General features: G+C 40.4%; 3 protein-coding genes across 8 annotated transcripts in view; all 3 read left to right on the top strand.

Annotated features, from left to right (window-relative positions):
- Window positions 1-17,445: 17,445 nt before the first annotated feature.
- SERPINB2 (serpin family B member 2) lies at window positions 17,446-31,623 on the top strand. The gene is made up of 8 exons (XM_057700475.1): window positions 17,446-17,570; window positions 21,312-21,491; window positions 24,798-24,917; window positions 26,254-26,382; window positions 26,905-27,022; window positions 29,581-29,723; window positions 30,188-30,352; window positions 30,668-31,623. Exons 2-8 carry the CDS (start codon window positions 21,321-21,323, stop codon window positions 31,070-31,072), a joined length of 1,251 nt encoding a protein of 416 aa, XP_057556458.1. The 5' UTR covers window positions 17,446-17,570; window positions 21,312-21,320; the 3' UTR covers window positions 31,073-31,623.
- A 3,578-nt stretch (window positions 31,624-35,201) lies between these two features.
- SERPINB10 (serpin family B member 10) lies at window positions 35,202-56,590 on the top strand. The gene is made up of 8 exons (XM_057699129.1): window positions 35,202-35,359; window positions 40,638-40,814; window positions 43,352-43,420; window positions 43,887-44,024; window positions 45,892-46,009; window positions 50,080-50,222; window positions 53,326-53,481; window positions 55,510-56,590. Exons 2-8 carry the CDS (start codon window positions 40,647-40,649, stop codon window positions 55,912-55,914), a joined length of 1,197 nt encoding a protein of 398 aa, XP_057555112.1. The 5' UTR covers window positions 35,202-35,359; window positions 40,638-40,646; the 3' UTR covers window positions 55,915-56,590.
- A 4,030-nt stretch (window positions 56,591-60,620) lies between these two features.
- LOC130831592 (serpin B8) overlaps window positions 60,621-71,659 on the top strand; it is a 15,154-nt gene continuing 4,115 nt past the window's right edge. For 2 of the 6 annotated variants that reach the window (XM_057699852.1, XM_057699856.1), the window contains exons 1-4: window positions 60,621-60,771; window positions 66,623-66,800; window positions 68,063-68,200; window positions 70,168-70,285. In XM_057699852.1, coding sequence (XP_057555835.1) covers window positions 66,633-66,800; window positions 68,063-68,200; window positions 70,168-70,285 — 424 coding nt within the window. In that variant the 5' untranslated portion in view covers window positions 60,621-60,771; window positions 66,623-66,632. Of the gene's footprint in view, window positions 60,772-65,414; window positions 65,730-66,622; window positions 66,801-68,062; window positions 68,201-70,167; window positions 70,286-71,659 lie in introns of those variants that run through there. The other 4 variants (XM_057699853.1, XM_057699854.1, XM_057699855.1 and 1 more) reach the window with 4 other exon arrangements.

Raw genomic sequence — 71,659 nt, forward strand, 5'->3', positions numbered from 1 at the left:
TGGTGTTGATCCTTCTGTTCCCCTCAGAGATTCCCAAACAGCATGTGGGTGGTTTAGAGGGAAGGAGCTAGTGGGCTGGCCCTGCCTGGGCAGGTGTTCAGGTATGATGAGGGCTCAGGTTCTGCCCTGACCATGGGATCAAAAAATCAGATAAGGTTTTTCCATCAATTCTATCAAGAACTTTGATTTAATCACCCAGTAAATTGAAGAGGCAATGTCAAAACCGGGCATTATTGGTGAGGAGGTCAGGGCTTTCCTTACAAGATAGCAGGTCTTATTTTCTAGGATAAGGTGAGCCAGAGATGGCTGAGCTGGAGGATGCTGACTGGTGTATGGTAGCTTCCCCTGACAGCTTTGACACTAAGTGTGGGCTGCCTTAGGTTTAGGTTTGTGACGTGGGCTGGGCACTGGGTCAGCCCTCATTTTGTGGGTCTTGATATAGGAATGAAATTTATCAAGCTCAAATGGATGAAGCACTTACTTATGTGCCAGGCTCTGTGCTGGGAAACAGCAGCGCACTGTCTCTTAAATGAGAGATTTTCTGCTGTAATCCCTCTCTTCTTAGATTCCTGCTTTGGAGAAGGCCACCTGTCTTAGGCTGCGTTCTCTCAAGAGCAGATCTTAAGCCTAGGATTTTTGTAGAAGTGAATTATTTAAGGAAGGGCCTCCAGGGGAAACCAGAAAGTGTACAGGAGAGGAAGCAAAGGAAGTCAAATAAGGGTGGGATTTCTGGTGAAGTCCCAAACTCAGCCTGATCGCCTGGGGATCTTTGGGAGGTAAACCTTCAGAGTTTGTACCACATGAAAACAAAGGAAAAGAGCTGGGCTTTTGTATACTCACGGCAGGCAGCTATTGGCTATGGGCCTCCCTTGGGAGGTGTAAAACTCTCAGCTACTGCCAGCTCTCAATACTGGAGACATGGCTTAAGAACCCAGTGGAAATTCTCTGAATGTTGCAGACATAAGCTATCAGCAGCAGAGCAGACAGAGGTGGGGGATGAGCAGGTAGGCAAGGCACCAAAGGTGTGTGCTACACCCCACCAGGGTGGGAGGTTGTAGACAGGATGTAAAGAAGGAAAGAGCACCCTGAGTCTTGTTACTCACAGTGTGGTCCTCAGAACAGCAGCATCTGGTCTAACAGGGATCCGTCACCAAGGAGCTGGTTGGAAATGTGGAATCTCAAATCTCATGTAAGACCTAGTTAAACAGAATCTGAATATTAAGAAGAGCTCCAGGAAATGTATATTCATATTAATTTCTGACTCGGACCCAGAGTGTTCAAAAAAAATGATTTATTGATCTCCTAAACTAGCTGACCAGAGCTACAACATGGTGGACTTGGAAAGTTCTCAGTCTGAAGATTTCCTGGCCTGGCAGCTGAAATCATGGGAAAGAGAACACAGTCCTAGTTGAAAGTACGGCAGTACCCACTTTCCTACTCAGTGATCAATCAGGCCAGGCTTTCAGGTCCCAAATTCCCAGACTCTGCAATCTCCATTACTTTACCTGGAACCCATATCTTCTTGGACATCAAGGGATGGAGGGGTAGGGAGAGAGGCCGAGGAGGAAGAGTTTGGGTGTGGACATAGGAAAGAGCAAAATATAAAATAAGGCAAGATTTAGAACTGACCCCACCATTTAAGCTTGAAAGTCATTTAAAATTTTTTCAGGTAAATCACTTGATTCAGATTTGTATCATTAAGGAGTCACAGCAAAACTCATGCATGAGGAGAAATCTCTGGGGTAAAATACGTTGATCACCAAAATGCCCCCAACAGTACAAAAAGGTCTCTTCCGCGGCATTGAAAATCTCTGCCATCGGAGTCATGATGGAGACAGTCAATTAACACAGATACGCCATCTCTGAGGGCTACAGGAGGAAATTTTTGGAAAGATTTGGTTAAAGATAGTAGAGATTACACATCCTCATTTAACCTCAGGTCTTTCCTAAAATCACACAAGAAAATCATAAAGTTTTCTTATTGTTGCTTTTGTTGTTTTAAAGCATTAACCCAGGGAGATAAAGCGAATTAAAAAGAATGTAGCAGTAATAACTTTTTTGAGGTTCAGAAGTAGCTGGTTATTGTGAGTGTTAATTGACTTATCAGAACCCCAAACCTTGAATCCTAGAACATGAACGGTGGGAAGGCTGGTTATCAATGTCCCGAGAGAAGGTCTCTAAATAATTAGCAGCACCAGGTACCAAGTTGAGCAAAAAAACCAGACAAAGAGAAAGATTAGTAGTCTGTTGAAGAAGCAGTTTGATATTCAAATCCTCGCCCACATTCCACACAGCCAGCACACTGCCCCTTCCCAACTGGGTAGGAAGGTCGGCGACCTGAAGTAGATTCTGTCTCGAGAGTAAAACAGGGGGTGACCTCCAAATTGCAGTGCGGCAGACATAGATAAGATCAGGGTTCCCGTAATGAAAAAGAACAAGCAAGTGAAAGTTTAAATTCTGAATTATTCAGACTCCCCTTGGGCCCCAGAAATCTGGTAGTTATTATCCTGCAGGCATCTGAAGATAGTAATATTGGGAATACTCCAAAAAAACAGCCTAGCTTGATGATCCTATTTTCTACACATTTCTCTCCTCTTCCTAGGTTCCCTAACCAGAGCTTGTAGTTAGCTTTTTGATGCCCCATTCTAAAATAGGAGTAGACTGGCAAGGACCCACAAAGATTTAAGGAAAGCATTTAAAATAAGAGAAAAATGCCAAAGTGTTTTCCATATTAGGGAAACACCACCTAGAAGCTGAAAGAGTTGATGTTCCCTGGAACCAAGCTGGATCAGACAGAGACAGGAGAGCAGAAGAAGCCTGTTGATAAATCCCTCTCTCTTTCATTTTGAAGGACTGATCCAAGGTGTGCTACTTCCATATGGCTTCTCTGAGATGTCCTGTGTAATGAGCATCTGGCTGGGTTTTCAAGTTGTGGCCAACCATGTAATGAACCATTTGGTAACAGACTTCTTTCTTTCTATGTCTCTCTGTCCTTCTTCCTTCCCTCTTGATGCCTGGAATTGCACCTTATAATAACCATTATTGTGTAAGCTTTGCCTTAGGCTCTTTTCTAGGTAACACAAGAGGTTACACCTGGGTCTGGAAATGACTGCAAAGAGTAGACCATTCACCCTCTACCCATCGAGTCACATGAGACAATGATGTAGTTGAAAAAAATTATTATACTGTATTAGAGTATTGAATTTCTATTATGAACAAATTCAAATATATACAAAAGTAGAGATAACAGTTTAATGAACCTCAATATACTCATCAACTAGCTTCAGTTATCACCCTAGGGCCTCTGTTATTTCCCCCTCAACTCTGATTACTTTGAAGCAAATTCTAGGCATCATGTCATTTTATCCACAAATATTTCAGTACCTCTCATTAAAGGTAAGGACTCTTTAAATTCATAACACAGATCCTTTATCATAATGAAAAATAATCATTTCTTCATATTATCCAAAAAGTCAGTCTTTGCTTAAATTTCTTCCCTTGACTCCTACTTTTCTCCTTTTGTAGTTGGTTAATCTAAATTGGAATTCAACTAACACCCCACAATTACATTCAAACATATCTCTTCTCCCTTTCAATCTAGAGTTCTCCTCTTTCGTCCTTGAAATACAAAATTTTTGAAGGAAATTAGTGATTTGTAAACATATTCTCCCATGAAATTCAATAGTTTTGCTGATTGTATTCTTTGGTGCTATTTCCTTGAAGTATCATTTTAACTCATGGATTTTAAGATATTTGAAATGCCATTATTGTTTTTTTTTTTTCATACTCAAGTTGCCTTATTTTTGGCCAGTGGGAGCTTTTTCAAGTTGGCTTCTGGGTCCTTTTGACATGACCCTAGCAGTCTTTGATGGTCTCTTTTCTTTCTGGTGTAATGGGTATATTCCAGATTCATCTTGTATATTTCCTGCCCCAGCTATGGAATCAATTATTTTTTTTAAGTAGCCCTAGTCCTCTTTAGAGGCAAAATTTTTAGAAGTTACTATAGGAGAATATCTTTCTGACTTTGAGATAGAAAAGTTTTCCTTAAAAAAACACTAAGTATGTAAGAAAATAGAGATAGATTTAACAGTGCTGAGACATCCTAAATAAAATTTTTTAAAAAGGCAAATTAGAATACGTTTGCAACATATATGACTGAAACTATGTGTAATTAACTCCAATAAGTCAATAAAAGAAAGACAAAGAAAAAAAAGAAAAAATGCCTCCCTAAATTCTGCCTCACAAAAAATTTTCATGTAAGCATTTTACTGAACAGGAAATATACATCATCATAATATTATGAAAGAATGTTCAACCTCTTTGGTCATCAGGGAAATGCAAATTATGACATACCATGTTTTATAAGCTAGATAGTCAAAAATGAAGAAATATGACAACATCAAGTGCTAGAGGGGTATGTATTAGAGATGTCTTTGTATAGTGTTGGTGAGAACATAGCATAGACAATCACACCAAAAGACAAATACTGGAAACAAATTAAATATGTATTGACAGGAAAATGGATAATTTGTGATACCTTAAATCACTCAGTGGAGTAGCAGTGAAAAAGTGGACCATCCCAATGAGAAACAACCTGGCTGAATAGCGTAAAATGGAGCAACCAAGATCCAGGAGACTTGATAGAATATGTAAAATGTTTGTAACCTATTTGGCGTGGTTTTGGACACACCATAGAGAAACTCTTGCATCTTGTGTGTACATGTGCAGAGTTTCTGTAGAGCAGGAGTCAGCAAACTACAGTACATGGCCCCTCACCTGTTTCTTAAGGTAGGCTGTATTTGAACACAGGCGAGCCCACGCATTTATCTCTGCTTTCCCACTGCAACAGCAGAGTAGTGGTGACAGAGACCATAGGCTCACAAAGACTAAAATATTTAGAGACTCTCTGGCTCTTTAATGACTTTGCTGACCCCTGCTCTAGAGTATGTATAAGATAATGCCAAATTTCTATAAAGCTCACACACAAGCTAAAACTCCACAACCTATTATTTGATTGGACTTTTATGTGATAAAGGCACAAAAATAAAACAAGGGAATGATAAGTATAAATTCAGGATAGTGTTGTCTTCAAGTAGGGATGGAAAGACAAGGAATGGGATGGGAAGGAAGATACAGTGAATGAAAGCTAATGACAATATTCCCATCTATGAGTTAATAATTATATTAGAAATATAGCAAAATAAATGAAAAAGACAAAAAGAAGTAATCTAAGAGAATCTCTCAGGATTGAATGATATAACTTCCAGGTTACCAGGGCCTACTGAGTACAAGGAAAGTGGATAAAAGTAAGCCCACCCCCAGGCTCATCATTGTGGAATCTCAGGACATTGGAGACAGAGAATATCTATAAGCTTCCATCTATACAAATGATCAGAAATGAGAACGACATTGGACTTTTTAATAGAAAGGCTAAAGACAGGAATATAATGGAAAATGTTTTGAGTTTTGGAGGGAAGGTATTTTTTTACCCTAGAATTCTATATATCACCAAACTAGCAATTTAGAAAAGGGGAGAGAAAAGACATTTGCAGATGTTCAGAAAATCTCATCAACCTTACCCCCCATGTCTCTTTTCTCAAGTGGCTAATGGAGCAGGTGCTCTGCAAAACTGAGGCCGTGAACCAAGAAGAGACTGATAAAGGGTATAGAAAAGAAAGGAACTAATCTAAGAGAGACAGAATCTTGATCTAATCAGGATTCCAGACCATATAAGAGGACAGGCTTTCAGGGACCTCGAGAGCAACCCACTGGTTGCTCTGAGTGTCATTATTTTAAGAGAATAAAATTGACTAGGTACCTCAATGTTTGAATAAGATTTGTCCAGTCAGAAGAAGCTTTGTGTTTGCGTTAGAGCTAAGTATATATAAAACAAAACAAATTTTAAAAATAAGATAATTAATAATGCTAGGGCAACAAAATGTGCAGAAAGTATATTTATAAACTATGGCTCTGCTGTGAGCTCCATACATACGTTCATTATAATGTAAACAAAAAATATTGATCTAACTCAAATTTTATTACTATATTAGAAATATGGCAAGATGGGAAATGTACATGTTTGTATCTCTGAAAACCATGGTTATAATTGAGAACTGGAGGTAAATACCAAAATAATCAGCTAAAGGAGTTAAAAGTAATTGCCTATAAGGAATGGGAAATCTGAGAAGAAAAGTTATGTGCATATAAGGTTTTAATGAAAATTTTTAAAAAGTAAATTACAAAAGTGCTACCAAAGGCCAAAACCTGATGTATTAAATATGATCATCCTCTCCCAATTCAACCAACCAACAATGAAAATATATCAATATCCAGAATTGGCCTTTCCCCTAAAAGAAATGTTTTAAACAAGTCAGATTGAAGCCACAAGGATGAGATGCTATTTTTTGTAATCTCTTTAGCACGCTACACAGTCTTCCAATTCATGTAAAGTTGTTCCTCCAGAAATGAGTGCTGTTTGGCAGTCAGAAAGAAAAAATAAAAATGAAAAGAACAGGAGGCCCTGACATTCAGAAGCTGGTCTGCCACACACAGGTCATGTTATTGTCCTATTAGACATAAACAACGTTGTCATGGAATACCAACCTCCAACAGGTTACTCTGAGACCATGAAAAAAATGGGACAAAATAAGGTCATTTCATAATTTTGTCCAAGCTTAGACAAAAGTGAGGTTGCTGTGCCACTTATAAAATATCAAATACCCTTAACCCTCACCCTCAAATGATTGCTACTTCTTGATCTTTAGTTTTATCCCATTCTAGTCTCACCTCCTTGTAGACAAGAGTTATTGAGATACCAGAGAATTATCCACCTATCTTTCTGATCGCATCCAATGTAGAGCAAACCCCAGCCATAAGCAGGCTGGAATGTTACCTTGCCAGAGGCCACATGGCCAGGGAGGCTCCGATTTAGTACATTGATTGAGGACTTAGCATTTTCTAATGACTTTGCTAGGTGCAGGGGAGGTCGGGAGTGAATACCACATTATCTGGTCCTAGAGGTCCTGATAGCTCCTTAAGCAGTCACAGAGATATAGACTCACACATTTCAAAAATGGAAAGAGTGTGAAAGATCATCAGTGAAAAGAGCATTGACCTAAAACACTTGGGTGTAATTTAATTTTGACCATTTATTAACTACGAGGCAAATCCTTTGACTGCTCTGCTATTCTGTTTCCTCAACTGTAAAGCAATGATTTGTCCTACTTAAACAGTCACTGAAAATATTAAATAAGATAATGTACATTGAAATATTTTATAATTCATATGGGACCACTGTTGTGGTCCAAACTCGGGTTGGAAAAGAATTTCCAGACACAAGGCAGGACGTAAAGAAGAAAGAAGGGTCACTGCCAGACCAGCGGGCAGACTTCCTAGTAATCTACGAGATTCGAGCCCAAACATGTGCTATTGATTAGTTTTTATAGCCAGAAAACAAAGGAATGGTCCAAGGTGAAAATTTCATTTACTGATTGGTCGAGGGACACATATCTTCCTTCTACAGGGTGGTTGTGGGACAGGGCAGGTGCCTTTCCTTATTTGGGAAGAGAGAGGAACAGGTGCCGTTGCCTAGGTGGGCTCAGGATTTTCGTAACCATCACAACGTGGTGGAGAAGGCGATTAGGAGTCCAGTAGGTTGTTTAAAGCTGAAACCTTTTTCAGGCAGGGTTGTCCTTTGTTCTTGAAGCACCATTGTCCTTGGAGCACCACAACCACTACAATGTGGAAGAAAAAGTGAAATGGTAAGTGACCTACCAAGATCACACAGCTATTATCAGATGTCAGTATAACACTCAAGCAGAGATCATTACCAACCATACTCCAATAATAATAATAATGTTGAGTGTTTATTGTGGTTAGACATTCTGCTCATGCTTCACCTGCATGATTTCATTTATAACAACAGTAGATTTGAATATAGAATGTGTAACTCTTTTCAAGTTTCTCATCCTTTATAATTTTATCCAGAGCTGTTGGAACTCATGAGCATAATGATTGAATATATTTTAAATGACTATATGAGACATTGGAAATGCAAGATATGTGTGCAACTTTCCACATTGATATGATAAGAAGGAAGAGGATCTTACTTCAAGAATATGATGCCATATTAGAAAGTCATGCAACGTAATTTTAATATGAGTCACAGCTACAGGCTAAGAAGTCATGACTCTTTACTAGGAAAGTGTGATGACCAAAGCTTCTTCCTTTGTTGAATTCTCCAAAATATTTTTGTAACGGGCTTTATGTGCTTGCGTCCAGGCAAAAGCAGGCATTGCTTGTGGAATAAGAGTTTATAACTACTATAGAAATGTTAAATTATTATATACTCAATCACATGTCCTGCTAACGTGTGAAAAGATAAGGCAACAACTTTCATACTAAGGCAACAAGCATGTGGGTGCAAGTATTGAAATTACCAAGAAATACAATTAAAATAGTGTTGTAAGGGTGATAAGAACAAAAATCACGGGGACATGATATACTTTGGGAGATATTTATTCCTTTGACTCAGACTTAAGATAAGCAAGCACTCCAAAGGGCTAGATTACGTAACTAGGACCAAATGTCAGGAAAAAAAATAAGTCATCACAAGCCCAGACCTGATAGAAATCTGAGATGTTCTGTTCTTTGTATGATCTCACTAGCTTATTCACTTAAGTGTCTAATACATAAATCATGTATTTCTTTTCATGAAGCCAATAATAGTCTTGCCAATCCCGTGTGATCTATAACCTGAATCGTGGTGTTTAGCAGCATCTTCAAAAATTCTTTTTTCCGTTAAAAGTTTTACTCATTTCTGTTTGGAGTCAAGTGACCAATACAAAACATGGAAATCTGAGGCAGATGGAGTAGGCTTATTCCCTAGTAAGTCCACTTTCTGTGGCCTTGACCCTTATTATCTTTCTTTAGCTCTTTGGCTCCTTCCTCAGTACTTGATACCTCCTCACTGCTTAGAACTCTTGGGGTCCCACCTTCACCCACATGCTGGAGTAGAGGAGATATTTCCCCTGCCACAGGCCTGATCCTCTCTGTGCCTACTGCACAAGATCAAGGTGTCTGTTCCTTTGTCTATCTGCCCTTCGCTGAGCTCCTAGACTCAGGTTCCCAACATTCACCTCATATCCAGCTCTTGGGACTCACTCTTAACTACTCTCTATCCTGTAAGATAAAGTTTTTGAGAAATGGAACATTTCCTGCCGTATCAGTAAACAAAGGATGTCATAGTCATCAGTGATTGCATCCACCACCTATGGTGAGCCAGTGAGCCCTGAGGAAACTTAGGAAGGAAAGAATACCTGCCATCTAGCAGCCATCAGACTGCAGCTACTCCCTACGGTGAGCCCTGAGGAAACTCAGGATGTGAAAACACATCCCCAGATCTGTGGCCCCAGATAGCTGATGTGCGTATCAAAGGAATGATTTCAGTGAGCCCAGACTCTTGCATCCTCCCGCACATGGAAAAGCGCTAAATTCCTTAACTTGAGAAATCTGGTTTTCTTTAACTTACAGTAATCTTTTGATGTTCAGACTATCTATCCTTTGTTGCAAAACCTCTATATAACCTGGCTCCCCCCTCCCCACCTCTTCCTGAGAAGTTCTCTCAGGATTATTTGAGATGCTACCTCCCAGGCTTGAAGTCTAAAAATTCCTGCTGAATAAAACATGTCTCAACTTTTAGGTTGTGAATATTTTTTTGTCAACATTGTCTATCTTCATAGTGAAGGGGAAGAGAAGGAAACCCACAATTTGAGTCGTTCAGTAGTGCTAGGGAAGATCAACACTGGGATACTTAAGTTCATTTTCAGTTTAGTTCAAAAAAACATTAAGTAGGCATCCCCAATGAACACATATACCGAGTTTAAAAAATGAGATACCCAATTTCTGCTCTCAAGAGCCTTTCTGGGGAAACAAACATGTAAGGATAGCACTTTAATAAAATTTCTAAGTACATAATAGAGGTAAAAGTGAGAGTAATTGTTAATTTTGGATACTTACTATGTGACAACTATTATGATAAAGACTTATCTAGAGTCTTTAATGTGATTGGAGAAGAAGGAAGGGCCAGATAACAGATGGTCTTGGACACATGTGAACCCAATTAGTACTTTATCCTGTATTCAATGGGGATTCACTGAAGAATTTTAAGAGTCATGGCTGGGTCGTATTTACATTGTAAACACATCAAGCTGTAGCTTGAAGGACAAGACATTAGAGACAGAGAGGACAGGTCAGAGAAGATAAAGAGTAGAGCCAGGGCAATAGTTTTAGAGAAAAAAGAGAAGGCTGTCAACTCAAAAAATATCTTAAAACTAGAATTAGTGAGATATGTTAAACGATAGATGTGAAAGTGGATAAAAAGAAAGGGGTCAAGGATGTTGCTTTGATTTTGGCTTGGATGACTAGCAGACAGATGGAAAGAAGATGAGAAGGAACAGGTCTGGGAGAATGATGGGGAGATGACGTGTCTTATGGACACGCTGAAACCAGAGCAGCAGTGGTCAGTCAAGTGGAGATGTCCATAAGAGGTTGGGTTTGGCAGTCTCATGGTCTGGGAGAAGTCAAGGCTAAAGACAGAGTTGTAGGAGCTTTGCTGTCTCCTTTCCCTCCTTTTCCCCAGTCACCCACACATCCCATTAACATCCCCATCCATATTCCTGTCCATACATTCCATGTATTGTGACTAATGAATGGGGAAGAACTGAGCAATAATTTCCTCTCTCTCCTCCTCATTTTACACAAGTCTAAATAAGGCTATCAAAGTTTGAAGACAATGTAAATTCTCTGGTCAATCCTGTGATAAAACACATCGCTGTCTCACAAGTCATCTAATTTTTCTTTGCCATTTCCTTCCGAGAAATTAAATCATCCCTCTAGCCATTTTATAGGAGACCAAATCTGAAGTCTCTGTGTATGATGTACATATTTTAACAGCAAGTGTCAGTGGGTCTGTAGTCTTCTATCTACGCAATGAAAAAAAAATTCAGAAATTCATAAACGTGTAAAACAAAAATAGTTGACACCTGGAATTGGAATACCTTAAATGATGATGTAGTTATTTATCTTCTCTGTATGTTTTATGAAGGGTAACACTGAAATGTGTTACTGTTATTAGGCATACGGCATTGGCCGAGATGTAGTAGGAACCTGCTAGATAAGAGAGAGACTAAATTAAGGCTTGTTAAGTAATACACTAATCCATTCAGCCATAAATATAATCCATAAGGATAATAGAGAGTTGAGTGATGCATCTAATTGTGGCAACATAAGTCCAATGTTATATCATTAGATCCCTGAAGGAAAAGCATCATTGTGAGAGTGGGGTTTCACCAGGTGTGCACGGTGAGTGAATTCATGATTCACGATGTATTCTGAGGCTGCTCTGAAAATGCAGTCTCTCTTTGCATACTTTTGTCATGACAAGTCTTGGGAAGGTTATTGGCTTTCCCAAATAGCTGAATCACAGAACACTGGCTATTTGTTCCCACCGTCTACCAACCATGGCATCCAAGTTGGGTTTATCACTTGGCAACAAGATAAATACTCTGACAAGGTGCTACGCTCCCTAACAAAGCTTGTTTCATGTGTAAACTTTCTCACACTTCTGGTTGACCCAGGGCAACATCTTAAAATAGGTGAGGTTTGCTTTCTGTTGTCCTGGATACGGGGACTGTCCCTCTCTGTGGCCTAGACCCATCTCATTCAAAACCTCCTCCTTTTGCTTATCCTCTTCACACACCCCAAAACTCCTCCCTGACCACTTCTCCATCCACTCCATCAAAACCCTCTCTGCAGGAATTTCCAAACATGTACTATTTCTCCAAGAGACATTAACATGCAGTACTTTCATTGTTAATTGTAAAAGGAGATGCTTATCCTCTGATAAAGTTATTTCAAGGAAGGGAGGATGTTTTAGTCAAGGTGACCCCAAATTCACACTATAGAGGTGACTACCTTCACATACATTTAGTCCTGCTCCCAGCTTCAACTACTTAACTTTCTAGAGTGAATCATGCTGTCTAAACACTAAAGGCTAATTTGTATTAATGATCTTTGTTATAAAAACAATGTTGCAATATATTTAACTGAAAGTCATTAATAAAATAAGATTACTATATGCAGGGTTTTTTTTTTGTTTGTTTGTTTGTTTTTTGACAATTTATTCTTCTTATGATGTTGTGGGTTGTCTGGGTGGTTTTTTGTTCCAGTGATATTTGTTGGAGTCATTCTTGTGTCTGAGTTCAGCTGGTGTCCAAACTGGGGGTGTTCTCCTCCATGTCTTTTCTCTCTCTGCATGATGTCTTATCTTTCAGGGCTGTTTTTTTTTTTGTTTTTGTTTTTTTTTTGGTTTCACTGTGCAGCATGAGGGATCTTAGCTCCTTGACCAGGGATCAAACCAGTGCCCCCTGCAGTGGTAGTGCGGAGTCCTAACCACTGGACAGACAGGGAAGTCCCACTGTATGGAGTTCTGGGTCAAAATGGGACATGCTTTTTGACCTACAATTGTATCATGCTTTGAATAACCTCAGTGATGGCATTACTGCTGAGGTAGATATGATACATCTTTCTCACTTGGATATTCCCCACCCACCAGCAAATCACATGGAAAGGGTAATTATAGAAGTGTTAGTGTTTGCTCATTCAAAGTACAGAGAAGAATAGAAAGATATCACAATGTGCTGAGCACGAATAAGTCATTTAGCAAGAACTTAGTGAGAAAAAATCTGAGCCAAGTGTCTATCCTAGTCATTGGGAAAGACTATCATGGTTGTGGCACTCATGGTGTTTACCACCTAGCAGGGAGATAGACACTGAATAGTTAACTGCATGGGCTATTCAATCACAGGTAGATGTGCATTTCAAAAAAGAGCACAGTGTATGTAATCTCCAAATTAGAATATTAGAACTTTATTCATAAAGTTGTTTTCTTGTTTGGGGTATTATTTGTTCTTCATACCCAATTCATTGTAGTGTTACTGGGAAGAAAGTGAACACCTTAATCAATTCAACTATCACACCCCTTGTTAATTTATTCATATTTTTGTTAATTTAGCCCTAAATTCATAGATTCACAAATTGTTTGAGGAGTTGACATTTGGTAAGCATCTGTTTCTTTCTTAAATTTTTTTTATGTTGTCTCTAACACTCGTTATACTTTAAACATTTCTAAATTATATAAAGTCAAAATAACGTTTTCTTTTATGGCTTCTAAAAAAAAGAAAGAAAATGAGCACCTTGATATAGATACTTTGATAATGTATTTCTGATTTTAAAATGAATGCATACCTATTATAGTACATGTGAAAATTTTTTAAAGTAAGGGAAAAAATGACAAAGCTCTATAAAGTTATGACACAGAGATATCACTGTTTACATTTTGACATATTTCCTTCAAGTCATATTTCTGTACATATTTAATCTATAGTGTTCACATCATCCTGTATATATAATTTTATATCCTTCTTTTCCACTTAAGATTATCTCGTACACATTTCCCAGAAGATAAGAAAATCAGAGAGTGAAAGACATTCTGTTTCATTATTCTTTACTTCCATAGAAGTGATCTGCCCTACAACTGTTGCACTTACTATTTCAAGGCAACTAATCTTATGATAAGACCTAATCTTACATATTTTACAATAGTTGGGAATACTTTGTAGGAGCTGTACTTTTCTAATTGGTATCCTTAAGAGGTGTCTCATCCACTGGGTTTTTTCTCTTTCAGACTTCTCAGATTTTTCTTCTTAAAACATCACTTTTTATAAGTCACTTTCCTTCTCCAGGGTTTGCAATAGGCTGCCTTTAGATTAGCTCTCAACTCAGTCTGGAATTAGAGGCCCATCCATAAGTTGTTGTCATTTTTCCTCTCTCCATCCCCTAGACACCAACTTCTCCAGGCAGATCTCAGCCAGTGAATGTGCTTCCCACTTCGTAATTTTAGTGCCTTCCCCTTTCAATTGTCAGTTTTTTCATTTACCTCAACCCTTTTCTTGAGGTCCTAACACACACTTTCAATCCTTTCCCCTCCTCCTGTGACCTTTGGCTTCATTCAGTTTGGCTCTGAATCATATATTGCTTTTCACAACTTTCTCTAAACATTTGATGTGTGAATGTCTTTTCTTTAGATGCTGAGCTCATAAAATTGGTCTAATCTAGGCAGGGTGGCAACTCCCACACCTGGCCACCAATAATCCCTCTGTTACAGCAGCTAACACTGTGGGGGACTTGCCATATGAAGGATAGCGTGCTAAGTACTTGGCAGACATTATCTCACCCATTCTTCACAAAAGTCTGTGTCTCTTAGCAATGCTTTTGGCTGCAAATGACAGAGGACCCAAGGTGTCTAACAATGCGTAAACGTACAGACTTATTTATTATCTAATGTAACTGAAACAACAGGAACAAAAATTGGAGGTAGGTGGTTTCCAGCACTTTGTTTAGGAATTCTCTGATGTCAGGGCTCTGCTTTGGCATCTTGGCAAGTTTCTTCGCCTTCCTTCATGGTTGCGATATGGCTGTAGCATTTCCTGGCATCACATTCTCCCACAACCCTGTTCAAATTTGAGTAAGAGGGAGTGATGTAGGATAGGAGGTTCTCTTTGCATATTTCCCTCTTATCAGGAAGGAAAAATTTCCCCAGACATTCCCCAGCAGACTTCTCCCACATCTCACTGACCAGAACTGGGTTATCTATCCACAGCAAAAATGATTTGCTCTTGCATAGGCAATGAACAGTACCAGCCTTATAACATATTAGGAAAGTAAAGCTCAGAGAAGCTGAGGAATGTGTACAAGGTTATACAGCTATAAATGACTGAAAGAGGTTTCAAATCAGACCTTTATGAGTCTCTCAGAATGCACATCTTTGCTCAACACACCTTAACGTCTTTCTAGAGTGTTTTAGCATCTTATTCAATTCATTAAAAAACATGTAGTACCCACTTGATGCTCAGCCCTGTTCTTGCTACTAAAAGGGAATTAAGTATGCAGTTTAATCTAGTTATTGATAGAAACCCAACACAGATAAAACAGCTAGGACACACAAGATTGATTAATTAATAATCCTACATTATTATGTTGCAAATTCAACTCTAAGTGGTGCGATTCTATGCAGCAGGAGTTCACTGAGGTTTGTAGAAGTCAGACTGGATTTCATGGTGCTATGGGGTGTAAATCGAACCTCACAGATTTGGATCAGTGGACATAAGGGTGGTTAAAATTCTAGGTACATTCACTATTAGACTGGCAGACTGTTGTGCTGTCTATGTGTGGTTAAAAAACAGTTGAACAAATTGGTTACATCTCCAGAGGGGGCCCTCTAAGGGACTGAGACCGAAAAGGGAGAGAGACTAGACCACCAAGCAATAGCATCTACTGAACTCCCACTGAGACAGACAACTAACTGGCTGAGTGCCAAGGGATGTGAAAACTTATAAAAGGCTGCCTGAAAGGTTTCTTCGATCTAACGGAGGAACTTAGGAGTTGAAAGGTCACTGTTGAGGTGGAATTCCAGTTCTTTTTCTTTATGTGACCTGAGATCTTCCAGAAAGTAATAAATTGAATAATTTGGCTTTTGGCTGCTAGATACAGATTCTGAAGAACACAGCTATCTCACTGTCCCTTCAATAATAATGAGGGGTTTGGGTTAAGACAACCCACTCCTTTTTGACCAGAGTCTCACATTAGCAAGACAAGATAGGAATAAATCTGGCTCGTGGACCATGGTCAAGCTAAGATGCTCACACAGGGCTCAAGCCTACAGGCCTGGTTTCATGGACACTCCAAATTGTCAACTCAGCTCTTCAAGCATAGTCGCAGAGCTTGCCACACCAGCCAGGAAGAAGCATAGGGCTTTTATTTCTTTTCATCCCTATCCCTTTGGGGATTTCCTATGCATAAAAGTAATGTGTGTAACTAAAGATTGCCATACTAGGTGAAGTAAGGCAGAAAGAGAAAGACTAATACCATATGATATCACTTATATGTGGAATCTAAAATATGGCACAAATCTATGAAACAGAAACAGACTCACAGACATAGAGAATAGACTTGTGGTTGCCAAAGGGGAAGAAGATAGGGGAGGGGTGGGCTGGAATTTGGGATTAGCAGATGCAAACTATTACATTTAGAATGGGTAAACAACAAGGTCTTACTGTATAGCTCGGAGAACTATATCCAATCTCCTGGGATAAACCATAATGGCAAAGAATGTTAAAGAATATGTATATTTGTAAAACTGAGTCACTTTGCTGTACAGCAGTGATTGGCAGAACAGTGTAAATCAACTATACTTCAATAAAAAAAAAGTAAAGTGAAGAGAAGAGAAATCATCTTGGACTTCCTAGGTGGCACAGTGGTAGAGTCCGCCTGCCAATGCAGGGGGCAAGGATTCGAGGCCTGCCCTGGGAGGATTCCACAAGCCATGGAGCAACTAAGCCCATGCACCACAACTACTGAGCCCATGTGCCCAACTACTGAAGCCCACGCACCTAGAGCCCGTGCTCTGCAACAAGAGAAGCCACTACAATGAGGAGCCTGAGCACCACAGTGAGGAGTAGCCCTCACTCGCCGCAACTACAGAAAGCCCATGTGCAGCAACAAAGACCCAACACAGCCAATAAATAAATAAAATAAAAAGTAAATAAATTTATTTAAAAAAAAGAGAAGCCATTTTTACAATGAGTTGCAAAAACTTTTCAATAAGCTCTAACAATATGAACATTTTCAGACTCAGATTCTACTTCATTATGCATATCTTTTATCTATTTTTCTCCTCAAATTCCTTTGGTTGTATCTAAAAATCTAGTGATTTTCTGAATCATGTTTTTGACATCACACAAATTCCAATTAACACCCAGAGTTAAAAATTAACTTAAACTACAGGATTTTCACTGTTTAATTGAAGATAGGATCTATGTTCTAAAGATAAGATCTATGTGCAAATGAGAAGTTCTCTGGGTGTGGTTTGTGACAAGAGATTAGGGTGGAACCCAGAATTGTTTAGGAAATTATAGCTTGAGAAAATGTAAGATGGTTTAAAATAGAGAATTTACAAGGAATAAAAATGTTTTTTTTTTTTTTCTTTCCATTCCCAAAGGGTTGCTTTGGGGCTGCCTAGATTCAAAAGAGAAAGGATTCCATTGCTTTTAAGTATTGCAAAGAGCTCCCAGACCATCCTTGTCAAAAGGTAGAAGGGATATTGTAGAATTTGGTACTATGAGAACAAGTTATAGAAGGGACTGTTGAAACTGGAGCTGACAGGTTTCAGCTAATTTTAACAGGCATGTGAAGATATTGCCAAATTCTTAAGTTTCTGAATGACGTCATCCTCCCAACAAATTTCTTAAATGATGCCTTAGCAAACAAGCATTTCTATTCTAATGATGTCTTTCTGAGTAAAATGTTGAATCACTCAAAGGATACAGATTAGAGAAAGAGAGAAAAAAAAAAAGCTCTGTGGGAGGGGCAGAGCTTTATAAAACCAGTCATCGACATGTCTGAACTCTAACAACTCTCAGAAGACTGTTTCCTGTCAGACAGAGAATAACCAGGTATTTCAATCATTTCCATGACTATCTCTACGAAATATCATTTTATTTTTCATACTGGTATTATTGATACAATGAAAATTAAAATGTGAGATGTTTTTAGAGGATGGGTAAAGATTTAATGGTGTTTTCTTCTTTAGTTGTTTGTTTGAGAATATTTTAGTTCAAGATTTGAGTTAAATTTACAGCAAGACATAATCTTAAATCTCAGAGGCCAGCAAATGCCTATGTAACGTTCATCAAACTAAAATGTACATTCAGATTGTAATGTCAATTTTACCGAACAGTTTAGAATGTGTATATTCTTTATTAGCTAGTGTTTGGCACTGAATTTGATGAGAATAGCTAAAACAATTAAAATGTATTAATTTAGCCACTGAAAGTAATCTATAAATTGTGTATAAATATAATAAAGACAAAAAGATGACTCAGTTTTTATCTAAAACTGTCAGAAATGAAATAGGAAGCTGCTTTGGGGTCAGTTCAATACCAAAATACATTTATTGCACGTAGTTCAATAATCAGTCAATTAAGTGAAAGAGAAAAATCAGCCAAATTAGTTGCTGGATGGACTGAAGTAATAATTCAATAAATAATTTAATACCCCATAAACAATTATTCATCATGAAAGTCATCAAATATCAGAAAATGTTTTTAATTTTGTGGGGGAGGGAATTTGGTAATTTTAGAAGGGAAATTTCCTTGAAGTTATTCTTTCCTCTGTGTTCTCATTAATTTTTGTGTTCAATTTCAAAATATTTGCACTGTGTCATTGCAAAAAATATTTAAATTGCTACAACATACTCAAATCTAACATTTGATGCCAGGGATATGGTAGTAGGTCTGGCAGCACCTCCCAAGTTCTTTGTCACCTGTGCCAAGTTTCAGTGGCACATTTGTCAACTTGTCTTGAGGGAACCAACATGAACATTATGGAGCCCAGCCCCACATATGCTTTTTATCCATTCGTTCTTCTAAAGATATTAACGTTGATTAGGAGTAAAATATCTGGAAGTTGACAAAGTTGTATAACTTACTCTAGTGTTAAGAAATTCACAACAGGTGTAACCTGTTCTGAGAGTTTATGCTATCTGATGTCATTCAGTGACTTCAATTTTACATGGTCTTAGGCAGATTCTCATCTAAATGTAAGGCGTGGACTTGTTAGAGAGTCAGAAGTCACTGTATATATATTCATAGATTTCTAAAACTGTAGAGTTCTTAAAAGTTATTTGAAAGGTCTTTCGGAAAAGCACTAGAGTTGGAATCAGAAGGCTGAGATTCAGTCTAGGCTTTGAAACTAGCTGTGCAATTGACATCTTCATATTTTCATTGGTGTAATAGGAATTACTAGGTTTACTGGACAAGTAATTATGCAAGTTAAATAAAACAGTAGGGCGAAGGAATTTGTAAGTGCAATATAGACATCACATATTATTTTTTATGTTAAAGGCAGTGAATTGCAGCTGATCTTAAAGATAAAATTTAGACTATTTTTAAAAGAAGTACATGCATCTGGAGTGCTTTAATTCTGTCTGCATTCACTTTTATTTCTTTATACAGTCAACTGAAATCCTAACTTGGCATTAAAAGTTCTCTCTGATAGAATGTCTTGACATTTAAAGTTTGTAGATGTCAGAGTGACTGACTATGAGGGTCACTATAAAGAATTAGGTATGGGGAGAGGCCCACATTTATTTTTCTGGCTCTGATCCCTTATTCATTTTTTCACACACAATAGAGAAGTATTTATTTATGTTACTCTCAATTTACTTCTGAAATGTTACTGAGATAACTTACAAAGAAAGATCTACGCAGGACTAATTCATTATAAAGACGATTTTAAATTGTGGAAGGAAGAGGAAACAAATTTCTGAGCCACCTGAGTTAATCTTCAGTGATGAAGCAAGAGAAAAAAATAGCGATTTTTTTTTTAACTTAATAAGCCTTCTAGGATGTTACAGACTTGTTTCCTTCCTCTTTTTATTTCCTCTTTCTAGCATTTCTCAAACTAGTAACTAGCCTAAACTCTTACACATAGTGGTGCAGTTACACATCAGCAGGCAGGCAGTGAATGACATTGGATGGAGTGGGTTTCTGAAGCAGACCTGGGCTTGAATCCCTGCACCATTACATACAAACTCTGTGACCTTATACCAGTTGCTTACATCAGGATGTAACCTATACAATAATGATCCTAATATCTACCCCATACAGATCCTGTGAATATTAAATATTAAAGAAGACAAGAAGACATGAGAGAGTTTCAGGGACAAGTTTTACTTAATTTACTATTTTGATTTGATAAAATACAATTGGGTGGTATTTCCCAAAAGAAATTTTTATACAAATTGCAGTCACTTTCTTCAAAAGAAATGTTCATGAATCAAGTTTTCATGTAAGACACCCATGGATTAGGGAGATGTGAGCCTGGGAGGCCCAGCTGAGTGAGCCCAAGGCCATAGAGCTGCAGGACATGCCTCATCGGGGGCCCCCCCAACAGTTCCCCAGCCACTGTCATCAGAAGGTTTCCTGTGGGTTGATGAATGTCAGCGTCACTTGGTATATTTATAGATTTTGGTAATTGCAGGGTGTGTTTTAAGCCATTAAGAAAGCATGAGATAACAGTTTGTTGGCCAGAACCAACAGGTACCCACACACACCCAGGTGTGTCCAAGCATTTGGCTGCATGTGGAGCCTTAGGTCATGGAGGGCATGTCTGTCATTTACGTTCAGATGGTGGATGGGGTGTGTGTGTGTGTGTGTGTGTGTGTGTGTGTGTGTGTGTAATGGGACCCTGCAGTTGGACCTGGCATTGACTTCCCTGCTGGGGGTGGTGGGAGAAGGGGGCCTTTCCAGCACCCCCAGTAATGAACTGCTCAGCTCAGGGGACAGTTTGGTAGAAAGGCTATGGTGTGTGTGAGTGGAGGGGGCACAGACGGGAGGTAGGGCTGTGTGAAAATGCTCTCTCTCAAATGGTGAGTCTAGGCCACTTCTAGAAAGGAGTTTGACCATCTCCACTGGGGCCAACAAGAGTACGTGCACATGTGGCATACATTTGAATATGTGTGTATTTGCCCCTAGTGTGTGTAAGTGTGGTGTGTATTTGTGGGTACAACATAGAGGTTGAGAGCATGACCCTAGAAGCCACCCATCCACCACCTTCAATTTCCAGGCCTGCCCCTTATTGTCGAGTGACACACTGGTCATTTTTCTAATTCTCTCTGGACAGTAGTTTCTTCCTTTGTAAAATAGGAATAGCAGTGCCTTTCTCATAGGGTTTCTGCAAGAACTGACTGGTTAGTACTGATGAAATGTTCAAAACAGCCTCTGTTGTACAGTAAGAATTCAATAGAGGCTACTTATTGTTACGGCTGTTATTATCATTATCATGATGTGGAGTGTCACTGCTCATCACATGACTGTTCCCTCTGTCTCAGGATTGGCTATATAATTTGCAGTATCCAGTGCAAAAGGAAAATGCAGGGCCCTTTGTTTAAAATTCTAAAGAATTGCAAGGTTGTGACAGCAGTGCATTGTACTGAGTGTGGGACACTTTGTAGCTGCCCAGGTCCTAGGATCATGATGATGCTGCCCCTGCTCTACCTCATGCTGTTGGATGAAGGAAGAACAGGGAGGGAACCCCTGCCCTGTGCAGGGTACAACCTGTACTACTCTGCTGACATCATTCAAAATGTTGAGCTGTTTTTAGAGCTGTTTTTTTCCCCTTCACTTTCCTTCTAGATTGAAACAATGGAAGAACTTTATGTGGCAAACACAATCTTTGCCCTCAATTTCTTCAAGCATCTGGTAAATACAAGCACCAGCACCCAGAATCTCTTCTTCTGTCCATGGGGCATCTCTTCCACCATGGCCATGGTCTACCTGGGTGCCAGGGGCAACACTGCAGACCAGATGGCCAAAGTAAGTTTCTGTTAAAGTTCCAAAGTAGAACTGAATGGTTCCTGAACTGAATTGCAGAATTGCTCTGATTGTATGCTTGAGATATCTTGACTATAACAGTCAGCAATCATCACAAGCCATTGCAACACGAGTTCCTTAGATTCAAATTTATAAAACAGCCAAACCACAAAACCAGTCAACGGTAGATATAGCAGAAGGCTTATCAGAGTTTCTTATCCTGAAATGTTAGACATAGTTAATAGTGACAAAATCTTATATTTGATGATATAGTGCTTATATTTTTCAAAGTATTTGCATGCTTTGTCTCTATTGGTTTTAAGACAAGTGTCATTTAACAGAGTAGGGAGAGTGGTGGTGGGAATGAAGCACCTTTTCCAGAGATTCCTCTGGTTTCCACACTCCTAGCTCAGGTTTCCTCCATTCATGTAAAGAATTCCTTCTAGTGGTTTTAAGACAGTCTCACCAAGAGAAAAAATATCCCATAGCTTGGTCTCCACACTCTGGGAGATGCACAGAGAGCAACGTGACTTCAGAGGACCTCAGCCAACGTTCTCAACCCCATGAGTTCATGTCAACAAAATGGGGCTGACATGATGGCCAGTCCTCAAAGTCAAGGTGGACGGGGGAAGGGCAACATTGTGGGGTATTTATGTCAAGGTCCCTGGCTTCTTTCCTTGATGAATGGACACAAGCTCAGTCAGGGGCTTTCACTGAGTCTGGGGCCATGGAAATACGTTGAACTTCTTCAACTGTACATGGCAATTTTCTTATGGGATGAATTCATCACCATTAAAATTCACATGATCCTGCATTTCCTGGGTCAGTAACCAGACAAGGTAATTATATAATTAAAATTCTTTCCTATTCCCATATATACAAACATTAAAATTGAGTGCTTTAAGTACAGGCTCTGGTTTCTCAAAAGCACGAATTCTGTTTTCAGTCACAGCAAAATGCCATGGGCTACTTTTGAGTTTCGCATGAGAACTGCACCTGAGTGTGTGTATATAGATGGATGGATATATCCTTCCAGGTACACAGTGATCCATTTAAGGTGGGCCTTGTTTGGAGTGGCTCACAGAGAGCATTGGCCAATTTCACTGCAGAAGGAAAAGGGATGGGAGCTTCACTCCCTGTGTTTGTGGCAGTTTAAACACCAAGACTTACAACAAAACCCAGTTGCTCAACTCTCCGATACCAGCAACATTTTGCAAAACTCCTTTCTCTTTATTTTCTTTGCCTTGAAAAAAAAAAAAATAAAGGTAGTGAACTTCATTAAAAACTTCAGCAAACATCAGGGTTTCATTTTTTAAATGTAAAGGAATCAGAAGCAATATTTTTTTGAGGACAAATACCAAGCAAAGTGCTCTAGGTGCTTAAGGTAAAAAATTTGATTTTGATACCAAAGGAAAATTAACTTATTGGTGTCTCCGGGCACAACACAGCTTTTCTGCGTCTGGAGAGTGCTTTCAGCATGTGGGACAAGGGTTTTACATAGTTTTCTTGTAACTCTGCTACATGGGCAGATTTTAAAATTCAAAGGCAAATTTGGTTAATTCCCTACAAAAAAAAAAAAGAAATTCTTTGGTTTGGAGGAAGAAGCATTGACTTTGGGGACAGACCTGCCTGTGTTTGGTTGGTGACTTTGCCACTTACTAGGTGTGGGAGGGAAAGCATTTAAGCTCTCTCAGGCTCAGTTTTCTTATTTTTAAAAGGGGAAAGAAAATGCATAACTGGTGAGATGGGTGTGAAGATTAGAGAGAACAGCAGAAGCACATAGTAGAACTAATTATTATCAGAGCTGATACTTATAGTGCCCTAGCCAGGCACCTTCCTGAGAATGTTTTATGAATTTACCCACAGAATACAAAATCCTGTGAGGTAGGTGCTCTGATTACCACACAGATTTTACAGAAATGAGAAAATTAGGGCAAGAAGAGGCCACACAGTCGGGAATTGCTATAGCTGGTAAGGGTGAAATAGTTGTAGTGGAAAAAAAGGAATTAATAGAAGGGATAAACTCTTATAGAGCATAGGCGATATGAGATCAGCAGGGGTATTTTTACCAGCTCCTATCTTTAGGATAAGGCTATGGACCTGCCCAGGCCAAGCTGCCTCTCTGGGCAGGCTGCCTGCATCAGCATGGCCCCAGGTCACCTCACATCCCCCACTCTTGCAGGGACTCTTGCCATGACTCAAGGGGCCTTTAGTGCTGACCCGGAGATCCCAACCGGTCAATTTCCTTAAAAGGGAGGACAACCAGAGAAGCTGTTAAGTGAACTATTCTCCCCTTATCTGGTGGCAGAATCAGACCCCTTCTTTTCAGAGAGTGTTACATAGGACTTACAACGTATGATCTGAAGAGCAGAGAAAGACCCCACAAATCCTGACACCTCTCCTTCCAGCCTAAAAATTTACCACCTGCTGGACAAGCCTGCCTTTCCTTCCTTAGCAGAACCTCCACCGTCTATCCATTTACCAATAAGCTCCTCCTCACCTGAGACCCCACGGGGATGAGACCCAAAGGATGTTGGAGGTGGGGGTGGGTGGGTGTCAGGGCCAGGCTGGGAAGGCTACGGTGATGGAGAAGGGGACCTGAGGCACCTTGTGGGGCCAGTCTGCACCTGCCAGCTTCACTGTTATCTGGACCTGCCTCTTACAACATAGATTCACAAAGAAGTGACAAAAATGGGCTCAAGAAGCAAATAAAGTCTACATTTTGGAAAAACAAAACAAAAAACATAGATTCACATGGTCATCTGACCTCTGCCATCTGCCCCCACATGTACTGATGTGAGAGGTTTCTTTATGTGTAGGTAAGGTATGTGCAAATATTTTAGGTGCCCCCTCTTGATATTGAGCAACCTGTTATTATGCTTAAACTAGCTGTGGCTTGTAGGTTTTGACAGATTAGAAGTGTGCACTATATAAGGCCACTGAATAGAGAGATACAAGGTTGGGAGTTAACCTTGTTACTTCCTTCAAAATACTGGCATGTTTTCAAGGCAGCTTATGGGTTGGGTAATAATTTAGATAATTTAATTAAGAGGTTATAAATCATCTCATAATAACAACTTGCTGTCAAAATGGCCAGCATATGAATTACTATGAAATAGCTCATGCTGAGTCCTATGAAGGAAATTTCCGCTGGCTGACACACCTTACATATGAAGAGCATCTATGCTGGTTGTCATACACAGAGGCAGGGAGATGTAGGACTACTAAGAGGTATGTGATAGCCGTTGGTTTAAAATTTGAGTAATGTAGCAGAAAAATGTACCCAGTTCTCTCGAATTCCAATTGTAGGTGCTGCAGTTTAACAAAGTTGGAGCCCACGAAGTCACCCCAGACACCCCAGAGAGCTTCACTTGTTCTGAATTCATGCAGCAGATCCAGAAGAGCACTTATCCGGACGCTATTTTGCAGGTATCTGACTGACCCATTCCTGCTTCTTTTGTATTTTATTTCCAGAGTCTTCTTGTCTTAAAATCACAATATTAGGGAAGGAAACTAGTACAGCTTCCCTCATTCACAGAAAGAAAACTAAGATTCACAGTCCTTGAGTAAATATCCTACAGTCACTCTGATAAGTAAGGGCAGAGCCGGGGTAGAATCTGGACTTCATGGGCTTCTAGGCCAAGACTGTTTCTAAATTCTATCACCGCACTCTGCCATTAGCTGGGTGTGTATGATTTATTCTAATGCCATGGTAGAGACTCCTAGGATACACATTGCATAGATGCAGATTTCCAGACTAAAGGGTGACAAGTAATTGAGGAAGGGAGAAGGCCAGGCTTGGTGACTTCATGAGAGGTCACTGACCCTCAAATATCCTTTATCTCTTCCCTATTTATCTATGTATCTATTTTCATATCTATCTATCTATCTATCTATCTATCTATCTATCTATCTACCTATCATTCATCTATTCATCTAATCTATCTCAGGTAGTAAAATCTTTTCCCAATACTTCACTTCCTTAAACACCAGCTTTCCAGCAACATTATAGGAGCTGGGCGTAGATGCACTCCTATTGGTAAATAACTACCATAATCACACTCCTGACTTACGTTATGGGGAGATACCTCCCACGGCTTCCTCTTGGGAATGCTGACGCTCCATCTGCCTGTCACCCAGGGAATTATGGACTCAGGAGGGGGCAAGGGCCCCTTCAACGTGGAGATCCCACCAGGTCTGAATGGACAACTGGCAGTCCATCTGCAGGGCTGTGACCTCTGCTTTACCCAGCCTCTGCTGTGACTAAGCCCTGTGTCTGTCATCACTCTCACAAACTTCAAATTGCAGATTGGAATTCCCCTCAATTTCCTGTTTTCTAAAACCCAGAATTTCCACTGCACAGACTACCCCTTAATTATAAAACGATGCATGTAGAAGTTATGTGAACTTTTTAAAGAACATTTCTAAGGTAACATTTTAATATGGTAAAAATTGCTTAGAGACTTTGTAGTTCAGGAAACTATAAAAGAAGCCCGACTTCATTCTAGGATCTTGGTTACTTTGAGGTTAAATCCAACCCATGGGCACAGAAAAAATCTGAAACAAGTAAAATATTATCTGATTAGTTTTAACGTGCTACATCCATATCAAAACTATTTCCTCAGAGGTTCCACTATAGTGCCAGGAAAAAAGTATACTTTAACACAGGGTTTTATTGATGTATTGGAAAAAATACCATTGCTTACGAAATATCTTGTTTGGGAGTCCTGAGTTATATAAAGAAAATCCCTCCTTTCTGTTTAAGGCACAAGCTGCGAACACAGTCCATTCATCCTTCCGTTCCCTCAGTTCCGCCATCAATGCATCCACAGGGGAGTATTCATTGGAGAGCGCCAATAAGCTGTTTGGAGAGAAGTCTGCAAGATTCAGTGAAGTAAGTGAAACCTACACTTTAAATGGCAGGGCCCCAAACTTGCAACAAGGTCAGTTTCAAAGCTCTTCTCTATGATTCATGCCAAGAGAGTGAGAATTCCGCACGGGCTTGCTCAGGCTCCCTAAGGCCTTGGGACACTATCCGAGCAGCTATCCCTATGCTCCTTCTGTGGATGCTTCCTCTCCCTGCTGCAAAAGTCCCACATGTAGAGTCATAAGTTAGGAGCAGCACAGCTGATTTCCAGAGCCGCTATCCCCACACCCAAGCTCTCCCCTTGTACCCAGTGTTCGTAATGCAAAGTGTGCAAGAGAGCAAATAGAATTGGGACTGGTGTTGGGGGGGCGGGCCGGTCAAGAGAGCACATATACTCAGCCCCACTAACCAGCCTCCACCTCTACCCCTACGTCAGGCTTCCCAATCTTGACAGGAAGGAAGCCTGGAATTTATAATTACACCAAGGCTTGTTCGGTATATATTCTACGTAACCTTTGTCCTTTTTTTTTTTTTTTTTCTTCTTTAAAGGGATACATGCAACTCTCCAAGAAATACTATTCTACAGAACCCCAGGCAGTTGACTTCCTAGAAGGTGCAGAAGACACCAGAAAAAAGATTAATTCCTGGATCGAGACTCAAACCAAAGGTAAAACCAAGGAAATAGTTTCTGCTCTTCTTTCCACTTAGAAAATTCTGATGTATTTAAAAAAAAAAAATCCTTGACCTTACCCCTTACTCCCAACTTTACTTATTTTGGTTAATATAACCTGATTCTTGTTGAGCCAAGTAGTGTTTTAAGTGAGAAAAAAAATTGAGATCTACTAATAGAAGACATATATTCAGTACTTCAATAATCTGACTTTGGATATTAGCTTAGAATAGAATATAAGATGAGGCAGATCTTTTCTAACATAGGAAATATCAGTATTGAAATAATTGTGACTCTGTGTCCACTGTGGACAAAAACAAGGAAAACAAGCGGGACCTTCAGATGAGTAATTGGTGTGAGACTACTGGCAAGGGATCATAAAGTTTTCACTCTTTCTTCTATTTCACCATCAGGGTCAGAATGTTAAGTTCTTTTGGTCCCCGCTTCATCACTCCTAGATTGTCTAAGCTACTTCTACATTTGTGATGCATGTCCTTCATTCTTAACTGACTCATCCAAGATTCCACTACCAGTTGATGGTGAAGCTGGGGTCCCCTCTTCTTCTGAGCCTTAGTCTAACTCTGGAATTCTTCAGTTGGATGTTTAAAGTGTTTGCTAACTTAACGCAAAAAAAAACAGCTTTTCATTTACCTCCTATGTTTAAAATGTTGTTTCAAGCCTTAGTGTGGTGTCTTGGTTTCTTAGCTACCACAATGGAAAAAACACATGTAGTGAGTTTACTAGAATTAAAAAAAAAATACTTTTCTTCTCTGAAAATCGTTGATCTACTTTAGTTCTTCATTTCTAGATTTTTAAATTACTACTCTAAAATATTGACACACTACTGACAAAAAGGAAGCACAGAAAGTGACAATTAACAGAAGTGAAAGTAAAAACGGATTACAAAATTAAAGAGATACATGAAAGTTTTGCTTTTTGGAGAACAGCAAGAATTTCTCTTCTCTTTAAGCATTTGTGTTGAATGGCTGTAAATTCCACTGATTGCAGTAGAATTGCCAAAATGCCAAGTAGTCGCTTGGGCTGATTGTTTAACCAAATTTTATAATAATTTGAGAAAAGCTCTGTTTTACTTGTTATAAACAAATACTAGTTTTTCCATATGCATCACAAAGTTAAAGTCCTAGTAGATTTCTGTAGTAATCCAGAATTTTAATTGCCTGAGGGATATATTGACTAGAAATATTGAATGACTGTACTGAAGCTGGTCAGATGACAGTGCCCTTTTCCTTTGAGTTCCATATCTGTCAGTGGAATGGGAGACGGTGGAATTCTGAGCAGCTGACAAGCACTGTGACCTTGGAAGCGTTGCTCACTTCTCTCACTATGGAGTCCATTTGTGTAAAATGACACAGTAGCTGTGAGGATGAAATAAAATAATGTAATTAGGGGTTGAAATATTGCAGAGCATGTACTCACTATAAGGGGGCCATTTCCTAAAACAACTTAAAAAAAAAAAACCCATCACACTCAGGTGTTGTCATTTCTGAGAACCTCCTCTGGCTCACTCGTTTACTCCCTTCTCTGTATTGTCAGTTCTCTGCATTTTCAACTCTCTCCTAGAACTTCTCACACATTGTTTCCTGACTGATTTATTGTTTTTTTTATTATTTTTAAAATTTTTTAATAAATGTATTTATTTATTTACTTATTTATTGGCTGCATTGGATCTTCATTGCTGCACACAGGCTTTCTCTAGTTGAGAGCAGGGGCTACTCTTCATTGTGGTGTGCAGGCTCCTCATTGCGGTGACTTCTCTTGTGGCGGAGCATGGGCTTTAGTCATGTGGGCTTCAGTAGTTGTGGCACATGGGCTCAATAGTTGTGGCTCACAGGCTCAATAGTTGTGGCATACAGGGTTAGTTGTTCCGCAGCATGTGGGATCTTCCTGGAGCAGGGCTCCAACCCGTGTCTCCTGCAGTGGTAGGCAGATTCTTAACCACTGTGCCACCTAGTAAGTCCCTCCTGACTGATTTAGAATGTCTCTTCTAATATTTTCAGCCCCACCAGGACAAGTCTTCCTTTCTCACTTCATGAATCTGTGCTATTCCTGGTGTAGGTCTAGCGCAACTTCCAAAAAACTGTTTTTGGATGAATCAATGGGTCAGACTGATAGACTATCTAGACCAGATCTTGAGAGAGCCCTAGTGACATATGCACTGTGGAAAGACACTATTATGTTCCTTAAGAGACTCTTTTTCACCGCATCTGAATTAACTGACTTCATACAACTACAAAACTTTGAGAAAACAGTATAAAAGGAATTTAAAATATTTTTCCGAGTCTGATGGTAATTCTAGACCTTAATTGCATTACTTCTTCATTTTCTCTTGGATTTGAAAACCTGAGAAATTTGATCTCAGTTTTACTTATGATTTAGATAAACAGAGAGAAAAACTTGAGCTTGAAGATTAACATCTCTGCAGAGTTTGATAAACGTGGATGCTGAGTTTGATGGTGACTCAGAAGATTGAAGAAATCATAATAACATCACAGTCCTTAATCATGAGACCTAAACATATGTCATATTTTCTGCAGGCAAAATCCCAAACTTGTTACCTGAAGGTTCTATAGATGTGGATACCAAGATGGTCCTGGTGAACGCTGTCTACTTCAAAGGAAAGTGGAAAACTCCATTTCAGAAGAAATTAAACAAGCTTTATCCTTTCCATGTGAACTTGGTATGAAACAATGAGACAGATTTGCTTAACATCTATTTTAGGGCCTTTGACAAAATAGAGAAAGAAAAATTAGTGACCACTCATTGGTACTCATACATGAGTTGCTAGTTATAAGTTATGCACATTGCATAGCTGATTGACTTCCATTTTTTGATCTGTCAAACTAGGATGGTAATAATGTAAAGGTTGTTGTAAGGATTCAGTGCAGAGTTCTTGGTCCCTAGTAGATACTCAGCGAAGGTTTTAGTATTAGTTGTAGTTGTCCATCTTCTTACTAATGGGTATAATCTTGAAAAAGCTAAATAGATCAGAGCCACTGTATGGGTATAAAAATAATTTATTGACTGATTTTTAGAAACATGTTTCTTCAGCATGAAAGCAGAACCCATTCTCTTTTATGTCTGAATGTAAATCTTTTCACATCTTAGTATCAACTTTCATATTTTACATTTTAACAACTTTAGACTCAGCGCAAATCGGTACAGATGATGTTCTTGCATGAAAAACTGAACATTGGATACATAGAAGACCTAAAGGTTCAGATACTAGAACTCCCCTATGCTGGAGATGTCAGTATGGTCCTGTTGCTTCCAGATGGAATTGCTGAATTCTCTAGTGGCTTGGAGCTGGTAAGGCATCCAACTTCCATTGTTTTAAACTTCTGGGGCTAAACTTACCTTTGCACATGTCTACGCCTTGGGAAATGGTGTGCAATTTCTCACGGAAATATGTGAATTGGTTGAGAGGAACTGTGCCAGGTCTCACACTTTCATTCAAAGCCTTAAACATATGTCATACATGCTACTTTCTTGCAAAAGTTTTACCAAACTAGTAAATTTTAATATCACCCACAATACAGTCAAGTTAAAGTCACTGATTGTCAACATCAGACGTTGTTTTCCTTCTCTGCTAAGCACTCATTGTTTTGTGTTTTGGATTTGTAGCTGGAAAGTGAAATAACCTATGACAAACTCAACAAGTGGCTCAGCAAAGACACCATGGCTGAGGACGATGTGGAGGTGTATGTGCCCCGGTTCAAATTAGAAGAGCATTATGAACTCAAGCCCATCCTCATGAGCATGGGCATGGATGACGCCTTCAGCCAGGGCCAAGCCAATTTCTCAGGCATGTCTGAAAAGAATGACCTGTTTCTGTCTGAAGTGTTCCATCAAGCCTCTGTGGACGTAAACGAGGAAGGCACTGAAGCAGCTGCTGGCACTGGGGCCATCATGTCCGGGAGAACTGGCCACGGAGGCCCACGGTTTGTGGCAGACCATCCTTTCCTCTTCCTCATCATGCACAAGATAACCAAGAGCATCCTCTTTTTTGGCAGATTTGCCTCACCCTAAGTTAAAAGGTTCTGTTTCTGCACAGGATGTTGTAATATGAGGTATAAGCCTCAGAATTGCTCCAAGTGCCAAAACTTTAGAGACCTTCTCTCCATATTTCTGTTTTTCTGAACAACTTCTATTACACATTAAATTTAAGTTCAGACATAGCTTGACATCTGTCAGTCATAACATTACCATCCTGTTAATCATTTGGTCTCCTAAAATGGGATGATATATCATTTAGTTCTTCCTTAACTCAGTTTATTTTACAGCATTACCTTTTACTGTATTATTTATTTTTTTGTATAATGTTTTTTTTATTATTATTCACTGTCTAGTGTAGCTGATCCAGTTACAGAAGCAGGTCATCACTTATTCTTCATTCTAAGGAAATGCACTTATTTGTTCTTATAATGTAGGGTGAGTAGGTGTCCCTCCATGCCCTTCTGTAATAAAAACCTAGAAGAAAGCATTAGCGACAGGAGAATATATGTGTGTGTATTTCTAGTATCATACGTGTGTCTGTAACTTATGTAACGTTGCAAATATATGAAAAAATAAACGTTTCCACACAACAGTTTGTTTGTTGTCATTCCATGAGGTCATTAGAGCATAAGACCTGTTTATCTTGATTCTCAGGAATCAGGCATCATGGCTGATTCGTGAAAACCAAGAAAAAATAGAATATAGGAGAATAAAGGAGCCAAGGGAATAATTGACCCTCTTGCAAGGAGCTCCAATGTTGGCAGGGGTGGGGTGATGGATGGAGTTGTGGGAAAAATAGATAAGAGCTGCCTTCCCACAGCAGAAAAGTGTAAAGCAATTCAAATGAATAGTTTGGGTAAGAGTCCATTGGGGACGCCTGTGTTCAAACCTCAAGGACATCAGGGATAAACACCAAGTCTAGTGGTCCAGACAGAATCACGGTGATAATCATTGATTGAGATGAGCTAGGGGCAAGAGTGGGAGGGAAACAAACTATGGCTTCTTTTAAGTGTGTTTGCTTCAAAAAGCACTGAGTGCTTTTGAGTGGATCAGCAGCAGAGAAGAACACAATTTAAGTCCTAAGAACTAAGGAAGACCTGAGGTTTAAGGGAGTCTGAACTGGCTGCAGATTCTGGCTGCAGAAATGTGGCTGGATCCTGGAAATGTATTCCAGGCTCACCCTTCCTATGATGAAAGCCAGGCGTGGGTGACCCACTGGAGAATGGTGGCTAAAGAGGTAGTCTCAGGACCTTGACTTAACTGCATCCAAATCCCAGTTCTAACACTTATGAGTCATCTGACTGCAAGCCAGAAAATGATGCTTCTTTGTGCTTCAGTTTTCTTTCAGTGTAAACTACAGAAGATAATGCTTTTCTCAAAAAGTCACTATGTTGGTGAAATGAATTCACACATGACAAGCAATTAAAAGAATGCTTAGCATATACAGTACTTAATAAATACTAGTGATTATGATTATTTTCTTTGTCAGTAATAAAACTGTTTCACTGTCAGCTGGTCAAACATAGTCCCAGAAAATTATTCAATTAATTCTTTAAGGCTTGAATTGTGGTTTGGTTCCTCTAAATCAGACATTCTTGAAAATTAGGGATTCTTCCTTGCATTCTCCTACTTACTTTTAGATTCATTTTCTAAATGTGTGTTAATAATTCACTCAGCAAGGCGAGAAGTAGTAACTTTCTGAATTGTTGTGAGTCTTAAGATAGTCATATTTCACCATCATGACTGAATTAGAGCACGAACATAGAATTCTAGGTTCGAAGCATTATTTGGCACTTTAAGGGCACAATTCTGTCATCTTCTGGTACCAAAGTTGTGGATGGGAAAGTCAATGTCAAGGTAATTCTGGCTTCTTATAGTTTTAATAATTTTATTTTTGTTTTTGATAATGTTCTTGATATTTCATGGCATTAAGAGTACTTTTAAATTGTTTTAAAAGTTTATCTTATTCATTAGGAGATGTTTCCCATCTGGAAACTTGTATCTTGGTTCAGTTCTGGGAAACTCTCAGCCGTTGCTATGGCCTGAATATCTGTTCCCTGCAACACGGGTATGTTGAAACCCTAATCCCCAGTGTGACGGTATTTGTAGGTGGGGACTTGGGGAGTTATTTAGGGTCAGAGTTCGTCATGAGGGTGAGTCCCCATGATGTAATTAGTTGTTCTTACAGAGAAATGAAAAAACAAGAGCTCTCAACCAAGTAAAGACAAGTAGGCAGCCATCTGTGAACCAGGAAGGGAGCCCTCACCAAAAACCCAACCACACTAGCACCCTGATCGCAGACCTGCGGCCTCTAGAACTGTGAAAAATGAATGTTGTTTCAGCACGCAGTCAGTGGTGTTCTGTTATAGCTGCCCAAACTAAGACAATCATTATCTGCTCAATTGTAGTGGCCCCACTCTGTTTACTCTCTTCTAGAGATTCCTATTTGAATAATATTGATGTATCTAAAGTTCTTTTTTGGTTCTAAAAGATTTTGAATACTTAATAAATTCGTGTAATCTTAGTGTCAAATATCATGAAAAAACTAGAGCAAAAATTTTCCCTCCCACCCCTGTTCGCCCTCATATGACTCCTATTTCTCCATCCTCATTAGTATCATCTGTACATATTGCTGAATATATGTCGGGCAGGCCATAACTAACAATGACAAACAACAAACAAGTAAAATTATGCTGATAATATTATACTGCTAACTTACGATACCATCATCTCTTTCTCCTTCCCTGCCCCCTCCAAACAGGCATCAAAATAATGCAAAACCAAAATTTTATCAGCTTTGCTAATATAGAGAAATCTAAAGATTTTAAACAAGAGATAAATAGGAAAGGAATCTGGAGAAGGTTTCTGGGGAAAACATGAATAAAACTTAGTCTGCGTCTTTAGAGAAGAAGAAACAATTTTCTGGCTCGTTCCCCAGAAACTACAGTGATGCATTTAATGCAACATAAATAACAAGAGCTGTGCAGTGACGCAGCCCAAGTCACTCTCTGGTGAACCACTGGCAGTCAAGATGGACAGTCTCTCTATCTAGAGCCTCCATATGATTTTTCCAGCTATTAATAGCCTGGAGGCATCCATGGATAATAACATGTGCTCAGCACATGCCAGGCAGGCACCATGGAGTTTCCATGGAGTTTCCAATCACAAGTTGCATCCCCTAGTGAAATCCAGTGCAACATTCTGCTCTGAGTTCCACATCAACATCCAACTATCAGGGACTTCCCTGGTGGCACAGTGGGTAGGACTCCGCTCTCCCAATGCCTGGGTTTGATCCCTGGCCAGGGAACTAGATCCCACATGCATGTCACAACGAAGAGTTTGCATGTCACAACTAAGTAGCTGGCAAGCTGCAACTAAGACCTGGAACAATCAAATAAATAAATATTAAAAAGAAAGAATTCAACTATTTGACTCTGAGCTGCTTTACCATGCGTGCCCCATGAAGAGAAAAACAAACTGTGTGAAGAAAAAACACACAAATATGTTACAAACAAAGAGGCCTCTCCTTTCCCTCAGTCCCCTCTGGGTGGTCCTCCATTGCTATCTCTCTCTTCACTGCCTTCACCATCCCTCCATGCCCTGCATCCTGCAGTACACAGCTTTTCCTTTCCAACAAATAAGGAGGAACATTCACAGGGAGAAACAGAAGAGAACCAGAAAGTGATGAACCAATATTCGACCCAGTAACTGTGTCTAAAACAAGGCTCCAGACCCCTTGTCCCTGGGGTGGGACAGTGGACGTGGAACTAGTTGGAGCTGTGCTCAGGGTCCTACACCAACATCCAAATGAGAAGAACAGGAACATTTCTTGGATGCTTCACCTAGTACCTTATGAACAACTTTACCAGTAAACGGTTCACCAATAGTAGTCTTCATGTATTCGCCATTATTATTCGACTAATTTAACACTTATTGTTTTTGTTGGGAAAAAAAAATCTGCTGGGGAAAACCACTAATTGTTGCCAGCTGGCAGACTAGAGAAAACATTAAGCCAGGAAAGTGTGAGTTACAGTTTGTCAGAATTCCAGTCTCTGCGTGCAGACAGACATGGAAAATGTGGGTAATTAAGTAATTCTGGCAAAACTTTGTCTCTCTGTCTTTTCATCTGAGCTTCCGGCCAAGATAAACTTGAAAGGAAGAGTTTATGAATTTGTGAAAGTGAATCAGAAGGTGGGGCTAAGAAAAGGGTGGTGTTGGAATTTTTAAAAAGTATTTCTACAGTTAGAGGTTGCTTAACACAGCCACAGTCTCTGACAAAAGGAACCAATTGCCAATTCTGCTCCAGTGGAAGAAAACAAGGTATTGTAAATATTTCTTTGTTTGAAAGCGTTTATTTATGTTTTCTTTGTTTGTTGACGTACTTAGGTAAATAACAAATTAGCAAGACCCCCACAAAACAGAAATAATCAACGAAGGCCATCCACCAAGAATTCTGTGCAAGTCTGAGAGATTTAAACCCAGAGCTGGTTCAAAGTTTGTACTAGAAAGAGGGTCAAGCGGGAGAGAGCATTTATTTCCAAAGATGTTAGAGATATAGTTTGACCATAAATTGTGAAACTATGAACGGAGTTTTCTCCAGTCACATTTTTTGGATTTGCTACCTTTGTATCTGTCAGCATAGGCAAAAAGAAATAGGATATTCTCAGAATTATTGAGCCAAAACCCTTCTAACACTTCAGAAGAGTGGACTTGGCAACATGGACTTGATCTTAGTCACTAATGTAGGGAACTAATGATTTGAGTCTCTACCCTCCACCCCCACCCACCTTCAAGTCTTGGCCCCCATTCCATGGGCCATTAGCTTTCTTCTCTTTCATGGAATAATCCAAGTCCCTAACCTTACACTACATCCTCATCATAAACTCTCCCAGACTATTAATTCCCTCACAATTGGCTTTAGGTAAATATAGACGTCCTGGGGATTGGACAGGTCATTTTCTGATATGCACAACTCCACCAAGTAGGCAAGATCATCAGTATCATCAGAAAGTCAGGAGGCCTTGGATGTCCTCTAACAGGAAAGAAGAGAATCTTCCCGCTCCCTCCTCCAGCTCATCAACATCCCTCCTCTTTTCTTCCTCCTCCTGTTCATCCTCTTTCATCACCCAATCCCTCCCTTTTACCATAAAACCTTAAAGACAATAAGATATAATGACAAAAGCGTTTGTAATTAGAATCCAGAGAACGGGATTGTAATGATAGCTCTGCTGTTAGTTTGCTGTGCATGTTAGTCAGCACATTTAACCTCTCTGGGCCTCAGTTTGCTAGCAGATAAAATGAAGCAATTTTATTAGAGGAATGCCAAGCTTCCTTCCAACTCTGGTTTGCATGGACTATGTGTATCTGTGATGGGACATACTGATGAATGATACTACCCTTTTCTTATTTTCATGTTTCTTTAGCTAAGTCCCTTTACAGATTGAGATTTTACATATTTTACAAAGGTATGTATATTTATATGTATGTAAATTGATACATCTATATAACTCCCCAAAACTGCAAAAGAGCAATTCATCCTGAAAAGGGCACAGTTGGCTTCTGATCTAGACATTTATAGCCTTCTCTGAAAAGATCACTGTCCAGCTCTTGTATCGATAAATTATTTCATGTAGAATCTCATCCCCAATCCTTCATCTTTCAGAAAGCACTTTTCACTGCTGGGTTAAATTTACCCTGCACTGGCTGGCTTAGCACTTCCATACTTTTTTTTAATTTTAATTTTTTAAAAAATATTTATTTATTTACTTGGCTGCATCGAGTCTTAGTTGCAGCACACAGTCTTTAGCTATGGTTCATGGGCTCTAGAGAGCACGGGCTTAGTTGCCCCGAGGCATGTGGGATCTTAGTTCCCTGACCAAGGATCGAACCCTTGTCCACTGAATTGGGAGGGATTCTTAACCACTGGACCACCCTGGAATTCCCTATACTTTTTTTAAAGGCAGGAATTATTTTTCTTGTATGTTCTGAGCTACAACTGATATATTAATGATGATATTAATGAGAGAATTAATGAAGCTGAAGATAACTGGATATTAACTTTCCACAAGAAATTAGCTCTTTCATTAGAGAAAATTATTGTTTTTAGGAATTTGTTACAAGTAACTAAACTCTAGCATAACCATAAATAATAAGTAGAAAGATAAAAATCCTCAGCCCTAAAATAGAAGTTTCTCCTCTCCTTCCTTCATGCTGATTATGCTTTGGCTACAGAAGCAAGCATTTTCCATATGAAAGAATTCATGAGTTCTTAGAAGATAAAACTTAATATGTAGGCAGTAAACAAAGCATCGTTTGAATGAATATAGCTATAAGAAAATAGGGAGGGTATTTCCAGGATGGCATTGGACCTGTCAGGAGGAAGTACTTATACATAAGTTTCAAACATTTTATGAGGGTATAGAATTACTACAAAATTAGACTTGTTGCTTTTTTTTTTCTTTACTAAAATAATGTTGGCCTAGGATTATCATCAGCTTCTGAAACAGGTGGGAGCTATGACTAGGGATGATTTAGAGGCTGGGAAGCTGTCTGCTGAAGGGTAAGCCTAGGATCAGGAGGGATTTCAACAGTATCACTGTTAATCCAAGTTATGATGAAAGCAAAACTTTGTCTACACATGCCTCTCCCTTGATTCAACTATTTAACTAGAGAGATCTCCTGACCTTTCTAAAGTTCTCATTCTAGGTTTCTTGGAGGATCAGTTTATGTCAGTGCAAGACCAAGTTCTATACAACACTGGCACTAATGGGATGTTTCTAGGCCTAGGAACTGGGTTTATGTTTAATCATTTAATCAGCTCGAGAAGTAATTTGGCTATAAAATGACAATAGATTGAACCCACTATTTCTTTGATAGTGATCCAGTCTTAAAAGACTTAAAAACATCAGGGTAATCAGAGGTAAAATTTGGAAGTTTATTACAGTATTTTAAGAAATGAGAAAGCTTGAGTTCCTTTGTTCATTAATATTGGTTTCAGAGGGTCTCAAGTGAGTGAGAATAAAGGCAAGAAAGTCTTGACTTCTCTACTTCTCTGTAAGCATTGCCACTAAACTGTGAAAGATTTCAAGTTTAAATAAATAAAAATGGTGGCTAGAGCCCAAACTATAAACACTCTAAACAAGAAATAAAGTATTTGTAAGTTTCTATTTTGTACAAAGACCTGAGCTGGGTGCTATTGGATGCACCAAGTAAAGTAAGAAAATTTTGCTGTCAAGGAACTTATTCCAGAGTTGAAAAGATATAAGCATATGAAAACAGAACTAGCAGTTTGATAAGCTCTAAGCAAGGGGCAAAAGATGTTATGGGACTTGGGTGGCAGACATGTTCCTGTGAAACCCAAAGTTCAGAAAAACTTCCAAAGGAAAAGCAGATCTGGAGCAGAGTTGGATTTCAACAGAATAAAGGATGATAAAGGCTGTCCAGGAACAAGGATATCATATATCAAGGCGTGAAAGAATAAATAAGGTTAAAAAGTATAAAAATATGGGTGAAAGATAAGTGAGAAAAAGTACAAAGTTGAAAAGGTGTATAATTGTTCCTCACTTCCTGGGTAAAGTCAGCAGGCATGTGGTGTATTGAAAAGAAGCACTAGAGTCCCTCCCATCAGGAAGCACGCACAGCCTTCTAGATACCTTCCTCCACAAGAGGGCAGACAGCAGTATCAAGCAATATGAGCAGTATTTTGTCTTGTGGAACTGAAAACCATGGCCACAGAAAGATAGAGAAAATGAAAAAGCAGAGGACTTTGTACCAGATGCAGGAACAGGATAAAACCCCAGAAAAACAAATAAATGAAGAGGAGATAGGCACCCTTACAGAAAAAGAATTCAGAATAATGTTGGTGAAGATGATCCAGGACTTTGAAAAAAGATTGGATGCAAAGATTGAAAAGTTTACCAAAGACCTAGAAGAATTAAAGAGCAAACAAACAGAGATAGACAACACAATAACTGAAATGAAAAATACACTAGAAGGAACCAACAGCAGATTATCTGAGGCACAAGGGTGAATAAGTGACCTGGAAGACAGAATGGTGAAAATCACTGATGTAGAAAAGAATAAGGAAAAAAGAATGAAAAGAACTGAAGACAACCTAAGAGACCTCTGGGACAATGTTAAACACACCAACATTCACATTATAGGGGTCCCAGAAGGAGAAGAGAGAGAGAAAGGACCCGAGAAAATATTGGAAGAGATTCTAGTTGAAAACTTCCCTAACATGGGAAAGGAAATAGCTACCCAAGTCCAGGAAGTGCAGAGAGCCCCAGCCAGGATAAATCCAAGGAGAAACACACCAAGATATATAGTAGTCAAATTGACAAAAATTAAAGACAGAGAAATGTTATTAAAAGCAACAAGGGAAAAACAACAAATAACATACAAGGGAACTCCCATAAGGTTAACAGCTGATTTCTCAGCAGAATCTCTGCAAGCCAGAAGGGAGTGGTATGATATATTTCAAGTGATGACAGGGAAGAAACTACAACCAAGAATACTCTACCCAGCAAGGATCTCATTCAGATTTGACAGAGAAATCAAAAGCTTTACAGACAAGCAACAGCTAAGAGAATTCAGCACCACCAAACCAACCCTACAACAAATGCTAAAGGAACTTCTCTAAGTGGGAAACATAAGAGAAGAAAAGGACCTACAAAAACAAAAACAATTAAGAAAATGGTAATAGGAACATACATATCAATAATTACCTTGAATGTAAATGGACTAAATGCACCAACCAGAAGACACAGATTGGCTGAATGGATACAAAAACAAGACCCATATATATGCTGTCTACAAGAGACCCACTTCAGACCTAGGGACACATACAGACTGAAAGTGAGGGGATGGAAAAAGATATTCCATGCAAATGGAAATCAAAAGAAAGCTGGAGTAGCAATAGTCATATCAGATAAAATAGACTTTAAAATAAAAAAATGTTACAAGAGACCAGAAAGGACATTACATAAAGATCAAGGGATCCATCCAAGAAGAGGAAATAACAATTATAAATATATATGCACCCAATATAGGAGCACGTCAATACATAAGGCAAAAGCTAACTACTATGAAAGAGGAAATGCAAGGCAGAAATGAGACACAGATGTAGAGAACAAATACATGGACACCAAGTGGGGAAAGCGGGGAGGGTTGGGAGTGGATAAAAAAAAAAAAAAAAGAAAGAAAGAAAAGAAGCACAGGGCTGATTCCACTGTCATTTATATCCTGGCATTTTCAACAGGGAGCTGCTAACTGACCAGAATCCAATTGTTCTCTCAGGTGTACTAGGTCTAGAATTTGAGACAATTCTCTTAAACTCTCTGAACCTCATTTTCTAGTATTTAAATAATGTTGGAGTGAAATTTTCATAAAGTTCATTCAGCTCTTATGAGCATATGTGTGTGTATATATGTGTATATAATTATGTAAATAATCAGATTGGATAATACATTCATTTGTCATTTCAATGAAGGGTGATTAAGAAAAAATAATTGTGTAAGCCAATAAATCCCATTTACAAAAGTAAAATAAATGCAAAGGATTATTAACATGTTCTCTAACTGTCCTTTATTTTTCTTAGATTTTCCCAATGGACTCTCTAGCAAAATCTATCAACCAGTTTGCTCTGGAGTTTAGCAAAAAGCTAGCTGAATCTGCTGAGGGTAAAAATATCTTCTTTTCTCCCTGGGGCATCTCAACCTCCTTGGCCATGGTGTATTTGGGCACCAAAGGCACCACTGCAGCCCAAATGGCCCAGGTGAGTGAGCAAGGTCAACCATTTTCTGTTGCCTTCAAATGAAATTCTCTTCTTACCTTTTATGTTCATTTCTCTCCTGAAACCCAAATAGCCCACATTTTACAACCATGTCCTCTAAAATAAAAGACACATTTAAATAAATTTTCTAGACTTTAAAAAGAAGTCTGAGAAAGTGAATCAATTTGAAAACTGTTTCTAGGAAAACCATTTAAGAACCTGTGTTCTCTGGCAAAATCAAATGGAGAGATGATGAGGTTATTAAGTTCAGTTCAACACCAAAAACAAATTTATTTTGATTATTAAAATATTTTATGAAAGTAATGGCTCATACTTTAAAAAATAGAATTAGTCATCGTCTTTCTAATCTCAGAAGGATTTTCTTGAAGACACAAATAGAAAAATCAAGTGAATCCTGTTCCTGCTGGTTTGTTTGGTTGTTACTTTGTTTAGTCCCTGGTTGTCTAGATGAATCTAAAGAGCCCATTAAGAGCATTAAAATAGCAAAACAGGATTACTGTATAAGCAATTATCAATTTGATGTAAGCATCCTCAAATTACAGCGTGTGTATGTGTATGTGTGTGTGTAGCTTTATATAGCAAAACATATAATCAAATAGCCATATATATGTGTATCTATATCTATGCATGTGTAAACATATAAATATATGTGTGTGTTTTAAATAAAAATAAAAATAGAAGAGAGTAAATTCAGATCTAAATCGTACAACAATTGAAAGACCAAGTGACAAATTGTCACCCAAGATGGTGGCCTCTGTGGCAAATATGGAAACGGGCTCAGCCCGTAGTTCTGAATGAGACAGACAGAATACATATTCTGTCATTTTGGACCCCCTTATTCTTGTAATTTACAAGATATTACGTGGTTTAAAAACAGCAACAACAAAATCTTGGTTCATAGAAAAATCCTGGTTCACAGTTAGTTAATAATTGGCTCATTATTGAAAGGTTTAACTATGAATGAGATATACTTAATCTTAGATAAATTCCAGTTTGGGTCCACTTCATAGAAATATATTGCTGGCTGTTGCTCGCCCTTGTTTTATTTCAATGTTACTTAAGTATTAAAGGTTTCAGTTTGCAATTGAGATTAATGAGTTGCCTGGACGCCCCCTTTTTCCCTATGGCAAGTGGTACTACCTGTCTGTCACCATGTGTCAGCACAAGCTTTGGTAAAACAGACTTCGTTCCTTACTGTGAGCTGGGTCCAGGATGCATGCAGGAGATGGAATGACCGTGTTGTTTTCTCAGGGGAAACACAATGTCCTCATCCTTCCTGTGAACTTTTACATGAATTGCTGGGGTGAAGACGATGACTGTGTCTCCATATGTTAGATGGTGGTAGGCAGTGAGAAACTGAAGCACTTAAGTAGAAAAAAATAAAATAAAATTCCTGAATTTTCCAGATAACTGAGGCGATGGTGGCTTTTGCTTAAATTGTCTAAATGATGGTCTCAGTTGAATACCTGGCCTTCTTTTCAAAACAATCATAGATACAAATGAACCATGGAAAACATAACAATTTTACCTCTAAGGCTATTCCCAGCCTTATCCTCAACATCCTATAAAAAGTATTAAAATAAAGAGGCTAACAGCCTTCCCTGGTGGCACAGTGGTTAAGAATCCACCTGCCAATGCAGGAGACATGGGTTTGATCCCTGATCCGGGAAGATTCCACATGCTGTGGAGCAACTAAGCCTGTGCGCCACAATGAATGAGCCCATGTGCCACAACTACTGAAGCCTGTGAGCCTAGAACCCATGCTCCACAACAAGAGAAGCCACTGCAATGAGAAGCCCGCGCACCACAAGGAAGAGTAGCCCCCTTGGACTTCCCATGTGGCACAGTGCTTGGGAGTCTGTCTGCCAATGCAGGGGACACGGGTTCCGGAAGGATCCCGTGTGCCACGGAGTGACTGAGCCCTTGTGCCACAACTGTTGAGCCTGTGCTCTGGAGCCTGTGAGCCACAACTATGGAGCCCATGTGCCACAACTACTGAAGCCCACGTGCCAGCAGCCCATGCTCCACAACAAGAGAAGCTACAGCGGTAAGGAGTCCACACACCACGGCAAAGAGTGGCCCCCACTCGCCACAACTAGAGAAGGCCCATGTGCAGCAACGAAGACCCAACACAGCCAAAAATAAACAAATAAATAAATAAATAAGAATTTATAAAAAAAAAAAAAGAGTAACCGCCACTCACCACAGCTAGAGAAAGCCTGTGCACAGCAATGAAGACCCAACACAGCCAATAAATAAAAATAAATGAATTCGTTAATTAATAAAAGAGAGAGAGACTTGCAACTTAAATTCAACTTAAAAATTTATTTGAAAGCAGCTCTTGACTTACTCTATTAGTTCAGGTAACACACCATTTAAGTCAAATAGAGCTCCCTTTGTTCATTAATCATATGTTTTGTATCTATAGGAACACCTGTCTTGTAGTTGCTAGTGTGTATTTCATAAAATTACATCTCTGCAAAGTGCACTCACATATTGCCTTTTTATTGAAATTACAGGTTCTTCAATTTAGCAGAGACCAGGACAGCAAATCGTGTCCTGACAGTTTTGAAAAGAAAAGGAAAATGGTATGTCTTATATTTCAATACCTATTTGATAATTAAGGAGAAAACATGTTTGGCACATGTATTTTAGTGGCTAAATGAAGCGATCTTTAACAGGTAACTTTTCTTAAAAATATATATTAAAATTACAGGAAATTTTTTAGAGTGCAGAATGTCTATGCTTTTTGGAAGGGTAATATTCTTTCCCTTTATCTCTCCCTTTCCCTTTATCTCCCCCTTTCCTTCCCCTTCAAAACTATTCTACTTTCAACCTTGTTCTTATCTTTGCAAACTAAGTGTCAAGAAAATGATGCCCCAACAACTCATACATTCCTGCACTCATAATACTAAAGAAAACATTTTTATCTATCTTACAACCTATTTCAGCTTTTGTTTGTAAACATTAAATCATTTCATTTACTCCAAGTTGTTCATATACACGTAGTTCTTGTTCAACATTTTTATTTGACCAATTAATTTTCTTTTAAAGGAATTCAACGTGGGCAAGGCTGAAGAAATATACTCTGATTTTCAGACACTTATCTCAGAAATCAACAATTCCAGCAATTCTTGCATACTGAAAACAGCCAATAGGATCTATGCGGAGAAAACTTATCCATTTCACAATGTAAGTGCAAACATCTTATTTTAAGCTGATGGGAAAGAAAGAGTCATAGGAGAGCAATCAATAAATTCTTTGTACTTTCCTCCAGGGATCCCAGAGACAATTCTAATGTATACGGTGTGTGTGGTCAGCATTTCAGATAAACAATCATCTAGCCTGACCAATGTGTCAAGTTGTTAAGGAAACCAATAATGTGTTTCAAACCAAATCTGCTGATCAGATCTGTATGCTGAGAATAAAGGGATACGCCCCAAGAACAACCCATGAAGGCACATAGAAATGTGGTTTATATAATCCCTGGGTCAACATTTGTTTCATGGGAAATGGAACAAAAGATATAGAGTAACTCAATATGGTGAGTCTGAAGAGGTGGAGGCTGGCATGGCCATGGGAATGTGGCAGGAGATTGTGTCCTCAAGAGAAAAGCTGACTTTGGGATCAGATAACTCACTTCACATCTTGACTTTAGAGACTTTAAGAAAGATTCTTAACGTGGAATTGAATCAACTTCTCTTCTCTGATAGTTGAGACCCCACAGTGCAGACCATGACTTTAACCTCAGTTCAGATGCAAGGGATCCTCAGAGAGGTCAACCCCAAACCAGACAAACATTTCATGTTTGTCCATCACATCCTTTGGCACATTTCAGAAGGGAGCCAGAGGACCCAGGTGCCCAGTGAGAAAGGAGTAAGGAAATGAAATACGGTAGAGAGAGAGAGCAACAGGAAAAGTCAAACTATCTTGTAATTTCAAGCAGTGTTATCCCTGCCAGTACCCAGTGTTCCAGGGAGCTCAGGACTTGGGCTTTGCTATTACTAAAGGCAAAAAACCAGACAAGAGATGTCTTAAAGACATTTTTATTACTGGTAGTCTCATGAACTCAGTTTTGATTCATAAGTAGGAGAGATGATTGAGTTGGGTGGGCACTTGGTAAATAAGAAGCACAGAGATACAAAATGGTACGTCTTTTAAAATACCCACAAGCCCTGGCTGTGCTCAGAGAGGTTGATCAGAACCCATGAGTCAAGACAAGGAATGGTACCTCGTGAATCTTTACATTTTCTTTCTACTAGATTATAAATTGTACAGAATTTAGGCTTCATTATCTCCAAACCACTGCCTGGAAGCTGAATTAACTCACCACTTTTACTGCACACAATTCCTCCATAAAGTAATCAACAGAAGGAATGCCACAGCTGTCCCGGGGAATAAATTATGTTCTCATTTGGGCGCCCTCCTAAGCAGTAACCTTGGTTACAACCCACTTAGGTTGACGGGGGTGGGGGTGGGGATGGGGCATGGAAGGGCCGGAAGCAGGAGGTCTGCTTTTTTTCCTTAGAACGCCTGAAGAAATCTTTGACTTCTCTTGGAAATGGGTTTCCATGGCAGAACACAGATTTCCTTGGAAGCCCTCCCTAGGCTCTGGGGTGTTTAGCGTCCACAGCCAGCAGCTGCCAGACCCCCAGGTCTCAGTGTGGCTCCATCTCTGCCGAAGAAAGCCAAGAACAACTCTCAGTATCTCTTGGCTGGAGCCACTCCTGGGATTCCTTGAATGTTTGCCCTTTTCATCCCAGCCCCGTTTCCCAGGGACGAATAAAAATAGACGAGGATGTGGAGGCTCCAGAGCTGTGGGAGGCGGTCTTCCTTCCACATCTGCAGCTCTGCATGGCTAGTCCCTGCCCAGCTAAGTTTGCACAGGAGGGTGTTTAGTTTTTAACTGCTGGAGTGTAGAAAGATTGAGGGGAGCGATGGGGTGGGAGTTTGCAACTGTCCATCTAGCTGGGGGTTTTTTTTGGATAATCTAAATAGACTTGATTTCTCAGCTTTGGAAAAAATTCTACCAAAAAAATATTTGACCTATATCTTCCAGAAATATTTAGAAGACATGAAAAGGTACTTTGGTGCAGAGCCACAGTCTGTGAACTTTATGGAAGCTCCTGACCAAATCAGAAAGGAGATCAACTCTTGGGTTGAAAGCCAGACCGAGGGTAAGCTTTCTCCATGGTGTTCACCTGTGTGCTGCTCCAAGTATTGCTTTATTATTTTGAAATTGTGTTATGTGTAAGTATATGCATTTCTTAAATAGAACTGGGGACACATTCTAAATATTCAGAACATTTGTTTTTATTCATGCCCATAATTTTTAGATTAATAGCTTTTCCAGTAAATCTTATCTAAGACAGATAAGACAACCATTTTACCAAGTAGACAATAAAATGATCAGATTCCACTAATTCCAAAGAGGACTCCAGGGATAAAAGGCAGGAAAATGCAAAAAAAAAAAAAAAAAAAAAGGAATTTTGGAATACTGCTGCACTTGTGGTTTCTAAAGAAAAATAGCTGCTAATGAATAATTAAAATGTGGAAGTAAATGTGCTTTATAATCTTAAGTAATTTTCAAAATAAGGTCATATTAACTTAGCGTATGAGCTACGCTCCTGTAACAAAGAGACTCAAAATACAGTAACTTAATAAGATAGAAGTTTATCTCTGACCTAATAGTCACAAGGTAGATAAACATTCTTTCCAAGAAGCCATCCAGAGACCCAGACTAGTGGGTTAGCTCTGCCATCCTCAAGACATGGCTTTTATATTTGTCTAAGATGATTCTTACATTTGTTGGTTTTACAGTCATCAGGAAAGAGGGAAAATAAAGCCTCTTTGCTTTTAAGGGGATGCCCTGAAACTTTCACACACCAATTCCACTCATATCCCAAACTTGGATATGCAGCATACTTTGTGCTCTAGTGACCAACTTTTCTTAGTTTGCCTGGGACTTTCCTGGCTTTAGTATCTGAAGGTCTCTCAGTCCTAGGCAAACCGGGAGAGTTGGTTGCCCAGACTTCCTGTAATAAAGTTCTTTAAAATGTAGTTTTTAGCTGGTAGCCACAAGCTACCTAAAATTTAAGCGTTCTATTTCTGAAAAGGTAACAGTAGAGGATTCTCATAAGCAATTTAGCAGGGTTTTTTTTTTTATGATCCTTATTTTAGAAATGAGGAAGCTGAGGCTTTAGAGAAATTGTTACCAAGATCAGATAGTTTAAAGCTTCAGAAATGGGATTCAAATCTAAGTCAGCTTAGCTCTGAAGTCTGAACTCATTTCAATATTCCACACTGCTGTTTCAATCCATATGTCTGTTGATGGTCCATTATATCTCACAAAGAGATACAAAAGGTATAATCACTAATAAATATTAATGATTAAGCCTTTGCTTTGAGGCAAAGAACTTGGAGTGTTTAGATAATCCCCCCCAAACTTCAGCGTTCATTTATATATTCCTGCCAGATATGCTTGCTGAGGGTCCCACATACTTTACACTCAACATACTGAAGTCATATTCAGAACGGCTTTTTCACACCTTGTCCTCCTCCTGCACTCATTCTCCATCCCGGTGAATAGGTAACCACCACACACTTGCCCAGATCAGAAATCTGAGAGATACTCTAAATTCTCCCCTTTCCTTTGCCTCTTCCTACGTGTTTCTGAGTTCATCTTTCCTTTCCAGTCTTTTCCTCCTCTCCCCTCTCCTTGGCTTTGTCATCATTTATCTGTGCAATAATCTCTCTCATATTGCTCCCCTCAATGCAACTCCATTCAGCCGCCAGGATGACCTCCCTAAAATGTGAATTAGACCAGGTGGACCACGTATCTCCTGTACTCAAAACCCATCATGATGCTCCATGCCCTACAGGATGAAGTCAAGCTCCCTAAACTGACATAGGAGGCACAGCATGACCCTGGAGTCTCCTCTGTTTCTCCGCTTCAACTCTTGCCTGTTCTCTGACTCGAAACTGATACTCGGGAATTCTAAGTAGCACAGAGTCCCTGGAACTCCCTGTGCTACCTCATGACCCCATGCATTTGCTCATGTGGCCCCTCAACCTGAAACACCATCCCCAACCCCACCACTCCCACCCTCTTCTTGGCCACTGGGTAACGTCTCAGGGCTTCCCTCAGGCAAAATGTCCTCCCCATCTCCCAGGCTAAGCTGAGAGCCTTCCTCTTTGCTCCCAAAGCCCCCTTTGGGAGCAAAAGGGGGCTTTGGGAACTTTTACCTTGACGCTTACCACGTTGTTATTGAAATTAACTGTTGACGTCCCCGCCTTCCTCGCTAGACTCAAGGACCCCAAGTGCAATTAACCCTACTTTATTCGAGTTTCTGCTTTGCATCACTAACACATAACAGCCCTGCTCCTGGTAGCTGTTCAGAGCATTAATGTTTATTGAAGTGAATTGAGGAAGTTGGCAGCCCTAAATTCTCAGTTCCTTTTCCATCGGACTAGTGACTCAGAGACCATGATGAGGCAAGAGTGACCATTATCCTTAACTTGTGCCTGATGTGGATTCATCCAAAAGTAAGTCTGGTTTAAGAACTACAGATTAGCTAGCATTTACAGAAAGAAATTACTTGCACTGTTCCAGTTCACACGAGGACCAAATGTGATTGCATAGGCAAAAGCACATTGTAATATACAACACAAACTCAACATAGTAAAAATAAGAGTAAGATTAGTGCTGTTGGACTTCCTGGTGGCACAGTGGTTAAGAATCTGCCTGCCAATGCGGGGAAAAAGATTAGATCCCTGGTCTGGAAAGATCCCACATGTCGTGGAGCATCTAAGCCCAAGTGCCACAACTACTGAGCCCTCGTGCTGCAACTACTGAAGCCCATGCACCTAGAGCCTGTGCTCTGCAACAAGAGAAGCCACTGCACGGAGAAGCCCGAGCACCTCAACAAAGAGTGGCCCCCACTCACTGCAACTAGAGAAAGCCCATGCATAGCAACAAAGACCCAATGCAGCCAAAAATGAATAAATAAATACATAAACAAATAAATAAGTAAATAAATTTATTTAAAAAAAAAAGAATAGTACTGTAGCTGAACTTAACGTCAGCTCTCAAATTCCTACCCAGTGCCCACTCTGTTCTCTGGAAGGCAGGTGGGGACCCTACAGACAGGAAGGCGGAGAGCCACTCATTTGCTGCCTTTCACCCCAACAAAGCCTTTCAGAGCTGAGTGGAGAGTCATCGTCTGATGCTGCATGAGCTCGGTTTGCACGGGGTCCTTGCAGTGCTTCACCAGTACAGGCTGACACACTCAAGAGCATGACGGGATCCATCTCTCGAGATCACAGGGCTGTCCAGTCTTCCTGTAGTGGTAGAAATGCACGATAAGAAGTGACCCCAAGCTGTGTGCTGTAAGCCAATAGAAATATATTCTCGCACAGTTCCGGGCGGCAAGTCTGAAGTTAAGGTGTTTGCAGGGCCTTGCTTCCTCAGAAAGCTGCAGAGAAGAAACCATCCCAGGCCTCTCTCCTGGGGGCTGCTGGCTGCTGGCAATCCTTGGCTTGCAGATGCATTCCTCCAACCTCTGCCTCTGTTGATACATGACTTTCTTCTTTGTCTCTCCTAGGTCTCTGTGTTTTCACATTGTGTGTGTCTGTGTTCAAGTTTCTCTCCTCTTATAAGGACACCAGTCATTGAATTAGAGCCCACCCTCATCCAGTATGACTTCATTTTAATTTGATTGCATTTGCAAAGGCCCTATTTTTAAAGAAGACCACATTCGCAGGGACTGGGGGTTAGGACTTAACATATCTTTTTGGAGGAAGGAGACAATTCAGCCCACAAGAGTAATATTCTCACAAAAATGCGTAACTTAAATATTATCTTGAGGGAGCATCAGGAAAATCTGAACTGAGAATTGAGCATACTACAATTTTTTTTTCAAAAGTATCAAGGTCATGACAGACAAAGAATGAATGAGGAACTGTCTCAAACTAAAGAGGACTAAAAGGAAATGACAACTAAATGCTACTTGAGCCTGTGGATTGATTTCTTGTCCAGAAAAACAAAAAAAGATGTTATTGGAACAACAGATGAAATTAAAATAGGATCAGTTAACAGTATTCTATCAATATTAACTTTCTGGTTTGAATCCTTGGTGGATACAAGATGTTGCCAATGAACAGTATTTCATAATCATCAGTTTTATAAGTGAGGCGTTTCACCAGGATGTAACTGTATCATTTGAAATCTATCCTTTTGCTCTTGCAGGAAAAATCCTGAATCTCCTACCTGATGATGCTGTGGATTCTGCAACCAGAATGGTGCTGGTGAATGCCCTTTACTTTAAAGGAATCTGGGAACATCAATTCTTAGTCCAAAATACGACAGAAAAGCCTTTCAGAATAAACAAGGTAGGCCCCTGTCAATAACCAGCACGAGTTTTTACAAGGCATTGCAAAGGGAATTCTATTTTAAATTCATTCTCTCTGAATATATGTTCCTGTAAACTATGGCTCTTATGAGGGCAGGGATGATTGAGCTAAAAGCCCCCGTTCCATCCCACCTGGAAATTCCTCTTTCATTGTTTTTTCTCTGAAAATAGACTATTCACATATTTTATTACTCAGTCCTTGCTGCAGCTATGTTAGAGTAGGTAAGGTCGTTATTACATTTATTTCCCAGGTTAGAGAAGCAGTGTGGCTAAGTGACTAGAGCCGTGCTTCAGTTGGAAGGCAACCAGAACCAGAACCCCAAACTCTTCACTTGCTAGTTCTATTCTTGTTCTATTAAGCCAGTACTATCATATACCAAACTCTTACCCTTCCATAAGGAAAAGAAATCAAAATTCAAAAATCTTATCTCTTTCATTAAGGTTTCTCTCTGCGTTAGGACAGAACACACTTGTTTTTGTAGTAGAAACTTATCTGAGTAACGAGGGTGACTTATATAAGGTGACAGATATAGCCAAGGGCTGGAATGTGGCTGGGTCTTAATACTTGAGTGGAAACAAGGATTCAGATATTGTCAGGATCCATTCTCTCTTTTCAATGCTGTTTCTCCCATCATTCTTCTCTCAGACTGAATTCTAACTTTCTCTGCGTCCCAGTCCACAATGGCAGCATGTGGATACGCACGTCTCCTCCATTCCAGAGACCAGTCTGATAGGTCTCATTCCAAATTCCTAGGAAAGGAACGCATTGGCCAAAGTTTGTTAGAATTTTTTAGTCCTGGGGTGGATCACCTCACATACACTGTGCTGCTGAGGACCTATCGCTGTAACCATATGGTTGTGTGCAATGGGCCGTTTTCGGATAATCAGCTGGGTAAAGGTGGGGGAGGGACTCAACATATAACCCAATAGATGAGCTGGGTAGTTACTGGGCTTATAGTCACCAGGAGTTTTCAGCTGCAAGGGATAGAAAAGCATTCCAAACTAGCTCCAGTGAAATGCGCATTGTATCAGCAGTAGCTTATGTAACTAAGAGGAACTGGGAGGTCTGGGGAGTGGGATCTTTGAGTCTCAAACATACTCCATTTTCGCTGCCCGACCCCTGACCCCTCTTTGTTGCCTTCATTCTCTAATACTAAAGTTGGAATTTATCCATATGACCAGGGAATATGACTGCCCCATATTCTAGCTTCACAACCCTGGTACACAGAGGAAGTCTTGGCTGCGGGCTCTAACAGAATGCTCCCAAAGAGGACTCTGGTTGGTGCCATTCATACGCTCATCCTTGAGACAATCACTGTATCACAGAGTATCCCGAATGAACAGCCCTGGTCACATGGCCACCACCCTAGCAGAACGATAGGACTTTGTGATTAACATTGAGCTCCATGTAGGATAGATGAATAACATATTCTACACCGTCTGACGTGTAAGGTTTTGTTTTTGTTTTACCATTGGTTTTACTAAAAATTCATACTGTCATGTATCCACCATTACAGTATCATACAGAACAGTTTCATTGTCCTAAAAATGCCCTGTACTCCGAATATTCATCCCTCCCTCCAACTCCCTGGCAACCACTGATCTTTTTACTGTGGCTATAGTTTTGCCTTTATCAGAATACCATATAATCAGAATTGCATAGCATGGAGCCTTTTCAGATGGTCTTCTTAAAGTTCCTCCATGCCTTTTTGTGGCTCGATAGGTCATTTCACTGTGTTGCTGAATTCGTGCAGTGAATCCATCCATTGTATGGATGTAGCAGTTTGTTTATCCATTCACCTTACCGAAGGGCATTTTCGTTGCTTCCAAGTTTTAGCAGTTGTGACTAAAGCTGCTCTAAACATTTGTGGGCAAGGTTTTGGGTGGACATGTTTTTAACTCATTTTGGTAACTACCCAGGAGCACAGCTACTGGGTCACATGGTAAAACTGTGTTTAGCTTCGTAAGACACCACTGCACTGTCAGCCAATGTGGCTTCCATTTTGCATTCTCATTGGCAGAGAATGTCAGTTCCATCTTTGCTAGAAGTTTATGTTGTCAGTGCTTTGAAGCCATTCTATTAGGTGTACAGTGGTATCTTCATTTTTTTAATTTTCAATTTCTTTAGGACATACGATTGAACATCTTTTCATATGCTGTAGGTCTTCCTTTGATGAGGTATCAGTTCAGTACTTTTACCTATTTTTTTAATTAATTAATTAATTTATTTATTTAGTTTATTTATTGGCTGCGTTGGGTCTTCATTGCTGCACACGGGCTTTGTCTAGTTGCTGCGAGCGGGGACTACTCTTCATTGCTGTGCGCAGACTCCTCATCGTAGTGGCTTCTCTTGTGTGGAGCACAGGCCCTCGGTGCGTGGGCTTCAATAGTTGTGGCACATGGGTTCCGTAGTTGTGGTTCACAGGCTCTAGAGCACAGGCTCAATAGTTGTGGCGCACGGGCTTAGTTGCTCTGTGGCATGTAGAATCTTCCCAGAGCAGGGCTCGAACCCATGTCCCCTGCATTGGCAGGCGGATTCTTTACCACTGCGCCACCTAGGAAGTCCCCTTTTGCCTATTTTTAAAATTGGGTTCTTTGCTTTATAATTGTTGAGTTTTAATAGTTCTTTTCAGATTGTGGCTACCGGTCCTTTATCAAATATGTGTTTTGAAACTTATCTCCCAGTTCATTGCTTGCCTTTTCACTCTCTTAATGAACTTCAATTTTATGATACTAAAATACTGTCTCAAATGTTTGCATATGAAGTGCACCTTACTCAGTTTCTGAATCACAGGCATTTACGTAGTTTGCATAAGGGTCTTAAGTGTTTGGTAGAATCCAGCTTGCCATGATTTATAGAGGATCCCATAACAGTGTCAGAGAAACTCCCCCATCATTTATTGATGACGTTATCCAATAGAACACATTATTTCCAAAAAGCAAGGTTTGAATAATTTTATTCAGCATTTAGCAGAGGATCACCAGCTTTGCCAGTGCCCCAGACTACTGGGAACCAATGAGGCTAAAGGATTAAGGATTTGGTGGAAAACCTCCCCAGTGATTTTGCTACATATATTCTACAGGCTACAAGCAAACTAGTGCAAATGATGTCCATGAAAGAAAAACTTCAAGTATTTTACATAGAAGAGCCACAAACCATAGGCCTTCAACTCTACTATGAGAGCCGTGACCTCAGCCTACTCATACTACTGCCAGAAGACATCAGTGGGCTGGATCAGGTAAAGAGATCAGTCTATTCATCCCTCTCCTCTTTCCCCTGTGGTCCCAAGTTTGTTTTCTACATCTGTGAGTCTGTGTCTGTTTTGCATATACATGTTTTTGCATGGAAAAAAGAAACTTTAAAAAAAAAGACATCAGTCTATCTGACATGAAGATGGTTCTAGTGTTTATCCCTCCCGGGAAAAACATGAAGACATGATCTCCCAGTTCTTTAATTTCTGTAAAGGAAGGCAACCAACATACCTGGAGCCCTAGAAACTGTATTTTCACAATATCATTTAAGCTTTACAAAACTTTGTAAGGTTGATATTACTATCCCTCAGGAAGGTTAAGTAATCTAGACACACCTTTAGCATCAGGTAGTCACACAAACAGCCACACAAACAAGAGTTAGAGATATTTATTATCAGTCACAAAGCTGCGTGGGTTAATCATGACAATCCTTCAGTTAGCACAGGTCTTTCTTCTCCTTCTGGTAGGACTCACCTAATTAATTTTTTTATCACTTGCATTAACCTAGCCTTAGGCATACATTTAAAAACATTAAACAGACTCTAAAACATTTTTTAAAAAAATTTTTTAGCAAGTAAACACTCTTCAGTAAATAGAGTCTGTATCAGTGCATCTTCAAGTATTATTTAAGTTGTTCATCAGTTAAACTTCTTTTAAGCCTGACTTTGGTCAGACCACTTTTCTGAGCAGTTTGCATGTCTAAATTGAACACTAGTTTCTTATGCAATAAGTGGTCTTTCTTTGCACTCTGCCTAATTTTTCACGTGCGCCAGATTCTTTATATTTATGTTTCCACTGCCTTCCTAGTGTGTAGATTTTTAAATAGTGTCATAAAATTTGTGAAACTGGGGAGGGTGTTAAAAATAAGACCAAGTGTGAATACTAAACCATTAGAGTTACACCCTCTAAAGATAAGCCTTTCTTTTTAAAACTGCAGCTTCCTGACCAGAAGATATTGTCACAATGCACATCATTTATGGATATGTCACTGATAGCAATATTTGGATCTAGAAAACTCTCAAAGTAGCAAAAGCATGTGCTTTGAAACAAACGTCATTTAAAAACTCAAACGTTATATATACATATGCATATATATATATACATATATATTTATTGTTTTAAAAATTTAAAATGTGAAGAAGAGAAAAGCACCCTCAAAACCACTATTTAAAACCTCAAAACCACTATTTAAAAGTCTTTACTCTTGGGACTTCCCTGGTGGTCCAGTGGTTAAGATTCTGAACTTCCAGTGCAGAGGGTGTGGGTTTGATCCCTGGTCTGGGAGCTAAGATCCCACATCCCAAGCAGTGTGGCCAAAAGATTAAAAAAGTAAAAAGAAAGAAAAAAGAAAAAAAGTCATTATTCTTAAGATTGGAGGATTTTCCTTTCTTTTTCTTTCCTTTTTTCTTTGTAGTCTAGTTACTAGTTTCATATTGGCATGATTATAGAATACAGACTTTTCTTTTTGCGCACAGGCTTAATTGCTCCGTGGCATATGGGATCTTCCTGGAGCAGGGATGGAACCCATGTCCTCTGCATTGGCAGGTGGATTCTTAACCACTGCGCCACCTAGGAAGCCCTAGACATTTTAGCTCAGATTTTGTTTTCAAAGAATTGGCTACTATGTCAATAAAACTAAAGAGTTTTTGTGCCCTGGAGTACAACATGTTCTAGAGTATATGCTTTTATGTTGACAACACCTAAGTGTATATTTATATTGATATATTTGCCTGTGAAGTTGATGTCTTGCATATTATCATAGAAGGACTTCCATTTCGAATAAAGTTCTAATCTAGAAAACCTATATCCTGAGAGCTATTAATCTGTAAAGCGATAATGTCAAGGATGTGTGAAGGATCTCATTATAAACAAAGAATTTCCTAATGTGTGTGTTTTGTTACCTTTGGTAATGGGAGTGATTATAATACATCTACGTAATATCTAAAGGTCTCACTCAACCAATATTTCTCACTCTACTTTGAAAATACTGACTCTTCCTTGGCTCCAAACTGCAGCTGGAAAAGGCCATCACCTTTGAGAAGCTGAGTGAGTGGACCAGCACAGACATGATGGAGTTGTGCGACGTGCAGCTGCATCTCCCCAAGTTCAAGCTGGAAGAGACTTATGATCTCAAGTCAACCCTAAGCAGTATGGGGATGAGTGATGTCTTTAGCCAGAACAAAGCTGATTTCTCAGGAATGTCTAAGGATAGAAACCTATTTCTGTCTAATGTTTTCCATAAGTCTTTTGTGGAAATAAATGAACAAGGTACAGAGGCCGCAGCTGGTACTGGGAGTGAGGTAAGCTTTCGAATTAAACTCCCCTCCATTGAAATCAATGCAGACCACCCGTTCCTCTTCTTCATCAGGCACAACAAAACCAATAGCATTCTATTTTACGGGAGATTCTGCTCCCCTTAAATGCTGCATCTGTCTCATCAAACAAGAGCATCTTGCAGTGTCAAAAATGCACATATGATGGAAAAACACAAAATAAAAACCAATTTGTAGCCTGGCTCTTTTTAACATACAAATATTAGCAAAATTATTTTGAAATAATATATTCTAGTGATCCTATCATGTCTATATAGCTAGATAGAATGGCAAATTTTATTTTTTAAACATTTTATCTTAATGTGACTTTTATTTACATTTCAGAAATTCGGTTATTCAATCGAATGCCTTAAAATGCTTGAACTATCTGGTCACTGTATTTTCACTGTCATTTATTTTCACATGCATCATTTAGTGAAGAAAAACCTTTAGGTGATATGTTGATAAACAAGAATCTTCTCAAGACTATTACTTGGGTGGTTCATAAATTACCACTGTAAAAGTAAATCCCCCTTTCCTGCTATTTTAAAAATACTTATGTTGACATTAATGGAAAAACTAGTGAGGTCCAATGAAATTTGGTTTAGTTAATAGTAATGTACCAATGTTAGCTTCTTAGTTTTGAAAAAAGGTACCACTATAATATTAGAAGCTAGCATTAGAAGAAATTGTGTCAGAGGTGTATAGGAATTCCCTGTTTAATCTTTGTAACTTTTCTGTGAATTTAAAATTATTCCGAAATAAAAATTTTATTGGAACGAATCATTATGTGTAAAAGTTGTCACATTAACATCCTTGCTTCTAAAAATCTTATAAACTAGAACAGTAAATTTCTAATTTATATAAATGTATATTATCAGTTATAAGAAGATATTCTTAGTAAAATCTACATAAAATTGGCTGTCTTTTTCATTTTAAAAATGCTCACACAAGGGCTTAGTGGTAGTCTCATCAGTTGTTATTCTAATTTTAGAGATTAAGTGTATCATTCTAGGTTGCTCTTTTCATTTTAATCTACTAAGTGAGAGATATGATCTGATATGGATCTGACATGAACGGTGTATAAACTAGTACAAGAAAATGTATTTTGTGTATCAAACCTTGGTTTGGTATCATAGAATAGAAAAGAAAAATATCCTATGCTTTAGCTCCAAAGATAAGAAATTGTAATATATACGATATTTTATCATATCTTTATGAAATATTTTGCCTCTATCCAGAATATCTCACATTAAGTAACAATGAGAGAAATCCCTGTCTGTGTTCTCTCGACACTAAATTAAAAGTCCCTAAATTTATGTATCATGTGGACTCAAATGAAAAGTAGGTTACAAGTGAATGAGGAGAGTGGAAACTGAGCCAAGATAAAGGAAGACCGGAGTAACTCTGTCAGAGGCAGACAATCAGAAAATACTAAACACAGTATTTTTCAAACAAACAAAAGAGGAAAAGGATGATACTAGAAACTGCAGATTAGTAAAATGCATTCAGGTAGTCATGCATTTAAAAAATGTTTACTGAGCATCTACATTGCATCAGTTGATATTCAGGACATGAGGACTACACTTCTCAACAAAAACAGACCCTGATCCCCAGTCTCTTGAAATCCTGGAGCTTACAAACTCCTGGGGGGAACGGACTTAAAGTGGATATTTGTGCAAAGAATGACTGCAAAGTAAACTGCAGTCATCTTGGAGACACGTGTACCTGTGTGCATACACGCGTATCAGGCTTTTTCAATAATGAGGCTTAAAGTATTTGCTGATGATATTGTTTCCTTCCTTTAGTGCAAATGTATATAGCCTACCTTTTTAGGAGGATAACAGACCTTAGAACAATAGATAATAATCACGGTCTGTTAACCTCCTTTGTTCCCAGGGAAAACAAAACTATTAAAAAAAATTTGTGAATAGAAGGAGGGAAAAGCAAGACAGTAATTACAGAGTATAGAGGTAAAGAAGTTGTGGGGCTTTTTGTTTGTTTGTGTTAATATGGGAGAGAATGAGTACACTTATGAGATAAGAAGACTCCAAAGAAGTAAGAGATTAAAGATACAGGAGATGATTAATTAATAGAACCGTGTCCTAGAGAGGGAAGAGGTCTACTTTCCTTGAAACAGAAGGGGTAGAGAAATGGCAGGCCCAATGAAGGGGACCACTGGCCACTCCTCCATTATTAGGAGTAAAGAGGAAAGATATTCCTTTTGCCACTACCTGTCAGAGACCAGGAGAACTAACCCCAGTATGATCTTTATCCCATTCATGTTTAGTTAAGGATGTATCAGGGCTGTGGTTCCTTTAAGCTTTCCAGAGTAAGAACCCTCTGAAAAGTAGGGGTCCAAGGTAAACCTGAGGTGGCAAGGATACTCATCAAAATTGTTCTGTGATGCTCTAGACTGGAGGGTCCCTGTTTGTCTCTGATTCCTAATTAGCCTTCCCAGTTCCCCTCTAGAAGCAGAACTGCACAGACTTTTGGGTCAGGGATACTTACCTGGATTTGAACTTCAACTTGGTTCTTTGAACCTCTGCACCGGGCACTAGACCCACTGTTTCATAATGCAGAGGCTTGGGAGTTGCGTCCTCATGTGTCTGCTTTGGGCAAGGAATGGCAAAAGACGCGTGCTACCAGATGGTGTTACTGTGATTAAAAACAACAACCTATAGCATCAAAAAGCAGAACTTTTACAATATTTTTTAGTAAGCAGTGTAGCAACCATCAATAGCTTTTGAAATACAATGAGGCTTGCTTATTATTGTCTACCAAAGTACTTTAAAAAAGAGGTTAATTACTTACATATTTTTTTTTAAAGTCTGGTGCTCCAAATGTGCTGACCTTTTCTGTGATCATAAATGGCTTATTAGTAGTAGAAAATCTAGCAAATACTCTTCAGAACAATGCAGTTGAATGCCTTGAGGTAAAGGTATATCTTTTCTATGAATGAGAAATCAACTGCTTTTGAAAGAGTGTAGAGTGATTATTTTGAGAACATCTATTTGAATATTTTCCATTATATGATTTTATTGCTTAAAAGATATTAAAAACTTCATATTTGGGTACTTAAAAACTTGGAAATATAATTTGCTAAATTTCATTAAAATCTTACAAAAAGAAAAGATTTGATGGGCTTCAAACTGTCAAATATACTTAAATATGATGGTTTAAAAAAGTTGGTTTGCAGCTGATTCACTTTGGTGTACATCAAGAGCTGGTACAAGAATGTAAAGCAATTATATTCCAATAAAGAGCTTTAAAAAAAAAATCTTGGTTTGCAAGCACAAATGATTTTCAAAAGGATAAAGAGATTTTTACTAGTTAGATTTTAACCAGAAGTCTTTGCATAATTAGTATGTGGATGAAAATCAAATGTCAAGGTTTAGTAAATACAACTAATGATGCCTTTAATTCCATTTTTAAATCAACCCATTTCCTGAGAAGCCTTTTCTCATGATAGCTATCAGTCCAAGTTTAGAAATAAATTGAACTGGTTTTAGCCAGGTCTTCAAATTACTGTATTTCAAAGCTTTAAGATTAAAACAGGCAAACATATATTCAATTACACTGATCTCATTAAATTTTTTTTTTTTTTTTTTTTTTTTTTTCCTTGGGCTAACTTTATTTTTTTTTGTTTTTGTTTTTGTTTTTTTTTTTTATTTTATTTTATTTTTTTGGGGGGTACACCAGGTTCAATCAACTGTTTTTATACACATATCCCCATATTCCCTCCTTTCCTTGACGCCCCCACCTCGATTCCCCCCCACCCTCCCTGCCCCAGTCCTCTAAGGCATCTTTCATCCTCGAGTTGGACTCCCTTTGTTATACAACAACTTCCCACTGACTATTTTACAGTTGGTAGTATATATATGTCTGTACTACTCTCCCGCTTCTTCTCAGTTTCCCCTTCACCCCCCGCCCCCTCCCATACCTCGAGTTCTCCAGTCCATTCCCTGTATCTGCTTCCCTGTTCTTGTCACTGAGTTCATCAGTACCATTTTTAGATTCCGTATATGTGAGTTAGCATGCAATATTTGTCTTTCTCTTTCTGACTTACTTCACTCTGTATGACAGATTGTAGTTCTATCCACCTCATTACATATAGCTCCATCTCATCCCTTTTTATAGCTGAGTAATATTCCATTGTGTATATATGCCACATCTTCTTTATCCATTCATTTGTTGATGGGCATTTAGGTTGCTTCCATGTCCTGGCTATTGTAAAGAGTGCTGCAATAAACATTATGGTACAAGTTTCTTTTGGGATTATGGTTTTCTTTGGGTATATGCCCAGGAGTGGGATTACTGGATCGTATGGTAGTTCTATTTGTAGTTTTTTAAGGAACCTTAAAATGCTTTTTGTAAGCACAGAAATGTATTTCCAATAAAAAAAGTGTTTTTCTTATCTTTAAAATTTTTGTTTACCTGTTTTATAGTGTTCATAATATATTAGTGTTTACATAAAGCACATGTAAATTCGGTACTGGGGATGCAAGCTCAAGAACTGTTTTGATGGGATGCCCTACCAAAACAGTTTGGAAAGCACTGGCTTTAGAACTCTTTAACCTCTGGTTTTGCTTTTAGTTAATTTTCAAAGCGGACTCCCGATTTTGAAACTGCTCTTGCATACACGCTTACTAACCCAGGAAAACAAGCAAATCTCGCGGGCGAAGCCTTCCCCAAGCATCCTCAGAGGACAGGGCACTAGCCTCCCCCGCCAAGCGATCTGCCCTCAGGGCGGGGCAGGGGGCTGCGCGCGAGGCTCAGCTCCCGCCCAGGGTCCAGCCTGGGGATGCGGAGTCAGAGATTGCACAGGCGGGTGCAGTCTCCAAGTGCTCTGAGTCACCGCCGGAAGCCTGGCCCGAAATCTGGCGGACGTGAAGCACCCACCAGGCTGGAATAGCAGCAGCACCTGCAGCCGTAGCAGCCGCAGCAACAGCTGGAATCTCCCAGGTACCAGGGCTGGGAGGGCCCTGGAGCCCTCAGGTTCCCACGGCGGCCGCCTCTAGCCTAGAGCTCCTGCGGAGGGAGGAGGGGAGGCGGGGGGTGGGGGTGGGGGAGGGGTGGGCAGGGGTAAGAGGGGAAGAAGGGAAGGGGGTACAAAGGGGAAGGGAGGAAAGAGGGAAGGGAGGCGGGGGGGGGGGGGATGGGGGAAGGGAGGCCAGAGGCAGATGCAGGGGTTGGAAAGGGAGGAGGAGAGGGCCAAGGGAAGGCCGGCGGGTGGTGTCCGGGCAGGAGAGCTGCGGGGCTGGGGTCTCCCTGGCCCTCGCCGCCTCCCGGACCCCCGGCCCGCGTGCTCTGGGCCTCGACGGTGAGTCTCCAAGGACAGGGCTCCGAGACCCGAGCGCAGGAGCGCGGCGCGCAGACCCGCCCTGGGTCAGAGGGTGGCCCCAGCAGTGGGAGAGCCACCCGGCCTGCTGACGCCACTGCGCAGCGATTTGCTGGCGGTGAGGGCGCGGTGGTAACCCGAGCCTGGGCTGCGGTTCCGGGAGATGGATGCGCGGAAGCTTTGGGGAGAGTGAGTGGGAGGAGCGCGCGGTGCAGCAGGAAGACTGCGGCGCGCACTGCAGCCTCGCCTGGAGTTTCCGTGGAGCCCTGGGAAAGTTCCCGGAGGTGCTGGATGGATGCCACCTCCAGCCCAAGCGCCGGTCCCCTCTGCTTTCCAGCTGTTAGGTGTACCTCCCTCCCCTCCCCTCCCCTGCTTTCCTCCTCCTCCTTCTTTTTCTTCTTCTCTCTGTGCCTCTCTGCCTCCCTCCCTTCCTTCCCTCCTTTTTTCTTTATGTATTTTTTCCATTCTTCTTCTTTTTTTCTTTAACATCTTTCATCCGTTCTTCTTCATCGGCTGCTTTCCCTCAACGTGAAACCAACCAACCAAACAAACAAAAGCTTCCTCAGTCTCCCCCACCTCCGCAGCCACAGTAGTTAATTGACTGGCTTCCACGCTCCCCAGATACTCCGCAGCCTTCCGGCTCCTGCTCCCATTCTGCTGAGGGCTTTCAGGCCCAAGCTGCCTCTCGGCCCCCAGCCTGGGGGCTCCCTTCCTGTCCCCCTGCAGCCCTCCCCACTTCCCCTGCCCTATTCTCCCAGGACATCCGGATTGTTGGGTCTCAGTCTCTCCTCTTTTTCCTCTCACTACCTGCAAACATTGGAAATTCTTCAGAACGAGGTGGATTTTTTTTTTCCTCTTCTGCTTCCTCTTGCACATTCTGAGTAATTTCATACATTCACCTAGACGCTCCTGGAATCAGGATGCTGATGGCTTCCAATCTCTCGCTCTAGAACTTCTCATCTTGAGTCCCCTCCCTATGCTGACAAACACCCCTCGGCTGTCTTTGCTAAAGGATCCCTTGGGATGGAATGTTCCACTCATCTCAAATGGAACAAATGGAAAGTAGCACCTTCCCCATTCCATGCTGACACCTCATCTAACTTCCTGTGGTTCAGGGCCCACCCTAAGGGTGGGTTAGCTGAGAACCTCAGCATCATCCTTGATCCTCCCGCTCCTTATCCTCAGGTGATCGGTCACCCAGCCTAGCAGTTCCATCCCCTACTCTTTAGTGTAGAAATTCCCTCTCTATGCGGCAGTCGCTGGTCTATGGCAGTGGTCTGCGGGCAGGGTCCCCAGCCTGTATCCACACCAAATGATGAGCCACAATATTCTTCTAAAACTCATATAAAACATTTGTTTGAAAACCGTGCCTGGCTTTCCAGACCATCGCTCAAGTACAAACTCTTAAACCTGGCATGAGGGGCCCCTCCTGTCTCCTGCACCGTGTGTCTCATAGGAAAGCGCGCCCACCCACTCCCCTGGGCCCCGCGCAGACCATGCCCTTCCTCTGCGTTCTTTATACCTGCCCATCCCACAGCCACAGCCCTGAAGTTCACCACCTTCCAGAGCTCCCGCCCAATCTTTTAGCACCAACTTGCCGCTCCCCTTCTCCTGGGCTTCTGAAGAGAACTCATTCTGCTTTACTGAGGGCTTCCTGAGCACTTTGTCCGTTATGCTGGTGAGGAGTGCCCGGCCTGCTTGAAATCATGCATTGTTGCATGTGTATCTCCCCAAGGGTGGGAGCTCCCTGTCAGGAATTATGGCATTTGTTTTTCATTTTTTTTCTCCAAAATCGTATAAGGACAGTTGGACATAAATGCTCTTTGAACAGATTCACTTTTGGGTGTGTGTATGGGGTGGGGGTGTAGAGTAGAGATGCCCGGCACTCAAGGCCCCCAGGAGAGGACAGTGCTGAATATCGTTGGCCCTCCCCGCTGTCACTAGTTCCGCATCCGCAAATGCAGCCAAAAGCAGATGGAAAATATTTGAAAAAATTCAGAAAGTTCCAAAAAGCAAAACTTGAATTTGCATCCTCTGGCAACTATTTACATAGCATTTACATTGTATTAGGGATTGTAAGTAATCTAGAGATGATTTAAAGTATACAAGAGGATGTGTGTAGCTTATAAACAAACACTACACCATTTTATATAAGGGACTTGAGCATCCTTGGATTTTGGTATCCACGGGGGTCCTGGAACCCATCCCCCATGGATACTGAGGAACAGCTACTTGGAAGCAGAAGGCTTGCTTCTGTGGCTGAATCTGTTCATTTTTTTCTGAGACCTGGGGACAGTATTTAATTGTCCTGACCTTGTCTGTTCACCTGTAAAAGGAAAACGAGTCTAATGCCAATCCATTTCTTTGGCTGGAAATAAGATCTTTTCATTGGTGTGAGCTGGGACGCATCTGAGAGGTGTGCTTGTGTGTGAGTGTATGTGAGGGTGTGGGGGATGCTGATGGAAAGTGCTCTGCTGCTGACCAGCACCTGGATGTTGAAAAGGAATGGAGGTGAGGAAATGAGGAAAGAGGAAATAGGGAGGAAACCAGAAATAGGCATTTACAACTAAGAGCAGTTAAAATCTAAAAAGGAAATTGATGTGATATTCCAGTTCATTCCTTTGCCTTTTCAGATTGGACACCTACACACACACACACACACACACACACACACACACACACACTCATACTCACCAGCCCATGCTTATGTCTGCCTGCCTCACCCTGGCTCCTGTAACACAAAGAATGTTGCCCACCATCCAGTTCCACAAGGATCCCGTCGTCAGCCACTGCAGTCACTGACCTACAGTGCACCCTGAAAGGAATTCAGGATGAAAAACAGGATGAGGCACTCTGTGCTTTTGGAAAACAGGCTCCTTAGATAGAGATATCGCAGGAAAAAATCTTAATGAACCAGATCCTTGCATCTTTCCCCACATAGGAAAACACTAAAGTCACTAACATATGTGGTCCTCGGGACTAGCAGTGACCTTTTACTGAGATGTATGCCTGATGGCGTGCATTCCATAGCCAAAATCTTGCTTCCTCCCTACCTCCTCAGAGCTCTCTGAGTGGCTATCTCCCAGCCTATAGTCCTCAGTAAGACCCCGAATGAAACTTAACTCACAACTTAATCTCACATTGTGCATTTTTTATTTCAGTCCACAGTCCAAAGCTCTCATGTTCCTGTAAGCTCAAATCCACATTTATTCCTGCCTCTCATCTCCAGGTTACCTAATTCTCTCCTTCTTTGCATCTCTCTGGTGCCACCTTCTGGTAGGCGCAGTGCTATCAAGTTTGAATATCCCTCCTGGCTCCTAGGTTTTTATTTTCTGAAACACCCTCAAGTGTAAGGTGAGGAAATGTGGGGTGAGAAGGGACCTGAAGGTGGGCTGGGCCCTGCTCTGCGGTGGGACCTGCCCACTGCAGACACATCAGTCTTCCGACCTCTGCAGCCTTTGGCTTCAAGCCCTGCAGCTGACGGCTCTGGAGAGACTTACTGAAGTGAAGGCAGTGAGGAACTTAACACTGTGCCCTCTAATGAGTGAAAGTATAGAGCACTGTTGTCAAAGTGTGCCATTGTTGTATTTTCTTGGTTGACCTTTGAATACATTTTTTTCAAACTTTAAAGAATGTGCACTGATTTGGGCTGTTGTTTTATATTTAGGGTGTGAACGTCACACTGTTTTTGGTTTTTTTATTTTTCCACCACCATTTTTTTTTAAACCAGAGACATCTCCTCTTGCAAAAATATCTTAGAAGGAAGCTTCAAAGGAACCACGCAGCAGTGGAGAGGCTCTTGTTGAAACACTTGTGTTCCCCCACATCCACCCCATCCCACCCACTTTCCCCTCCTGCCCTTGAGACCCAGAAGACCCATCCCCTCCAAGGCTAAATGAAATATACTTTCAAGGCTGCTGCAGGAGGCCCTTCCAGTCCCCTGGGGACTGAAAGAAGAAGGATCAGAGGATGGCCTGTATGTTCATAAAAATGATGACTCCTATCTCTAGGTGGAGTTTCTAGTGCTTTTGTTTTTGCTTATTTGCTGATTTTCCAAACTGAAATAAATTTTTCTTGTGTAGCTTTACAATTTTTGAGTTAAAAATATACATACAAAAGAATAACATAATAGAAAAAAATAGCTTATAGGACCATGGGATTGTGGGTGATGATTTGTCCTTTTACTTTCCAAAATATCTTCAACTGTAACAGCAAAGAGACTCAGGGAAACCAAGATGAGTCGATGAACTTTAATAATTTACTGATTAGTAGCCCAGGTTTCTAGAAGGTTTAATAGCAACAAGTGTAGGACATATAAAAATTTTCTAAAATTATAATAATATGCTGCAAAAACTTTTCACAACTTGCAGCAAGGTGCCTGCTGAGATTTTGCTCTCACTGTCCCATGGAGACTATCTTCCTTGACAAGTACGTTCGAAAAGGATGGCTTCTAAGGACTTGAGAAAGATTGTCTCGGGTTGTAAAACAGGAAAGAGGCTTTTCAAAATGTTTACCTCTCAAAGGAGCAGAGAAGAACTTATGGCAAGAAACTGCCTAAAGGAAGTGCCTTAAGGAAAGAGAGGTTAGTTACCAGAGGCAGGAAGAAGCTTGTTTAAAGTTTAGTCAAGCTGGGTGGAACGTCAAGGCTGGATCCAAAATTAGTGCCTGATTCAAAGTGTACATCTGATGACTTGGGATCTGGGCCTCTTAGTCTATCTCAGGGCCCAGGGCCACCGCTTACAGCTCCCAGCCCAGTTTCAGCAACTCTGGTGGAAAGTGGTGTATTTTTTTTTCCAAGTCTCTCTGATTTAAAGTAAATTTTGTGTCTTCCCAGGAGCCACAGTTTAGGGCAGACTATCCCAAACAAACCCTCCAAATCTGTTGAAATCCATCCAGTTGTTTTCATGTGACATAGTGACAGAAATGACATTTTTATTTACAGAAAATTATTTATAACTCATAGAACATTGTTTATAAATTATACCAGAGACACCAAATTGAGGGAGACCTATCCGTAATAGGGGATTTATCTTACAGTTGTGGAGGTCAGAAGTCCATAAGAGGTTGGCGGAGCTAGTTTTTGTCTGGCGGCTCCAGGCAGAGTCCATTTCCTTGCCTTTTGCAGCTCCTAGAGGCTGCCTGCATTCCGTGGTCCGTGGCCCCACATCATCCTGACCTTTGCTTCCATCCTCACATCTCCTTCTCTGGCTCTGACCCTCTTGCCTTCCTCTTATAATACTGAGCCCATCTCCATGGTGACTCTCTCCATCTCAAGGTCCTTAATTCAATCACATCTGCAAAGTCCCTACTGCCATGCAAGATAACGTAGTCACAGGTTTTGGAGATTCGATGTGAATGTTTGGGGATGCAGTTATTTTGCCGACCATAACCAGTGTCCAGAGGCTAGGGTACTAATGAGCAGGTGATTAGTGGAGGGCGTGGCTGATGTGCTTACGTGTTGTGCTTTTGATACAGGCCTTCACTGATGGATGACCTCTCTAAAGCAAATGGCACTTTTGCCATCAACTTATTAAAAATGTTGGGTGAAAAGGACAACTCGCGAAACGTGTTCTTCTCTCCTCTGAGCCTTTCCTCTGCCCTGACCATGGTCTTAATGGGGGCCAAAGGAAACACTGCAGCCCAGGTATCCCAGGTATGCGTGCCCACCGCAGAGGAAGACCAAGGATGTGCTTCCTCTGTGCTTTCATAAAGCTGGTCTGTTCATCCTTCACACCCGCTGACGGAAGCCAGTGAGGCTGGGAGGTGGGAGGGGCACCGTGATGATGAAGAGAAAGCAGACTTGGGTAGAAACGTGCATTGTGTAAGGTGGGATCTCCCGCTAGTTTTCATGGGAGAAACCAAGTCACTATGTTATTTTCTGCATCTTTGATATGTGAGGTGAACTAAAATTCTATTCCACAAAAGGTCCAAGAATTTCAGCTTTGTTCTATTTTAAACTTTTGCTAACATTATATTTCAAATTGAAATGCAACTGTGTAAATGAACTTTTTGTTAAATGGGTTATTTCTAGTGTACAACTATGCATGCATGGAAGAAGAATGCAACACAAGTGAGAACTTATATCTTCTGGAGTTTTAAAAGGGAATATATTATCTGATTGATCTGAAATGTGTTATATGTGACCTTAGCTACCAATAAAGTAGTGGATATTACTTTAGGAAGTAGTCCTTCACCTCTCTGTGTCTTAGTTCCTTTGACTCTCTGGTGAATGTGTCCCAGAAAACTGTCACATACACATCAGGTTCCCACTAATATCAGGGTGCACAGACGCCCCCCAGAAGCATGTCCATGGCCACAGTTGAATCCCTGGAGGCTGTTTCTTCCTGCTCCCTGGAGGAGTGAGGCTTTGGACTGGGGTTGTTGGGAGGTAAGGGGACAGACTTGATTCTCACTCTGACCTGACATTTAAGTTACAGTCTTGTCTGGAGGACTTCTGTGGAATTTTCATGTTTCTTTCTGCTCATTCTTGTATTCTGTGGGTCATTCCAGCTACTTGTTTGTTCTCTTCTGTCTCCGTCCTGAGTTATCATGTGCTGCCTTCCTGGCATAGATATATCTGCTCGGGCAGGGCTTTCCATCCGGGGTGGGATTTTGCCTCCCCGGGACAGTTGACAAGGTCTGGACAGAGTTGGCTGTCATAACGGAGAGGTGCTACTGACATCTAGTGGGCAGATGCCAGAAATGCAGCTAAATATCCTACGACGTGCAGAACAAAGCATGTGACCCCAAAAGTCCATACTGCCAGGTTGAGAAACCCTGTGCTAGATGGTTAAACCAAAATCCTTTTAAAATGGGACTCTCTGTGATTTTCAGTGCAGAAATTTGTTTGGAAATAGCTCTTTGGAGGGGAGAAATGGCATGTTAAAAGTCAGAGTTCTCGTCTTCTATTACCAGGCACTTTGTTTGAACAAAGTTGGAGATGTTCACCAAGGTTTCCAATCACTTCTCATGGCATTGAACAAATCTGGCCCTCAGTGCTTGCTTAGAACTGCCAACAGACTCTTTGGAGAAAAGACGTGTGATTTCCTGCCAGTAAGTAGTGGTTGCACATCAGTGAAACAGAAATTGAAAATAAAACAGAAACTACAGAAAAGTTACAGTATAGCTCTGCTGCCTTAAAAATGTGCATAGAATTATATTTTTGTAATTGTAATTTTGAATCTTATGATTGCTTCTGAATCGCATCCTTTTGAAAAGTATTGTTTCTGACATATTCTTCTGGATGTCAATTTCAATTTTTCCATCTTCCTGCACTCAGACCTGCCTCTCCCTGTTATCCCCATCTCAGTGACCACATCACCCCCTGCCCACACAAACCGGCCTCATCTCTGGTTGTTGCGCTGTTTCTGTGGAGCTGGCCTTGCAAAGTCTCTTAAATTTGTCCCCTCTCCTGACTCACCACCGCCATTGCCTGGGTCCAGACTCTCACATCTTCTACACTATTATTTTAATTGTTTCCTAATGAGTCTCTCCAAATTTGACTTCGTCTTTTCACACTACTGACAGAATAGTCTTTCTAAAATTAAAATCCATTCATGAAAAATGAAGTTTTGAATCTGGGTAGTTCCTATGTACTGCAGCATATAATTCCAAAGCTCCCTAGTCCAGTAAAAGTCTGCCATTATTCAATAAGTGAGGTCCAAAAAATTATGCCACATAATATGCAGAGTGATGCTATTTAAGATTAATGAAATGATCAGGGCAAGTCCGGCAATCTTATCAGCCGGCAGTTCCAAGGATTATTTTATTAGATTCAAATATAATTGTGTTCTGGCTGCTAGTGGGTGCTACCCCCTGGAGGCTGTCTGCTCTGGGCTTAAATATCATTGGAGATGATTCTGGACCCTTCAGCTAGCTATTCTAGGATAAGCACTAGTGATCCCAGGAATCCCCTGGTTAATGAATGTTCATTTTTGAATATCAGCCTGATCTTTGAATATTGTAATCGGGGAATATTGGGGAACAGGGAACCATCCTCCACTTTTCTTGGTTGCTTGGGTTCTTCTCTCTACATCTTCTTTCTTCTGTAGAAGCTAAAATGTTTGAGAACAGGAGATGGGCGGAGGATGGGAGCCAATTGCCAGGCACATTATAGCAGGAAACAAGTTTTCATGAGGTGAGTTATCCTTGGGTTTTAATGTATGGCATCTAACACCCTTCCTGATTGACCCCAACTTACATCCCATGGCTCATCCCTTGCCACTGTCTTCCCTAATACCCTACAGACACACACACACACACACACACACACACACACACACACACACACACACTGATTCCACTCCTGGAGGACCTGTAAGATTTCTTTCTTTCTTTTTTTTTAATTGTGTTTCACTTTGTTGCATTTCACAGATACTGTGTTTCTTTACAAATTGAAAGATTGTGGCAGCCCTGTGTTGAGCAAGTCTATTGGTGCTATTTTCCAGTAGCATTACTTTTAATTAAGGTGTGTGCGTTGTCTTTTTAGACATGAGGCTATTGCACACTTACTAATAGACTTCTGTAGGATTTCTTGATAATCTAGTTCCACTGTGGAGCCTCCCAATCATTCCCTAAGGATGTTTCAGACATGGTGGCAGGTGCTGGTGATACAAAAATGAGTAAAACAGGATTAGACCTCCCAGTGGGGGAGACAGAATCAAACAGGAGTTCAAGTGTTTGACAGGAGCGCTGTCCCTGGGCTGTCTTGCACATGGCCGGTGCCATCCATCTTCTCAAAACATCCTCTAACTATCCGTGTGTACGTGTTTCTCCCCCAGCAGACTGTGGGCCTCCTCAGGTCCAATGTCATGTCTTCACCCTGGTGTCCAGCACCTGGCACAGAGCTAGGCACAAAGCCAGCGGTCTAACATTTTTGATTAATTGTATAAATGAGTCAAAGTACAGGGTGCCCTGTGCAAGCATTTATGCTAGAAACATGTTAAGAAAAAAATGTTTTCACACTCTTAGGAAACTTTGCCAAACACAGTATGGCCAAACTCAGTATTTTGCATTTGTAGGCTTTTAAGGAATCCTGCCAGAAGTTCTATCAGGCAGACCTAGAGGAGCTGCCCTTTGCTGAAGACGCTGAAGAATGCAGGAAACACATAAATGACTGGGTGATGGAGAAGACTGAAAGTAAGAGATTTTCCTTTCAGGAGACATGGTGTTAGAGGGGGACAGAGCTGAGATTGCCTGGGATGTGACCTCCACAGGGTTGCCATCATGACCCTGTAACCAGTCTTCTGTTTATGTGTGTTTTCTGGCGTCTCAGGGCAGTAATGCAATTCTGATATGTTTCTTGGGCTTATGAAGTGGTTATTTCCGAAAAATGATTAAACCTAATGCTAGTCTTTCAAACGCCCTCCCCTCTGGAAGGTACTGAACCATCCCCGAAAAACGCTTCCTCTTTGGTGCCCTGTTTAACTTCTATCCTGGAGGACGTTGCTGTGCTCTAAGGGCAGAAGGACATTCAATTTAGGTGACAGCTGAGATGGGGCAGCGTTTCATGTCACCTCCCGGTGGTGATGTGAGCAGCTCTAGTTTCACCCACAGCCCTCTCCATCCTTCTGAACGTGGCTGTGGCTAAGTTTGCTTTTCTGAATTTGCTCCAGATTCTGGAGGCACAGCTAATGTGCAGCGTGCAGGGTCCCCTGTCCAGACACATTCCCTCTTACCAGGAGCATTTCTGCCAGTTCTTGACTACAGTGCAGAGAAAAAGGGCATGCTTTTCAGAACTCCAAATACTCAGCACACAACTTAGAGATGTCCACCAGCTGGGGAGGTTACACCACTCATTTGTTCACCTGCCTGCCTGGCACTCATTATTCCATCCATTCCATCTTGTGGCGCACCCACTGTCAGGATTCCACGGACAGCCCATGGCCATTGGAAGGGAAGAGCCTTTCACGTTGACATTTTCACACGGCATGTGTGCAGTGGTCTCTCTCTGCCTCTCCAGTTGATTCAGCAGCACTGAGTCAGCCAGGGAAGCCAGAAGCTTCTCCACACCTCCACCTCCCTCCACCACCCACTTCCACTCCGCGGCTGCTCACACCCTTCCTTCCATCAGGCTGGCCACCCACATGTTTTCCCAGAATGGAAGAGCTGGAGGGGACTTTGGGGGTTCCCTTGTCTCCACTCTCACTGGACAATGCAGTTTGGGCCCCTTTATTACATCCCCATAATTCCTTTGCCCCATTCCCTCCCTCTAGGAAGCCACATTTTCCCATATACAGATCCGTAAGTATCCTTATCATTCGGAAGCCTCTTCTCACCTGAATGAGACTTGAAGGTGGGCATAGAGCAACGATTCTTAACCAGAATCAACCTTCAGGCTGTGGCTGAAATGTAACATTTTTGGTTGTCACAATTGGGGAAAGTGATACTGGCTAAACATCCTAAATGCATAGGAACATCCCCACAACAAAGAATTACACAGCTTAAAATGCCAGCAGTGGCATGGCTGAGAAATTATGGTGTCAAGTTCGAGAAGCTTACAGTTAGAATTGA

This window comes from Hippopotamus amphibius, chromosome 11 (assembly GCF_030028045.1).
Source record: "Hippopotamus amphibius kiboko isolate mHipAmp2 chromosome 11, mHipAmp2.hap2, whole genome shotgun sequence".
Classification (NCBI taxonomy): domain Eukaryota; kingdom Metazoa; phylum Chordata; class Mammalia; order Artiodactyla; family Hippopotamidae; genus Hippopotamus; species Hippopotamus amphibius.

Excerpts from the sequence above, each read along its gene's own strand:
- SERPINB10 (XM_057699129.1), top strand. The coding sequence starts at position 40,647 with ATGGACTCTCTAGCAAAATCTATCAACCAGTTTGCTCTGGAGTTTAGC. Across the intron at positions 40,815-43,351 it reads CTGCAGCCCAAATGGCCCAG|GTTCTTCAATTTAGCAGAGA; the intron begins GTGAGTGAGCAA and ends TTGAAATTACAG. Across the intron at positions 44,025-45,891 it reads AAACTTATCCATTTCACAAT|AAATATTTAGAAGACATGAA; the intron begins GTAAGTGCAAAC and ends TATATCTTCCAG.
- SERPINB2 (XM_057700475.1), top strand. The coding sequence starts at position 21,321 with ATGGAAGAACTTTATGTGGCAAACACAATCTTTGCCCTCAATTTCTTC. Across the intron at positions 24,918-26,253 it reads ATCCGGACGCTATTTTGCAG|GCACAAGCTGCGAACACAGT; the intron begins GTATCTGACTGA and ends TTTCTGTTTAAG. Across the intron at positions 26,383-26,904 it reads AGTCTGCAAGATTCAGTGAA|GGATACATGCAACTCTCCAA; the intron begins GTAAGTGAAACC and ends TCTTCTTTAAAG.